This window comes from Bufo gargarizans, chromosome 9 (assembly GCF_014858855.1).
Source record: "Bufo gargarizans isolate SCDJY-AF-19 chromosome 9, ASM1485885v1, whole genome shotgun sequence".
NCBI classification, from domain to species: Eukaryota; Metazoa; Chordata; class Amphibia; order Anura; family Bufonidae; genus Bufo; species Bufo gargarizans.
Window position 1 is genome coordinate 158,651,609 of NC_058088.1, and position 72,089 is coordinate 158,723,697.

Sequence of the window (72,089 nt, forward strand, 5' to 3'; positions counted from 1 at the left end):
ACAGGTCATTTTCCTTTGTTTCTGTTCCATTATAGTTGTCAATATAAATTTAATACAAGTTGTTACTAATGCCGTATTATGCTAATTCGCTTTAGTTCCATGGTGATTTTGATATTATGGAAAAATCCCAAACCGTCAACTGACCAAAAAGAAATCCCTTTAGGGGTCCCAACCCAATATATGTAAAAATTAAAACTACATCTTTATTTTGTCATCCTTAAAACCTTATAAATGTGAAAAAAGGAAAATAATGTGTAAGGCTACTTTCACACAAGCGGCAGGACGGATCCGACAGGCTGTTCACCCTGTCAGATCCGTCCTGCCGCTATTTCGCCGTGCCGCCGGACTGACGCTCCGTCCCCATTGACTATAATGGTGATGGGGACGGAGCTCCGGTGCAGCACGGCAGTGCACGGCGAGAGGCCGCTGGACTAAAAGTACTACATGTCTGGACTAAAAGTACTACATGTTTAGTCCGGCGGCCTCTCACCGCGCACTGCCGTGCTGCGTCGGAGCTCCACCCTGTCCCCATTATAGTCAATGGGGACGGAGCAGCAGTCCGGCGGCACGGCAAATTATCGGCAGGACAGATCCGACAAGGTGAGCAGCCTGTCGGATCCGTCCTGCCGCTAGTGTGAAAGTACCCTTAAAAAAACTATCAGAGGACAGTGGAACAGGGTCACCAAGGGGGATTGTTAATAACTGGAGGGAGGGAGATATTTGTGCATGAACTTTCCTTTTTGTTTTTAAATAAACACAGTTTTTATTTAGTTTGTGTGGGCTTGTTATTATGAGTATTTATTCACTGTCACACCCCTTAGAGTCTATTTACACTATATAGTGCTTTCTTTATACACTCTCTGCTACTACTCAGCAGATGTTATATTGGGTGGGGGTGCAAATACACCAGTTGTATTTGGTCTGAGAAGTGTACGACCAATGTTATTCTATAACCATGATAATTCTATTGTCAGTGCTGCTCAGATAGACCACATTATCTGACAGTCTGTTATCATGCACCTTCATTATTCTTGTAAGCTGCATTCTCTTGTCAGTTGCCTTGCATACTATAAACGCACACTGCTGAATACATATTCACACTCAGTCCTATACATTGTGGCTACCAGATCAGGCACAACGATACAGAGTATCTTCTATACACACACAATTGTGTGGGAATTGTGTGTGTGTATAGAAGATATTCTGTACCAATGTTCTCCTGAAGCGAGGTCTAGACCTGTGTACAGGGTTGAAAACCAGTGGACTGCCAAGATAATGCCCTTAGGAGTAGCCCAAAGTCAAAATTGCTGGTTCCACTCCCACACCAGCTGTTACATGTTCTAGGAGACAAACTAAAAGCTATTTTGCAATACTATAAGAATCCTCCAGGTGTGTCATAGGGTCACAATGCACCCCCTGGGCTGCCAAGCCTAGTAGTTTCAAAAGGGGTTGGTCAGCACATCCCATCCAAATGCGCAGGTGCACGCTGCTATGACTGGAAACATAAAACAACACAACATATAATGCAACAGCTCTCTGCGAACCAAATAAAGTGCAAAAAAATATTTCTATTATTATAATTTTGTACAAAATGTACACTGCTCAAAAAAATAAAGGGAACACAAAAATAACACATCCTAGATCTGAATTAATTAAATATTCTTCTGAAATACTTTGTTCTTTACATAGTTGAATGTGCTGACAACAAAATTGCACAAAAATAAAAAAATGGAAATTAAATTTTTCAACCCATGGAGTCTGGATTTGGAGTCACATTCAAAATTAAAGTGGAAAAACACACTACAGGCTGATCCAACTTTGATGTAATGTCCTTAAAACAAGTCAAAATGAGGCTCAGTAGTGTGTGTGGCCTCCACGTGCCTGTATGACCTCCCTACAATGCCTGTGCATGCTCCTGATGAGTAGTGTTGAGCGCGAATATTCGAAAAGCGAATTTTTTTCGCGAATATCGCAACTTCGCGATTTCGCGAATATTTCGAATATAGTGCTATATATTCGTAAAAACGAATATTCGTTTTTTTTTTCCACAAAATTACAGTACACATATAATTGATTGTTTCCCAAAGGTCCAAAAGCTCAGATCTTACTCACATTGCCTAGAAAGTGATTGAGGCGCGAATCTTCGTAAGGCGATTTTATTAGCGCAAATGCGAATATCAGCACTTGTCCCAGAACAGAGGCAAAGGGCTTTGCATTCATACATTAGTGAATTGAGTTGCGAATCTTCGTAAGGCGATTTTATTAGCGCACATGCGAATATCTACACTTGTCCCCAGAACAGAGGCAAAGGCCTGTGCATGTGCATTGATATAGTATAGCACCATATTCGCGAATACTTCGATCTTCGTAAAATTCGATTTACGAATATTCGTATTTTTTTTTATTTTTTTTATACTGTATGAATGCAAAGCCCTTTGCCTCTGTTCTGGGACAAGTGCCGATATTCGCCTGTGCGCTAATAAAATCGCCTTACAAAGATTCGCGCCTCAATCACTTTCTAGGCAATGTGAGTAAGATCTGAGCTTTTGGACTTTTGGGAATCAATCGAGATACAGTGGGGGGTGATGACAGTAGTTGACAGAGTACAGATCAATGTAATCTGTAAGGTGGAAACTAAAATAAAAAATACGAATATTCGTAAATTGAATTTTACGAAGTTCGAAGTATTCGCGAATATGGTGCTATACTATATGAATGCACAGGCCTTTGCCTCTCTGTTCTGGGGACAAGTGTAGATATTCGCCTGTGCGCTAATAAAATCGCCTTACAAAGATTCGCGCCTCAATCACTTTCTAGGCAATGTGAGTAAGATCTGAGCTTTTGGACTTTTGGGAATCAATCGAGAAACAGTGGGGGGTGATGACAGTAGTTGACAGAGTACAAATCAATGTAATCTGTAAGGTGGAAACTAAAATAAAAAATACGAATATTCGTAAATCGAATTTTACGAAGTTCGAAGTATTCGCGAATATGGTGCTATACTATATGAATGCACATGCACAGGCCTTTGCCTCTCTGTTCTGGGGACAAGTGTAGATATTCGCATGTGCGCTAATAAAATCGCCTTATGAAGATTCGCAACTCAATTCAATCACTAATGTATGAATCATACATTAGTGATTGAATTGAGTTGCGAATCTTCGTAAGGCGATTTTATTAGCGCACATGCGAATATCTACACTTGTCCCCAGAACAGAGAGGCAAAGGCCTGTGCATGTATATAGTATAGCACCATATTCGCGAATACTTCGAACTTCGTAAAATTCGATTTACGAATATTCGTATTTTTTATTTTAGTTTCCACCTTACAGATTACATTGATCTGTACTCTGTCAACTACAGTCATCACCTCCCACTGTATCTCGATTGATTCACAAAAGTCCAAAAGCTCAGATCTTACTCACATTGCCTAGAAAGTGATTGAGGCGCGAATCTTTGTAAGGCGATTTTATTAGCGCACAGGCGAATATCAGCACTTGTCCCAGAACAGAGGCAAAGGGCTTTGCATTCTTACATTAGTGATTGAATTGAGTTGCGAATCTTCGTAAGGCGATTTCATTAGCGCACATGCGAATTTTGCATCTCATAATATGTATTATGCGATGCGAAAATTCGAATTATCGCATATGCGAAATAATAACGAATTCGAATATTCGCGAATATTTTACGAATATTCTTTCGAATATTCGCGAAATTTCGCGAATTCGAATATGGGACATGCCGCTCAACACTACTGATGAGGTGGCGGACGGTCTCCTGAGGGATCTCCTCCCAGACCTGGACTAAAGCATCTGCCAACTCCTGGACAGTCTGTGGTGCAACGTGACGTTGGTGGATAGAGCGAGACATGATGTTCCAGATGTGCTCAATTGGATTCAGGAATGGGGAACAGGCAGGCCAGTCCATAGCATCAATGCCTTCGTCTTGCAAGAACTGCTGACACACTCCAGCGACATGAGGTCTAGCATTGTCTTGCATTAGGAGGAACCCAGGGCCAACCGCACCAGCATATGGTCTCACAAGGGGTCTGAGGATCTCATCTCGGTACCTAATGGCAGTCAGGCTACCTCTGGCAAGCACATGGAGGGCTGTGCTGCCCTCCAAAGAAATGCCACCCCACACCATTACTGACCCAATGCCAAACCGGTCTTGCTGGAGGATGTTGCAGGCAGCAGAACGTTCTCCACGGCGTCTCCAGACTCTGTCACGTCTGTCATGTGCTCAGTGTGAACCTGCTTTCATCTGTGAAGAGCACAGGGCGCCAGTGGCAAATTTGCCAATCTTGGTGTTCTCTGGCAAATGCCAAACGTCCTGCACAGTGTTGAGCTGTAAGCAAAACCCCCACCTGTAGACGTCGGGCCCTCATATGACCCTCATGGAGTCTGTTTCTGACCGTTTGAGCAGCCACATGCACATTTGTGGCCTGCTGGAGGTCATTTTGCAGGACTCTGGCAGTGCTCCTCCTGTTCCTCCTTGCACAAAGGTGGAGGTAGCGGTCCTGATGCTGGGTTGTTGCCCTCCTATGGCCTCCTCCACCTCTCCTGATGTACTGGCCTGTCTCCTGGTAGCGCCTCCATGCTCTGGACACTACGCTGACAGACAGCAAACCTTCTTGCCACAGCTCGCATTGTTGTGCCATCCTGGATAAGCTGCACTACCTGAGCCACTTGTGTGGGTTCTAGACTCTGTCTCATGCTACCACTAGAGTGAAAGCACCGCCAGCATTCAAAAGTGACCAAAACATCAGCCAGGAAGCATAGGAACTGAGAAGTGGTCTGTGGTCACCACCTGCAGAACCACTCCTTTATTGGGGGTGTCTTGCTAATTGCCTATAATTTCCACCTGTTGTCTAACCCATTTGCACAACAGCATGTGAAATTGATTGTCACTCAATGTTGCTTCCTAAGTGGACAGTTTGATTTCACAGAAGTGCGATTGACTTGGAGTTACATTGTGTTGTTTAAGTGTTCCCTTTATTTTTTTGAGCAGTGTATTTGCCAAGCATCTCTACTTTATTAGCATAGCATAAGGATTATAATATGTTTTTGTACTTTATTTGGTTCGCAGAGAGCTATTGCATTATATGTTGTGTTGTTTTATGTTTCCAGTCATAGCAGCTTGTACCTGCGCATTTGGATGGGATGTTCTGGCCAACCCCTTTTGTGTTTCCATTGTATTTTGCACTGGAGGTGTGGCTGAGCCTAGTCGGTTGTGCACTCCTGACCAGCCTGTCTGCCTCATGGGCTGATTTTAATTAGCATGAGTATAAAGCTTAGCCTGCTCCTCCCCACTCACTGGAAGCCCCTGACACCAGGAGAGGTATGGAGTGGGTAGTGGACTCAGCATGCATGTTGGTACTTCAATGGATGCCATTTTGGCACCAAATATGATGAAAATGAAAGGGGACCCACCATGCATGTGGAACCTAGACCTCCTGAATTTAATGATTGCTATCATGGCACTTAACAGGTAGAACTTAGTGTTAGTTTCCCGTCTTACAGAGATCGCCTTGACGTGCGGCAGACGGGCTCAAATAATTTTGTACAAAATGTATTTGCCAAGCATCTCTACTTTATTAACATAGCATTAGCATTACAATATGTTTTTGTACTTTATTTGGTTCGCAGAGAGCTGTTGCATTATATATTGTGTTGTTTTAAGCCTAGTAGTCTCTGGCATCTGCTCAGATTTGTCTGTGGCTGATGCTAGCCCTGGATACTAGAAGTGTCGGAGACCGGATTTTCTGATACAAGATGTAGTCCATCAAAACGACTAATGTGATCTCTAGTGAGCAGCCTTCTATTAAATTCAAAAGACTACTGCATTCACTGCCCTATAACATAGGTTAACGTTGGAATGCCTTTTCCACTCAGCTCAAAAGCAATTTTAGCTTACAATATTGTAGTGATTCACCCAAATCGCTTTTTATCAGCTGTAATATTGATGAGGGTCAACACCATCCTAGCACTAAAAAGCTCTCCATGCCTTTTCTTTAAATTAGCACTATAATGCTTTTTTGTATACTCTGCTCCTCTGAATGTCACTGCAATGTCACATTTCTGTGCTATGCTTCGAAAAAGCTAATAACGATTGCTGGAGGGGATGAACTGTGGTGTTATATGGCATAATTGTTTACATTATTAATAGTAAGCTACATTATTCATTAAATGTTGTTATCTTCTATAGTGGTGTTTTTCTTTTTTGACACCTCTCTTCAAGAAAATGGAGCCTTTGACCTATCATGTTATAGTGCATTAAATAGAGTCAGGCTGGGCTCACATCTTCATTCATACAGTCCTGATCTAAAGTTTAAGACCACTTGAAAAATGGCAAAAAATCATATTTAGCATGGCTGGATCTTAACAAGGTTGCAAGTAGAGCTTCAACATGCAACAAGAATACATGGGAGTGAGACAAAACATTTTTTAAGCATTCAATTTAATGAAAACAAGGAATAAACTGAAACAGACTGTTTTTCAGCTGATCAAAAGTTTAGGACCACACCTCCAAAAAAAACCTAAACCCCCCCAAAACAGAAATCCAACTTCCAAACATGAACTCAGTAATGATTAGCTCCGCCGTTATTGTTTATCACTTCAAAAATTCATTTCGGCATGCTTGCTGCAAGCATTTCCATTAGGTGAGTGGGAACATTTCTCTAAGTGGTGAAGACAGCCGCACGAAGGCCATCTACTGTCTGGAACTGTTGTCCATTTTTGTAAACTTCCCTTGCCATACATTCCCAAAGGTTTTCAAATGGATTTAGATCAGAGAAACACGCAGGATGGGCCAAAAGAGTAATGTTATTCTCCTGGAAGAAGTCCCTTGTCCTTTGGGCATTGTGTACTGTAGAGTTGTCCTGTTAAAAAACCCAGTCGTTACCACACAGACGAGGGCCCTCAGTCATGAAGAATGCTCTCTGCAACATCTTGACATAGCCAGCGTCCGTTTGGACGCCCCTGCACTTCCTGAAGCTCCATTGTTCCACTGAAGAAAAAAGCACCCCAGACCATTATGGCACCCCCTCCACTGTGGCGCGTAGAAAACATCTCAGGTGGGATCTGCTTGTCATGCCAGTAACGTTGGAAACCATAAGGACCATCGAGGTAAAAAAAATTCTCATCAGAGAATAAAACTTTCTTCCACCTTTGAATGTTCCATGTTTGGTGCTCTCTTGCAAAGTCCAAACGAGCAGTTTTGTGGCGTTCAAGGAGACGAGGTCTTTGAAGACTTTTTTGTTTTTGAAGCCCTTCAGTCTCAGATGCCGTCTGATCAGGCATGGGATCCAGCCGGTTCTCTCCGGTTCTGCCGAACCGTTTGTTAAAATTACAGGCGGTTCGCAGGACCGGTGAGAAGCAGGGATCCCGACCCGGTCCTGCAGCTGCGCCTGCACCCCTGTATTTTTCAGCCTGCGGCTGTTACTTACAGTCAGTCAGCGTGAGCGTGGCTGTGTGTGTGTCAGCCAGTCTTCCACAGTGCTGCCGCCCTCCCCCCGCCCCCAGCCTCGCAGTCATGGCAACAAAGGGGAGTGTCTTGAGAGTGAGCAGCGCCGCGAAGCTGCCAGCCCAGAACAGAGAAGGAGAGAGGAGTGCTCTCACTGTCTGCAGAGTGCCCTAGTTGCTGACAGTCCACAGTACACCCCACACACAGCCATGAAAGATTGAAGAGCCGGCCCCTAGCCTAACAGAAAGGAGTCTGGACAGGTCAGGACTCAGGACAGCCTGGTTGGTTGAGTGTGATTTGTGTGACACTGACAAGTTGGCATTAAGGAGGGGACCACCGACCAGGGGCTGAAATTGAAATGTGACAACATAACAAAAATGGAGGGGGCCATGAATCTGTGGGGAGAAGCTATATGAGAAGTTTGAGAACATGGAGGGAGCCATGAATCTGTGGGGAGAAGCTATGTGAGAATATGGAGGGGGCCATGTGGGGAGAAGCAATGTGAGAACATGGAGGGGGCCATGAATCTGTGGGGAGAAGCAATGTGAGAACATGGAGGGGGCCATGTGGGGAGAAGCAATGTGAGAACATGGAGGGGGCCATGTGGGGAGAAGCAATGTGAGAACATGGAGGGGGCCATGTGGGGAGAAGCAATGTGAGAACATGGAGGGGCCATGAATCTGTGGGGAGAAGCAATGTGAGAACATGGAGGGGCCATGAATCTGTGGGGAGAAGCAATGTGAGAACATGGAGGGGGCCATGAATCTGTGGGGAGAAGCAATGTGAGAACATGGAGGGGGCCATGTGGGGAGAAACAATGTGAGAACATGGAGGGGGCCATGTGGGGAGAAGCAATGTGAGAACATGGAGGGGGCCATGTGGGGAGAAGCAATGTGAGAACATGGAGGGGGCCATGTGGGGAGAAGCAATGTGAGAACATGGAGGGGGCCATGTGGGGAGAAACAATGTGAGAACATGGAGGGGGCCATGTGGGGAGAAACAATGTGAGAACATGGAGGGGGCCATGTGGGGGGAACTTAGCAATGTGAGAACATGGAGGGGTCCATGAATCTGTGGGGAGAAGCAATGTGAGAACATGGAGGGGCCATGAATCTGTGGGGAGAAGCAATGTGAGAACATGGAGGGGGCCATGAATCTGTGGGGAGAAGCAATGTGAAAACCATGGAGGGGGCCATGTGGGGAGAAACAATGTGAGAACATGGAGGGGGCCATGTGGGGAGAAACAATGTGAGAACATGGAGGGGGCCATGTGGGGAGAAGCAATGTGAGAACATGGAGGGGTCCATGAATCTGTGGGGAGAAGCAATGTGAGAACATGGAGGGGCCATGAATCTGTGGGGAGAAGCAATGTGAGAACATGGAGGGGGCCATGTGGGGAGAAGCAATGTGAGAACATGGAGGGGGCCATGTGGGGAGAAACAATGTGAGAACATGGAGGGGCCATGAATCTGTGGGGAGAAGCAATGTGAGAATATGGAGGGGGCCATGTGGGGAGAAACAATGTGAGAACATGGAGGGGGCCATGTGGGGAGAAACAATGTGAGAACATGGAGGGGGCCATGTGGGGAGAAGCAATGTGAGAACATGGAGGGGTCCATGAATCTGTGGGGAGAAGCAATGTGAGAACATGGAGGGGGCCATGTGGGGAGAAGCAATGTGAAAACATGGAGGGGGCCATGTGGGGAGAAGCAATGTGAGAACATGGAGGGGGCCATGTGGGGAGAAACAATGTGAGAACATGGAGGGGGCCATGTGGGGAGAAACAATGTGAGAACATGGAGGGGGCCATGTGGGGAGAAACAATGTGAGAACATGGAGGGGGCCATGTGGGGAGAAGCAATGTGAGAACATGGAGGGGGCCATGTGGGGAGAAGCAATGTGAGAACATGGAGGGGGCCATGTGGGGAGAAGCAATGTGAGAACATGGAGGGGCCATGAATCTGTGGGGAGAAGCAATGTGAGAACATGGAGGGGGCCATGAATCTGTGGGGAGAAGCAATGTGAGAACACAGAGGGGCCATCTGGGGAGAAACAATGTGAGAACATGGAGGGGCCATGTGGGGAGAAATGTGACATTGAGGGGTGATGGCTGACATGGGGGTCTAATCTGAGGTCTGATTAACAATAGGGGTCTGATTGCTGGTCTGACCTGAGGTGTAATGGAAAAAATGTATTTCTAATTGTTCTCCTCTAAAACCTAGGTGTGTCTTATAAGGCGGAATATAGGTTCCTCAAGCCAGCGATTGTTTGAGGCAGAGAGAAGATAGGAGGACCACACAGAGGAGAAGCCAACTGCTGCTGACGGGACCAGGGCCAGGTGAGCGGTGCGGGAGTGTGTGTTTTGGTTGGGGTGCGCCAAAATGTAGCTTCGCTTTAGTTTGCAAAGCCAACCTGCAGTGTGCTGTCTTCTGCCTCCCCGGTGCTGGCCATTTTCACTCAGCGAGTGAGCACACAGTTCAGTGAGGAGGAGATTCACTTGTCACTGAATGACCTCCCATTCTTTATCAATTTTATCCTTCCCTTAATAGACTGTGCACATGGCTGAAATTATTATTTTTTTCTTTTTTTTATATAGGCACATTACAGGCATTTGCTCTTCTGCATTCTTTGAAACCTATGAAGGATCTAACTACCACTGAGCAATATAGTCCATTTTCCAACGTCATTCGTCATCAACTCCAACCTGAACAGTTCTAAGGACTCTGACCTAATTATCGAAAGCAGTACATGAGGTGAGTTTTAATTTGGACTCTTTTAGGCCAGCATTAATAATTTTTGTTGTTTTTCTCAGTTACAGATGCTGAACCGTGAATTAATGTCAGTGCCAGAAGCTATCTTACATTTAGAACTGGCACTGGATGCATTGAAGTTATGTATAGGCCAGAACCTTTTCATAACTTCGGCGGATCCACCGCCAGCTTAGGGGTTTATTAACACCGGCATCTAAAATGCCAGTGTTAAAAATTGTGTGTCAGAGCTTTTGTACCACTACCTATTGCATAGTCTTAGTCACACAGTCAGCGTTTGTTCATTGATTTTAATCAGTGATTTTCAGCCAAAACCTGGTTAAGGTTTCCACTGTTTTCCACTGCAGAAACAGTTTGACATTGAATTGAATGGAGAGATTCTCACACAGGAAATCAGCAACAAAATCTGCACCATACTTTACACTCCAAAAATCCAACTTTGTAAAAACATGTACCTGTGGGTTTTCTGGTGGAATTTTCAACTATATTTAAAGTCACCTAAGGATTGGCTCAGCCTCAGCTGCATCTCTCAGAGACGTGTGGTTCCTGACACAGACTGAGTGCATGATGGTTTCTATAACATCAGGAGTCTAATTTACTGTGCTCATCACTAGATCCAAAATCAGATATGACATGGCTGTATCCCAAATCATAAATCACTATGATGCAGTCAGCTTTGGTCAGGGGAACCACATAAGTGGCTGACACATGGGGCTGTGTTTCTCTGTTGTGAGAATCAGCCTTTAGTGGTTCAGTTCTACCTTCTCCTGGGTGTAGTCCCCCGGTCAGTAGTGGGGGACCCCGGTCAAGAATCACATAGCAAAAATCCAGCAGTTTAATGACTCTGTGTCATTTGTGTGTGTGATTCTCCTTGACTACGGTGGACTACACTCAGTAATTAAAAGGTTTGTCTGTAACTAATTAAAATTGTCTGTTCAGTTGGGGAAGGCTTTAATAGCAACTAATCATTGGCTTCTTCAAAGGGGTCTTGCAAATTATTTTTCTTACACCAAACTGACATTAGTAAATTACCTTATTTTATATATATATAATTTTTTTTTTTTATTTGCAGTTCTGCACTACAGACTGTTACTGCAGAGAAGGACCTACAGCTATAGATGTCACCCTAGGTCATAATTCAAGCTTGCTTAGCTTTCCTATAGGTGTGTATTTCTTGCTACTCCCTCCAACTTACAATCTATTCTTTGTTTATGGTGTGTTTAATAATGTCTACCTCTGTATTCCAGGAGACATCACCATCTGTATCACTTCATTAATATTGTGTGAAATTGGACCTTATTTCTGAATTAACATCTGATTGTAGCTGTCAAGAGTGATATGACTGGTTGTGTTCAGCATTACAGATTTTTCAGGTTCATTCTTCTATTTTAATTTATATTCATTTGTATTAAGAAAGCTATAAATCAGTTTTTAATACTTTTTTTATATCACCACAGGGTCATCGAATGTATACCAAGACCTACATGGCAACATTCAGCATATGTCATTCAAGTTCCAGGATTTGGGCTACTTAAGATTACCATTTGGTGAGTTTTATTCAGTCTATGTAATTTCCTGATTCTGACAGCTAGGTTCAGAAACAGGCTACTTTACCACTGTCTGGCCCTATCAATCAAAGCATTGAGGGAGGGGCTGGTCACAGAAAGAAGTTGAGCTTGGGTGCCACAAAAGCAATGGTGACACCCTCATTGCACCAAAGGCCTAATCTTCTGTATTTAAAAAAAAAAATTCTCATAATTTGGAAAGGGAGTCGTAGATCAACAAAAGAGAAAGTGTTTTAATCAGGTGAACAACAACTATGTGTCTATGACAACAGTAGGATAGGAAAGTTGCTGTAAGAGATTTGGCCAAGCATTAACCAAAAAGTATTTACTTTACAAGCAGTGGAAAAATAATCACGTTCTACTAGGGTATTCGAGCGTTATTTTAGGTTTACTTTAACTGTATTTTTGGTACATATATATCTTTACAGCTACTACTATGTATTGGAAGAAGCTTACACAGTGCCAGCACACACTGAAGACACCTCAAGGTTTGATCAAACCTTTTATTATCTGAAGAATATAAACAAAATGAAGAGACAAGCTACACTGTTTAGTTTTTTCGATTCATCCAGAAAGAAAAAAACAATACAGTCTCAGGAATTGGACTTGTGTGTAAATGACATTAATAATAATGTTGTAGCTAACACTGAGAAGGATGCTGTTCTTAATGAAAATACTATATATGAAATTGACCATGAAGTTCCAATGGAACTGGTTGATAGGCATGATATTGAAAGTGTTGTTGGCAATGATGATGGTACAGTTTCAGATGTGTTAACAGTTGAAGAGGCATGTACAAGCACTATATCATGTTGGTCCAAAAAACAATTTGAATATTTTAGCAAGTTGTTTCCATGGATCCAGGTTAAAAATGGAAAATTAGGTTGCAATGTGTGTAGTAAGGTCAGAGGGTCTTTGGGAATAGAAAAAGCTAAGGCATGCCATGTTTCAGAGGAGTGGAGTAACTTTTTAGTAAAACCAAGTGGCACCCTCAAATTGATTCAGCAGGCCTCTGTTCGCAAAAAAATTAGAGAGCACAGTGTTTCTAAATCTCACAATAAAGCAGAGACACTTCAGAATACCGCCAAAATTGGCATATTAACAACAGCAATGGACAGGCTCAATGAGAAAGCTATAGCTGCGACAATTCATATTTTTAATATAGTATACAGTTTAGCTTTAAATAATAAGCCTATGGCTGACATAGAAGGAGAAGTTCAATTGCAGAAAATTAATGGTGTGGATGTTGGAGTAGGCCTTCACTCAAGGAAAACTGCCATTACGATAATTCAACATATATCCTCACAAATAAGGAAGGCTTTATTTTCTAAAATTGCCAGTTGTAAGAGCAAATTATGTGTCATAATTGATGAATCCTCAACTGTGGCACAGAAAAGTGTTTTAGTCATCTATATTCGTTGTGAGCTTTCAACACATCAGGATCCTGTCAATGTATTTGTGGATCTTAAAGAGCTTGACTCAACCACTGCTGAGGTGATAACTGAAACACTTTTCAACTGCTTAAGTGAAAATGGATTTGATAAAGATTATTTACAAGATAATCTGATAGGATTTTGCTCAGATGGTGCTAGTGCAATGCTAGGTAGCAAGTCTGGGGTTGCATCTAGAATTGTAAGAGAATTTCCAAACATAGTCATATGGCACTGTTTGAGCCACAGGGTTCAACTTGCTCTTGATGATGCAATTAATTCTGTATCCCAAGTTAATCACTTTAAAATGTTCCTAGAAAAAATATATAGCATATATCATGTATCTAACAAACATCAGTTAGAGCTTCATAACATAGCAGCAGATCTAGAGTTGGAGATAGTAAAGATTGGTAGAATCCTAGGTCCTCGGTGGGTGGCTTGTAGTGCTCGTGCTGCCAAGGCAGTATGGAGAGCGTATCCAGCTCTGTATAAGCACTTTTCGAATTATAAGAATTTCTTGGGAATGAAGAAAAAAATGGAAAACTTGTGTTTCCTAAAAGATCTCGCTTTAATGATCGAAATTCTTGAGGAGCTCTCCCTTTTATCCCTTGCTTTACAAGACCGGGATGTTTCTCTTGTCAAAGCAGACAGACTTCTTTGTCGGTGTATTAGGGCCCTTAAAAACCTAAAAGAAAATCCAGGGAAGCATGAAGTTCAGATTGATACAATGATTAGAACAGAGCCATTTAAAGATATTCCTTTCCAAGTGAGTGCTAAAAACACTGGTCTTCCAAGAGCACAGTTAATTCAGAGCGTAATAGACAATATGAAAAGTAGGTTGTTTTCCACTGCAAATACAAGACAAATGGACAGTGGTACAGTTGTCCAAAACGCAAGCCGCTACAAAAAGTTATTGTCCTTGTTCTCTTTACTTGAACCCAATTCTTGGCCATCTGACCTCACACTATCTCCGTGGCCAGAAGGGGAATGTCAATTAAGACAGTTAAATGAACTGATAAAATGTAACATTCCAGTTAATGATTTCCGGGATTACATAGACAACAGATATTTTTCAGATTGCAGCCTGCCACCCTCTATTCAACAAGCCAAGAAAATTATTCGGGTCATAGCTGTCAGTAGCGCTGAAGCTGAAAGAGGATTTAGTATCATGAATAACATTGCCACACATGAAAGAAGCAGACTTACAGTTTCTAATATATCACATCTTATGACAATCAAAATTCTTGGCAAACCAATATCAAGCTGGGGTCCGGAAATATATGTTAAGTCTTGGTTACGGAGAAACCACCACACTGCCACAGACCTCAGAGTTAAAAAAAAGGCAGCCAAACAATACGATGAAAATTCCACAGCTATTTGGTCTTTGTTTTAATGGGATAGCAATGGAGTTTATTTGTGACACTAAAACAAGCACACCGTAGCTGCAGGAGTGACGTCACGAGCCGGCTCCAGAACGCGCGCACGCGATCCCTTACCACTAGCAGTGCAGCGCTACCGGCCAGGGCGCTAGCAGCATAAAATAAGTTTCTCCCACAGCATAGCCGCTAGTCAGCTGCAGCAAAAATCTAACCCTGAGGTGTGCTTTGATCGGGCACACAGCGTAAAATCAGGTAATACAGCTGTATAGACCAGATCTAAGCATTTGTACAGTCTTTATCTGCAGTGGTGGTTTGTTTTCCTTGTTTTTGGTACTGGTGGTTACCACGTGTGCAAATTCTGGAGTTTATTTGTGGCTTGGGCATTTCCTCATTGCCTGCTGATATAATCTCTGTAGAAAGTGGCAGGTAATAGTTCTGAAAGATCTCAGTTCTTCTCCCTTTCATTATATGCTAACACCTGACAACTTGTGTTTATGGATCACTATATTCAGCTTACCTTATGCTTGTTCATCCTTATATATGTAATCAGCGGTAGTTATCCTTCATAGGCACTTATCCTACCACACCACATTCATGTACCCAGCTTGGCCCTTGGGCAGTTCATTTCATGTATTCAGCTCAATTTTTGGGTGTGTGATTTAACCGTTCAGTTTCTTTTTACATGTATGTATTCAGCTTGGCCCTTGGGCATTTAACCTTATGTACTCAGCTTGACTTCTGGATATGTAATGTAATGTATTTTCATACATATATTTGTATCCCACCAGGGTGGTGCTTTTTCTTTCTCTGTCCACCTTGTCTCTTTAACAATGTTGATATTTAGTACCATTTTTAACATCGAATGTGCTCCAGTTATTTTATAGTTTTTTTTTGCTGTGTTTAGGGAGCATACACTCTAATTAATCTTCTTTGAGTAGTCCTGTAAGCCCGGCCACAACTATTTATGTTGCGCCATGACTAATGGCAGTTTAGGCATGTGGGTTTATTTTGCATTGGTTTTCTCTGCATTAATGACTGGGAGTAGCAGAGCTGAGACCTGGTTGTAGCTTGGCCAGTCCTCAGTTCTTCTCCCTTTCATTACATGCTGACACCTGACAACCTGTGCAGCACTGGAGAGTCCAGTAGATCTAGCTGGTGAAGTGTACTGCATGGCATGTCTGGTGCCACCAGGTAATGTCTGGGAGTAGCAGAGCTGAGACCTGGTTGTAGCTTGGCCAGTCCTCAGTTCTTCTCCCTTTCATTACATGCTGACACCTGACAACCTGTGCAGCACTGGAGAGTCCAGTAGATCTAGCTGGTGAAGTGTACTGCATGGCATGTCTGGTGCCACCAGGTAATGACTGGGAGTAGCAGAGCTGAGACCTGGTTGTAGCTTGGCCAGTCCTCAGTTCTTCTCCCTTTCATTACATGCTGACACCTGACAACCTGTGCAGCACTGGAGAGTCCAGTAGATCTAGCTGGTGAAGTGTACTGCATGGCATGTCTGGTGCCACCAGGTAATGTCTGGGAGTAGCAGAGCTGAGACCTGGTTGTAGCTTGGCCAGTCCTCAGTTCTTCTCCCTTTCATTACATGCTGACACCTGACAACCTGTGCAGCACTGGAGAGTCCAGTAGATCTAGCTGGTGAAGTGTACTGCATGGCATGTCTGGTGCCACCAGGTAATGACTGGGAGCAGCAGAGCTGAGACCTGGTTGTAGCTTGGCCAGTCCTCAGTTCTTCTCCCTTTCAATGGATGCTGACAGATTTTCTGTATGTAATTTTACTGTTGTTTCCAAACCATTATCTTTAACTTTCTTTTGATGATACATCATCAGCCAGCTTTAGTTTTTGATGGAATTCTGTCAATGTGTTCACTAGATATCACATACTTGAAATGGCACATAATGTTTGTGTTGTACCTTACCGTTTGCTGATGAATATTAAAATATAAGATTATAAACTGGTATGTGGATATTTTTTTACCTTGAAAATGAGTTGCATTTGTATTGTTTTTACACTAATTTCATAAATTCTATCGAACAAGAATCCGACATGGGATTCAGCCAGTTCCCTCAGGTGCTCCAGATTCGGTTGTTAAAATTACAGCGGCAGCAGGAGATGAGCGCTTCAATTCCAGAGTTTAGCTCCTAAGGCTTTTTAAACGTTGAGTGGTATGTGTGTAGTGTATATATAGTGTATTTGTGTGTAGTGTATATATGGTGTATGTAAATATGTCGTGACTGTGTTGCATATATATGGTGTATGTAAATATGTGTCGTGACTCGTGACGCGCTGCGTATCCACCGCTGAGTAGGGAACCTGTTGTTAAAAATTTGAATCCCACCCCTGCATCAACGCCAATGAAAGATAAACCTCTAACAAAATTATCCTCTAACATCCTAGATCCAAATCTCACCGGTTATACCTCCGATTTTGAGGACAATGAACAGCTATGCACTATTCTTGAAGAATTGTCACCTATAATGAGTCCAGAGGTGGTTGAGGAACATAGAGTGTCAGAAATAGTGGAAGAAAATGTTGAGCCATCAGCTACTACTATTGAGGACCCAGAGGATGAAACTTTCCACCCATCAGAATCAGAGACTGAGTTAGACGAAAGTTTTGTGGCTCATAGTGATGAGGATATGGCTGTTAAAGAAGAATTTGAAGATCTGGAACATGACTGTATTAGCCATGTGAAGGAGCTTAAATATCTAGTTTTTGATTGTTCTTTACGTCTTCTATTATCACTAGTACCATGTCAATCCAGATCAAAGTGTAAAGGCAAGCTAACATCATTTAAAAAACAAAAAATTGGAAGCATGATCAGTGTAACTGTCAAATGTTCGAATGGTCATGTTTTAAATACCGTATATGGAAAAGCCAAACCAAACATGGACGTAAGCCAATCGAAAATGTTCTTTTACCTGCAGCAGTGGTTCCAGCTTCCACAAAATAAAAAATTTCCTAAACATCTTAAAAATGCAGTTTATCAGTAAGTCCAATCACTATGACAATCAAAAACTGTTTATTTTTCCTGCAATTGATTTACAGTGGAAGAAAGAACAACAGCAAGTATTATCCGAAATAAAAGAATACTCTGTTTGGCTTGCAGGGGATGGACAATCGGATAGTCCGGGAATTTCTGCTAAGTATTGCATATATACATTGATGGATTATGCAACGGGTAAAATTGTAAGCTTCACAGTGGAACAGGTAGCACCACCACTTACATCTGTTAGTCTTGAAAAAGTCGGATTAAAGCATAATGTCGATTTCCTTTTACAGCAGGGTATCGACATCCATTTAATTGTCACAGACCGGCATATGTCCGTGCGTAAGGTGATACATGAAAATTATTCTCATATAAACCATCAATTTGATGTGTGGCATATGGCAAAATCAGTTGGAAATAAAGTGCTTAGCGCCTCCAAGACCAGAAGTAGCACATTGGGTGCAAGCGGTGAAGAACCATATTTGGTGGTCAGCTAAGACTTGTGGGGAGGATGGTGCACAGCTTGGGATGAGATGGAACTCTTTATTGCATCATGTGACAAATGTACAAGAGTGGACAGAACCTAAGGAATTTCCATATTGTCTTCACGATCCCCTAACGGAAGAACTTATTTCTACTACCAAATGGCTGCTGGACTAAAATTACTACATGCAGTACTTTAAGTCCGGCGGCCTCTCAATAGGGATAGAGCGGCAGTTCGGGGGCACGCATGAACTAGCGGCAGGGCTGAACCAGACAGGCTGTTCAACCACCAGAACAGCCTGCTGGATCATGTGAAAGTACCCTAAAAGAGTGGAAAGAAGAGATTAGCAATTTTAATAAAATGTACAAAAAACCACAAAGGAGTTTTAAATAACACACTATCTGTAACGATAACCAAAACTTTTGTTTTTTAACCCAAAAATAAATAACACAATAAAAAAAAACATTTAAAAATTATAATTATGAGCGTGGTGACCTCTGTTTTCTGAAAACCACAGAAATCCTGTGTAATTTCCATGCGGGTCTGGATATTTTTTGCGAATAAGATTAACAGCACAAGATGGCACATCTAACTTCATGATAGTCATAAATTTGAGTCAATATATTTCACCTTTTATTTATGAACAAATCCCAAATTTACCCAAAATTTTGAAAAATGCACAATTTTCAAAATTTACATTTCTCTGCTTCTAAAACAGAAAGTCATACCTAATAAAATATTTATTACTTAACATTTCCCATATGTCTACTTTATGTTGGCATCATTTTGGAAATGTCATTTTATTTTTTTAGGACGTTAGAAGGCTTAGAAGTTTAGAAGCAATTCTTAAAATTAAGAAAATTTCCAAAACCCACTTTTTAAGGACCAGTTCAGGTCTAAAGTCACTTTGTGGGGCTTACAAAGTGGAAACCCCCCATAAATTACCCCATTGTAGAAACTACACCCCTCAAGTTACTCAAACTGATTTTACAAACTTTGTTAACTCTTTAGGTGTTCCACAAGAATTAAAGGAAAATGGAGATGAAATTTCAAAATTTCACTTTTTTGGGCAGCTTTTCCATTTTATTACATTTTTTCTTTAACACATTGAGGGTTAACAGCCAAACATAATATTTATTACCCTGATTCTGCAGTTTACAGAAACACCCCACATGTGGTCATAAACTGATGTAAGGGCGCACGGCAGGGCGCAGAAGGAAAGGAACGCTGCATGGTTTTTGGAAGGCAGATTTTGCTGGACTGGTTTTAGATGCCATGTCCCATTTGAACCCCCCCTGATGCACCCATACAGTAGAAACTCTCAAAAAGTGACCGTATTTTGGAAACTAGGGGATAAGGTGCCAGTTTTATTGGTACTATTTTGGGGTACATATGATTTTTAATTGCTCTATATTAAGTTTTTTGTGAGGCAAGGTAACTGAAAATTTTTTGGCACAGTTTTGGCACAGTTTTATTTTTACAAGATTCATCTGATAGGGTAGATCATGTGCTATTTTTATAAAGCAGGTTGTTACGGATGCATCAATATCAAATATGTCTACTTTCTTTGTTTGTTTGTTTCAGTTTTACATAATAAAGTATTTTTGAAAAATAAATTATGTTTTTGTGTGTCCATTTTCTTAACGCCATATGTTTTTAATTTTTCTGCCGATCGTCTTGTGCAGGGGCTCGTTTTATTGCAAAAAGAGTTGAGTTTTTTTGTACCATTTTTGGGTACATAAGATTTTTTGATCATTCATTACTACACTTTATGGGGCAAGGTGACCCAAAAAAGTTTTGGAACATTTTTTTATTTTATATTTTACAGCATTTATCTGAGTGGTTAGGTCATGTGACAGTTTTATAGAGCAGATCGTTGAAATAAAAAAAATTATGTTTTAGTGTCTCAATGTTCTAAGAACTATATTTTTTTTTATTTTTTGAGCGATTTTCTAATATGGGGTCTCATTTTTTGCGGGATGAGGTGACGGTTTTATTGGTACCATTTTGTTGGATATACACCTTTTTGATTGCTTGGTGTTGCACTTTTTGTGATGTAAGGTGACAAAAATGGCTTTTTTTACACAGTCTTTATTTTATTGTTTTTATGGTGTTTATCGGCTGGGGTCTATCATGTATATATTTATAAAGATGGTCGTTACGGACGCGGTGATACCTAATATGTGTAGTTTTTTTTTTCATTTTTTATAGGAAAAGGCAATTTATTTTTTTAATTTGACATTTTTATTTATTTTTACTTTTTTCTTGAAGATCCAGCGGGGCTGATGGCTGTACTATACTTTGCAATGCTCTTGCATCAGATGCCCTGTAGGTGGGAACACTGGACGCTTTTGCAAAGCGTCCGGTTGCCAATATTACCAATCTTCTACTGTGTACCAAAGTTACATAAAGATTAAACTCAACTACCAGGAAGACCTATAACATCAGGAATCGACTCAGTCACAGTAAATTTATCCAAATATATAGATCAACTGCTTCAACCAGTGGTCAAAACTACCCCATCATATATCAAAGACACCACAGATATAATTTCAACAATAGAAAAACTAATAGTACAAGAAAATTGGATGATAGGAACAGCAGATGTCAATTTACTCTACACGATCATAGACCACAAACAGGGGATAGATGCGGTTCGTAAACAATTAAATATAAATTGTACTCTCCACAGGGATCAGATATCTTTCCTAGTGGAAGGTATAGAACATATACTTACACATAATTACTTTATGTATGAAACTGAGTATTATCTGCAGAAAAGAGGAACTGCCATGGGTACCATGTTCGCCCCGAGTTATGCAAATTTATTTATGGCTCAATGGGAGGAAGATGTCATCACCCCTAGACTCAGTGAGGACCTTGTACTCTGGCGTCGATTCATAGACGACATATTGTTTACATGGCGAAATACAGAGGAAGAACTAAACACATTCCTGCAGGAAATTAACAACAAGGACAAAAATCAGAAATTTACAACAAAAATTTGTAAAACACAAGTAGAATTTCTGAATTTGGTAATAAAGATAGAATATAATAAAATGATATGCCAGACTTTCAAAAATCAGTTATGAAAAATAGCTTTATTTTATTCTCGAGCTGCCATCTACCTAGGGGGCTGGTGAATGTTCCAACCAGCCAATTTAGAAGAGTAAAGAGGAATTGTACAGAAAATACTCAGTTTGAAATAGAGGTGAATAGCCTTACACAACAGTTTATGGAAAAAGAGTACCCAAAAGAAAAAGTAGAAGCATCATTGAATAAAGTAAGGTGTATGGATAGGATGAGTTTCTTTGAAGAGAAGAAGACAAAACCCGAACAGACACAGGAGGACATAAGATTGATACTACCATATCATACTATATACAAAAAAGTAGAACGCATAATTAAAAAAAACATTGGTATAACCTTTTAGAGGACAAACTAATCGGACCAATGTTGAAAAAGGACCGCCAAATTATATACATAGGGCAGCGAATTTGGGTATCAAAGTGGCCTCTACAGTCATGGAAAGGAATCATAGAAAGAAGGGCACTTGGTTATCTTTGAAAGGCTTTTACCGTTGTGGTAGATGTGGTAACTGCCAAGTTACAAATTTCCCCCAAAAAACGGAAGTAAGATCCACACAAAATTCATATTGTCACCAAATTAAGGAACATCTATCATGCTCTACGTCAAGTGTTATAATTTTGCTTCAATGTAGCTGTAAAAAACAATATGTAGGAAGGATCAAGTGCACTTTGAAAAAAAAACGCATAGCCGAACATATAGCAAACATTAAGAAAGGGCATGAAATGCATAGTGTCAAAACATTTCAAAGAGGTACATAATGACCCCAGTCAATTGTATTTTACAGCACTGGAAAGAGTAACAAAACAGTGGAGAGGGGGTAATCATATATCTAGGATGTCTAGGGCAGAAACCAAGAAAATATATGAATTTGGAACTCTTGTCCCGGCGGGATTAAATGCTGAAATGGAGTTATTTGGATTTTTTTGACAGAATAGACGTCTGATGGTGATAGGAAACCGACGTTCATAAAAAGAGACGTTGGTTCCCCTCCCCATCAGACCTCCATCCACCACTCAATCAACACAATATGTTTATGAAATTTTATGAAAACTTATGAATAAGGAAGATTGCACAGAATATAGGGAAAACATTGATACACATAAGTGAAAAGGAAGGATATATGCATTTCAAGGACTGGTAGATTTTAACCGTACAAAAAACGCACATAAAACGCACCAATAACACATGTGCGTTTTTTGACTAACTGTGATATATAAATGTTATAACATCAATGGATAGTCATTAACACTCCATTTTGGGAATAGAGTGTATTTAGGTATAAACACTTTATATGCATCCTAGGATTTTAGGTGCCATGTTGCATTTAAAAAAAATCCTGAGGTCCCCAGAAATGAAAAACCCCAAGTGACCCTATTTTGTAAAGAGCATCCCCATACCAACATACATTCAAAGTGGTGGTAGGGGTACTTTTCAGCAAACAGGTGTCTCAAAGAAGGCAGAAACACTTGTTAAAGGATTTCAAAGCACACATTTCTGAAAATGACAAATTACTAGCAGACCCCAATTTTTCCCTTTCACAAGGGGTTAAAGGAGAAAATGCACCCCAGTATCTGTTCCCCATTTTATCACCATTCAGGAAACACCCCATATGTGCTTGTAGACTGCTGTATGGGCGCACAGCAGGCAAACAGCAAAATATGGATTATGCTGAGAGACATGAATTAGCAAAAATGGAGTTTAGATGCCATGGCGCATAAAAAAAAATCCTGAGTTACCCAGAAATTAAAGACCCCTAGAAGTGACGCCATTTTGGAAAGAGCACCCCAGTATGAACATTTTAAGTGGTGGAAAGGGTACTTTTCAGCAAACATGTTTCTTATAGTAGGCAGAAACACTTGTTAAAGGATTTTAAAGCACACATTTGTGAAAATGAAAAATTACTACCTGACCCCAATATTTCACTGTCACAAGGGGTTAAAGTAAAAATTGCACCCCAGTATATGTTCCCCATTTTCTCCCCAGTCAGGAAACACAACATATGTGCTTGTAGCCTGCTGTATGGGCGCACAGCAGGGCTCTAGAGGCAAAGTGTCAAATATGTTTTTTGTAGGCTTGAATAAACAGACATGGATATTAAGTGCCATGTTGCATTTTAGAAATTCCTGAGGTTGCCAGAAATTAAAAACCCCAAGAAGTGACGCCATTTTGAAACGACCACCCCCGTACGAACATTTTAAGTGGTAGAAAGGGTACTTTTCAGCAAACAGGTGTCGCACAGAAAGCAGAAACCCTTGCTAAAGGATTTCAAAGCACACATTTCTGAAAATGAAAAATTACTAGCATATCCCAATTTTCTCTTTTTTTTACAAGGGGTTAAAGGAGAAAATGCACCCCAGTATATGTTCCCCATTTTCTCCCCATTTAGGAAACACCCCATATGTGCTTGTACCCTGCTGCATGGGCACACATCAGGCAAACAGCTATATATGGATTTTGTTCACAGGCCTGAAATGTCAGACATGGATTTTAGGTGCTATGTCGTATTAAAAAAATTCCTGAGGTCCACAGAAATTAAAAACCCCAATAAGTGACCCAATATTGGAAAGAGTACCCCCGTTCGAACATTTTAAGTGGTGGAAAGGGTACTTTTCAGCAAACAGGTGTCTCACAGAAGGCAGAAACAATTGTTCAAGGATTTCAAAGCACACATTTCTGCTAGTAATTAAAGGAGAAAATGCCCCCTCATTATGTGTTCCCCATTTTCTCCCCATTCAGGAAACACCCCATATGTGCTTGTAACCTGCTGTATCAGGGCAAAGCACACAAACAGCTAAGTGTGAATTTGGCTGGCATGGATCTTAGGTGCCATGTCGCCGATAAGAAATTCCTGAGATCCACAAAAATTTTAAACCCAATGAAGTGACCCCATTTTGGAAAGAGCACCCCTGTACAAACATTTTAAGTGGTAGAAAGGGTACTTTTCAGCAAATAGGTGTCACACAGAAAGCAGAAACACTTGCTACAGGATTTCAAAGCACACATTTCTGAAAATTAAAAATTACTAGCAGACCCCAATTTTTCACTTTCACAAGGGGTTATAGGAGAAAATGCACCTCAGTACCCAGATAGCAAGTACCGTAATTTTCGCCCTATAAGACGCACCGGCCCATAAGACGCACCTAGGTTTTTAAGGAGGAAAAAATAAAATAAAAAAATTTGAACCAAAAGGTGTGCCTAATGGTGTTATGTGGGATCTGGGGATGGCACTGTTATGGGGGGGGTCGGTGGATGGCATGGTTATGGGGATGTCATGGAACCATGAACCAGACGTACAACAAGAGATAAGTGGAAAATAAGAAGGTTTTATTGAAGAGCAAGCCGTAGCAAAGTCCGAACGGATGGCTAAACCGAAGCAGGGTCTTGCGGAGACAGAGGTCAGGAACCAGAAGGGTAGTCAGACGAAGCCAGGAACAGGAACCAACGGGGTAGTCAGACGAAGCCGGAATCAGGAACCAACGGGGTAGTCAGACGAAGCCGGAATCAGGAACCAACGGGGTAGTCAGACGAGGCCAGGATCAGGAACCAGAAGCAGCAGCAGTCTTGGAAGCATGTGAACACAGGAGGACCAAGCAAGGAACTGAAGCCACAGACCTCCTATACATATGAGCTAGGCATCCAGCTCCTCCCAGTGGGAAGGAGGAGCCGCAGGGTGGGAGGCTACAAGAAAACCCAGAAACCAAGATGGCCGCCAGCACATGTCAAACGAAGGGAACAGCAAGGAGGTAAGACCATGACAGTACCTCCCCCTCAAGGGCCCCTCCTCCGCGGAGTAAGGAACGGTTTCTGAGGGAAGCGTGCGTGGAAGGCTCGGAGCAAGACAGGAGCATGGACATCTGCGGAGGGAACCCAGGAACGCTCCTCTGGACCATAACCACGCCAATGGACCAAAAACTGCACCCGGCCGCGGACCAGGCGTGAGTCCAGGATATTGCTCACCTCATACTCCTCACGATTGCCCACTTGGACCGGACGAGGCCGAGGAATCGAGGAAGTGAAACGATTACACACCAGTGGCTTCAACAGGGAGACATGAAACACGTTGGAGATCCGCATGCCAGGAGGAAGCGCAAGGGCATAGGCTACCGGGTTTACCCTGCGAAGCACTCGGAAGGGACCAACAAAGCGAGGCGCCAGCTTGGGAGTGGGCACTCGAAGGTTGAGGTTGCGGGTGGACAACCATACGCGGTCTCCGACCTGGTAGGAAGGAGCGGGCGCTCGTCTGCGATCAGCCTGGAGTTTCTGGCGCTGCGCAGAGACCTCAAGGGACCTCTGGATCTGTACCCAAGAAGCACGTAGGACGGAAAGGTGATCCTCCACAGCCGGAATATCCTGGGGAGAGAATACCTCCGGTAACACGGCAGGTTGGAACCCATAATTGGCCATGAAGGGAGACGTCCCAGAGGAAGAGTTCACCGCCGTGTTCCTGGCAAACTCAGCCCAAGGCAGGAGGTCAACCCAATTGTCTTGGTGATCGGAGACATAGCAACGAAGGAATTGCTCCAAGGCCTGATTGGATCGTTCTGCGGCCCCATTGGACTGAGGGTGGTAGGCCGAGGAGAAAGAGAGATGAATCCCCAACTGGGAGCAAAAGGCGCGCCAGAACCTGGACACAAACTGACTCCCCCGATCCGACACAATCTCCTTGGGCAAACCGTGCAACCGGAAGACCTCCCTGGCAAAAATCGAGGCCAACTCTTGTGCAGAGGGTAACTTCTTGAGAGGAACACAGTGGCACATTTTGGAAAACCGATCCACAATCATGAGAATGACCGTATGGCCTCGGGATGCAGGGAGGTCCACAATGAAATCCATCCCCAGGTGTGACCATGGACGCTCCCCGGTGGCTATGGGTTGCAAAAGGCCCAACGGAAGGTGCCGAGGGGACTTACTCTGGGCACAAACGGAGCATGCCGCTACATATGCGGCGATGTCGGAACGTAGAGAAGGCCACCAGAACAGACGTGAAACCGCCCAGGACAGCTGATTCTTTCCAGGGTGCCCCGCGGCCTTGGAGTTATGGTAGGTTCGCAACAACCGAGTGCGCAACTCCTCAGGCACAAAACATCTGCCGTTGGGTCTCCCAGAGGGAGCACCAGATTGAGCCGCCAAAATCTGCTCACCCAGAGGAGAAGTCAGGCTGGTGCGAATAGCGGCCAGGATCTGATTCGGGGGTATGACCGTAGTCGGAATCGACTCCTCCCCGGACAGCTCGGAGTACTGCCGTGATAAGGCATCCGCTCTGATGTTCTTGGAGCCGGGTAGGTAGGAGACCACGTAATTAAAACGTGACAAGAACAGAGCCCATCTGGCCTGACGTGGTGTCAATCTCTTGGCCTCAGAGAGGTAGGTCAGATTCTTGTGGTCCGTCAGGATGAGAACCGGAACCACCGAGCCCTCGAGCAAGTGCCTCCATTCTTTAAGGGCCTGCACGATGGCCAATAACTCCCTGTCACCAATCTGATAGTTGCACTCCGCGGAAGACAGTTTCCGGGAGTAAAACCCACAAGGAAGCAGAGGACCCTCTGGTGTTCTACGCTGAGACAGGAGGGCGCCTACTCCCGTCTCAGACGCGTCCACCTCGAGGACAAAAGGCAACCCAGGGTTGGGATGCGACAGAATCGGAGCCGACACAAAGGCGGACTTTAGAGCCTCAAAAGCTCGGATGGCCTCGAGCGGCCAGACCTGAGGATTACTGCCCTTCCTGGTCAGATCCGTGAGAGGCTTGGCTAGCATGGAAAAGTCCCTGATGAACTTCCGATAATAATTGGCGAAGCCCAAAAAGCGCTGCAGGGCACGAAGCCCACTGGGCTGGGGCCACTGTAAGACAGCCAAAACCTTCTCAGGATCCATGGAGAACCCCTCAGCGGAAATGATGTAACCTAAGAAGGTTACCTGGGATCGGTGAAATTCGCATTTCTCAAGCTTACCGAACAGCTTGTTCTCTCGTAAGCGTTGCAACACTCGTCTGACATCCAGAATGTGGGCCTCCATGGATGCAGAATATACCAAGATGTCATCCAAATAGACCACCACACACTGCTGCAACAGGTCACGGAAAACATCGTTGATGAATTCCTGGAAGACTGCGGGCGCATTGCACAACCCAAAGGGCATAACCAAGGATTCATAATGACCGGTCCTGGTGTTAAACGCGGTCTTCCACTCATCGCCCGCCTTGATCCTTACCAGGTTATATGCCGCCCTCAGGTCGAGTTTGGTAAAGACCGTGGCCCCTTTGAGGCGATCGAACAGCTCGGAAATCAAGGGTATCGGGTAAGCGTTCTTGATCGTGATGCGATTGAGACCCCTGTAATCGATGCAAGGCCTCAACTCGCCGCCCTTCTTTTTCACAAAGAAAAATCCAGCCCCTGCCGGGGACGAGGATTTGCGAATGTGTCCGCGTGAAAGCGCCTCCCTCACGTACTCCTCCATGGCCTCATTCTCCGCTACCGACAGTGGATAGACTTTGCCACGAGGAGGAACGGCACCGGATTGTAACTCTATGGCACAATCGTATGGGCGGTGCGGAGGTAGGGCAACCGCGCGCACCTTATCGAATACATCCCGGTACTCTTCGTATTCAGGAGGCAACAGAGAGTCCGAGGAAGTACACAGCAACTTGACAGGCCCATGGATGCAACTAGCCCCACACTGCGGTGACCACGAGAGGATCTCGACCGATCTCCAATCGAAAGTCGGATTATGCTTCTGGAGCCAGGGGTACCCCAAGACCACCGAGTAGTGTGGAGACGAAATAACCTGGAGACAGACCGACTCTCTGTGAACGGCACCAATGGCCATCCCCACTGGAAGGGTCTCATGAGTCACGTGTGGCGGCAGAAGGGGTCTGCCGTCTATCGCCTCAAGAGCCAGTGGGGAACCTCGAGGCTGCAGAGGAATGGAATTGGCGGCAACGAACACTCTATCAATGAACAAACCACCAGCACCAGAGTCCACCAACGCCTGGGTCGTCACCGAGCCCCCGACCCAGGAGAGGACAACCGTGATCAGTGGTTTGTCAACACGGGAAACCGGGGACGAGGAGACTCCACCCAAGATCTGCCCCCGACAGGACCTCAGGTGCGAGCGTTCTCCCGGACGGTTCGGACATGCCAACCGAAAATGCCCACCGAGACCACAGTACATGCATCGGCCCTCGCGTCTCCGGAGTACCCTCTCCCCCTCCGACAGGCGAGCAAACCCCCGCTGCATGGGTTCACCCCCAGACAAGTCATCCCCAGGAGGCGTGGGAGGAGAGGGAGGCACGGGTGGGACAGCAAACGTAGGCGCCAATCTGTTAGGAGACCTCCGCAGGCTCTCCTTAAAGGAAGGTCTCTCCCTGAGTCTGGTGTCAATCAAAATCAGGAAAGAAATAAGAGACTCGAGCTCCACTGGTAGGTCCTTAGCTGCAACCTCATCCTTCAAGACATCCGAGAGACCATGAGAGAAAGCAGCGACCAGAGCCTCATTATTCCAGCCCACCTCTGCTGCCAGGGTACGAAACTCAATGGCGTATTCAGCTACGGATCGTGAACCCTGTCTGATGGACATAAGGAGCTTCGCAGCAGAGGCAGCACGAGCCGGCACATCGAATACCTTTCGAAGAGAAGCAACAAAACCGGAAAACTCGGCAACCACCGGATTGTTGTTCTCCCATAAAGGGCTGGCCCAGGCCAAGGCCTTGTCCGAGAGCAGCGAGATCAAGAAGCCCACCCTTGATCTCTCAGTAGGAAAGGCATGTGGCAGCAACTCGAAGTAAATGCCCACCTGGTTAAGGAAACCTCGGCACTGAGTTGGCTCTCCCCCAAAGCGCTGTGGAAGGGGGGCAGAACCGGTCATACCCTGAAACACCACAGGCGCAGCAACAGGTGTCAGGGTAGACTCTGGCGCAACAACCGGAGCGGCAGTAGGAGCGGGCCCAGGAGCGACAACCGACCCATCGGCAACGGAAGCTAAATGAGCCGTGCGTTCAAGCAGGGTTTGCAACGCCACAGCGAACCGACCCAACAGGTGATCCTGCTGATCAAGTCTGGCAACCAGCGTAGGTAGCGAGGGTGGCCCTGTACCGTCAGAATTCATGGCTTGGTCCTAATGTCATGGAACCATGAACCAGACGTACAACAAGAGATAAGTGGAAAATAAGAAGGTTTTATTGAAGAGCAAGCCGTAGCAAAGTCCGAACGGATGGCTAAACCGAAGCAGGGTCTTGCGGAGACAGAGGTCAGGAACCAGAAGGGTAGTCAGACGAAGCCAGGAACAGGAACCAACGGGGTAGTCAGACGAAGCCGGAATCAGGAACCAACGGGGTAGTCAGACGAAGCCGGAATCAGGAACCAACGGGGTAGTCAGACGAGGCCAGGATCAGGAACCAGAAGCAGCAGCAGTCTTGGAAGCATGTGAACACAGGAGGACCAAGCAAGGAACTGAAGCCACAGACCTCCTATATATATGAGCTAGGCATCCAGCTCCTCCCAGTGGGAAGGAGGAGCCGCAGGGTGGGAGGCTACAAGAAAACCCAGAAACCAAGATGGCCGCCAGCACATGTCAAACGAAGGGAACAGCAAGGAGGTAAGACCATGACAGGGGATCTGTGGATGGTACTGTTATAGGGGTCTGTGGATGGCACTGTTATGGGGGGTCCGTGGATGGCACTGTTATGGGGGGTCCGTGGATGGCACGGTTATGGGGATCTGTGGATGGCACGGTTATGGGGATCTGTGGATGGCACGGTTATGGGGATCTGTGGATGGCACGGTTATGGGGATCTGTGGATGGCACGGTTATGGGGATCTGTGGATGGCACGGTTATGGGGATCTGTGAATGACACATAAATAGCATTTTACAGTGTCCACAGACCCCCATAACAGTGCCATCCATAGAATGACCCCCAATAGGGATGAGGGGCCGGCATCCAGCTCTGTAATTACAGCGGGCCCGGTACAGTCACTGTATTGTGCTACACCGGGCCCGCTCACTGTAGGAATCCTAACTGCAGGCAATGCTAACAGTCTTTTATCCAGCCTGTACTTACGATACTAACTTTCCGGCAGGCAGCGGGCAGGAGGCTGAACTGGTGGGCGGGCGCTTACAATGTAACTCACTATGTCACGCGCCGGCTCTCCCTTCTTCATTCATAAAGTGGGCGGAGCCGGCGCGTGACATAGTGAGTTACGTTGTAAGCGCCCGCCCACCAGTTCAGCCTCCTGCCCGCTGCCTGCCGGAAAGTTAGTATCGTAAGTACAGGCTGGATAAAAGACTGTTAGCATTGCCTGCAGTTAGGATTCCTACAGTGAGCGGGCCCGGTGTAGCACAATACAGTGACTGCACCGGGCCCGCTGTAGTTACAGAGCTGGATGCCGGCCCCTCCTCCCTCATCCATGCCCACTAATACACCCGCCACCGCGCTGCGCAGCATGCGGTCGGCGGTATACAAAGTCAAGTATTCGCCACATAAGACGCACTGCCTTTCCCCCCACAATTTTGGGGGGGAAAAAGTGCGTCTTATAGGGCGAAAAATACGGTAATTGTGCTGCAATATTGAAAATGACTTGCTAAGCTTCACGAGTATGTTTCAAACTTGCAGCAAGTTCTCATTAAGTTATGTGTGCAATAGTGGGGTCACTGTGGCTGAATTTTCTTTTTATTGCTCTGCTGTGTGTAAGATTTTTCTTTCATTGATCTTGGCAGCCATTTTACAATAACTTGGCAGTGGTGAGTGGAAACCATGAGGTCTAATACAGAGTTCAGGGAGGTAGAAATCATGGAGTGACTAAGCATGATATCTCATTGGTGTACTACAATTTTAAATATGTTAATTTTCCTCATTTATAGGCTGAGATTTTGCTTAACAGGGGATTGAAGGGACATGCTTCCATCTGAGAAAACTGTCCTATTCTAGAAATTAATGAGCTGTTAAGCAGTTATCTTACCTCCCTAAAATAAATACATTCATAAAATGTTTGTTTTAAAACTTTCACTTAGTTTAAAAATAATCGGCTAACTAATCGATTATGCAATGTACTGTATACAAAAAGATCCATGCATTGTGCTGTACATGAATATCCATGCATTATGTATATAGAAATCCTTGCATTGTATATAGAGAAAAATATGCATTGTGCTGTATATGCAAATCCATGCAATGTACTGTATACAAAGTTCCATACATTGTACTGTATTAGAGAGCCATGCGCACTGCACTGTATATAGAGAGAAATGAATTGTTCTGTAGAAATCATTGCATTGTTTATAGAGAGCCATGCATTGTGCTGTATGTAGAGAGCCATCCATTGTGCTGTATACAGAGAGAGCCATGCATTGTGCTGTATGTAGAGAGCCATCCATTGTGCTGTATACAGAGAGAGCCATGCATTGTGCTGTATGTAGAGAGCCATGCATTGTTCTGTATACAGAGAGAGCCATGCATTGTGCTGTATGTAGAGAGCCATGCATTGTGCTGTATACAGAGAGAGCCATGCATTGTGCTGTATGTAGAGACAGCCATACATTGTGCTGTATGTAGAGAGCCATCCATTGTGCTGTATACAGAGAGAGCCATGCATTGTGCTGTATGTAGAGACAGCCATACATTGTGCTGTATACAGAGAGAGCCATGCATTGTGCTGTATACAGAGAGAGCCATGAATTGTGCTGTATACAGAGAGAGCCATGCATTGTGCTGTATACAGAGAGAGCCATGAATTGTGCTGTATACAGAGAGAGCCATGCATTGTGCTGTATGTAGAGAGCCATCCATTGTGCTGTATACAGAGAGAGCCATGCATTGTGCTGTATGTAGAGACAGCCATACATTGTGCTGTATACAGAGAGAGCCATGCATTGTGCTGTATACAGAGAGAGCCATGAATTGTGCTGTATACAGAGAGAGCCATGCATTGTGCTGTATACAGAGAGAGACATGAATTGTGCTGTATACAGAGAGAGCCATGCATTGTGCTGTATACAGAGAGTCATGCATTGTGCTGTATAGAGAGCCATGCATTGTACCGTATACAGAGAGCCATGCATTGTGCCATATACAGAGAGCCATGCATTGTGCAGTATACAGAGAGCCATGCATTGTGCTGTATACAGAGAGAGTCATGCATTGTGGTGTATACAGAGAGCCATGCATTAAGCTGTATACAGAGAGAGCCATGCATTGTGCTGTATACAGAGAGAGCCATGCATTGTGCTGTATACAGAGAGAGCCATGCATTGTGCTGTATACAGAGAGAGCCATGCATTGTGCTGTATACAGAGAGCCATGCATTGTGCTGTATACAGAGAGGGCCATGCATTGTGCTGTATACAGAGAGAGCCATGCATTGTGCTGTGTAGCGAGCGCCATGCATTGTGCTGTGTAGAGAGCCATGCATTGTGCCGTATACAGAGAGAGCCATGCATTGTGCTGTATACAGAGAGAGCCATCCATTGTGCTGTATACAGAGAGAGCCATCCATTGTGCTGTATACAGAGAGAGCCATGCATTGTGCTGTATACAGAGAGAGCCATGCATTGTGCTGTATACAGAGAGCCATGCATTGTGCTGTATACAGAGAGAGCCATGCATTGTGCTGTATACAGAGAGAGCCATGCATTGTGCTGTATACAGAGATCCATGCATTGTGCTGTGTAGAGAGCCAAGCATTGTGCTGTATACAGAGAGAGCCATGCATTGTGCTGTATACAGAGATCCATGCATTGTGCTGTATACAGAGAGAGCCATACATTGTGCTGTATACAGAGAGCCATGCATTGTGCTGTATGTAGAGAGCCATGCATTGTGCCGTATACAGAGAGAGCCATGCATTGTGCCGTATACAGAGAGAGCCATGCATTCTGCCGTATACAGAGAGAGCCATGCATTGCGCTGTATACAGAGAGCCATACATTGTGCTGTATACATAGAGAGCCATGCATTGTGCTGTATACATAGAGACTCATGCATTGTGATGTATACAGAGAGAGCCATGCATTGTGCTGTATACAGAGAGAGCCATGCATTGTGCCGTATACAGAGAGATCTATGCATTGTGCTGTATACAGAGAGACATGCATTGTGCTGTATACAGAGAGATCTATGCATTGTGCTGTATGTAGAGAGAGAGCCATGCATTGTGCTGTATACAGAGAGCCATGCATTGTGCTGCATAAAGAGAGAGCCATGCATTGTGCTGTATACAGAGAGAGCCATGCATTGTGCTGTATACAGAGAGAGCCATGCATTGTGCTGTATACAGAGAGCCATGCATTGTGCTGTATACAGAGAGAGCCATACATTGTGCTGTATACAGAGAGAGCCATGCATTGTGCTGTATACAGAGAGTCATGCATTGTGCTGTATACAGAGAGCCATGCATTGTGCTGTATACAGAGAGAGCCATGCATTGTGCTGTATACAGAGAGAGCCATGCATTGTGCTGTATACAGAGAGAGACATGCATTGTGCTGTATACAGAGAGCCATGCATTGTGCTGTATACAGAGAGCCATGCATTGTGCTGTATACAGAGAGCCATGCATTGTGCTGTATACAGAGAGAGCCATACATTGTGCTGTATACAGAGAGTCATGCATTGTGCTGTATACAGAGAGCCATGCATTGTGCTGTATACAGAGAGCCATGCATTGTGCTGTATACAGAGAGAGCCATGCATTGTGCTGTATACAGAGAGCCATGCATTGTGCTGTATACAGAGAGAGCCATACATTGTGCTGTATACAGAGAGAGCCATGCATTGTGCTGTATACAGAGAGTCATGCATTGTGCTGTATACAGAGAGAGCCATGCATTGTGCTGTATACAGAGAGAGCCATGCATTGTGCTGTATACAGAGAGAGACATGCATTGTGCTGTATACAGAGAGAGCCATGCATTGTGCTGTATACAGAGAGAGACATGCATTGTGCTGTATACAGAGAGAGCCATGCATTGTGCTGTATACAGAGAGCCATGCATTGTGCTGTATACAGAGAGCCATGCATTGTGCTGTATACAGAGAGAGCCATGCATTGTGCTGTATACAGAGAGAGCCATGCATTGTGCTGTATACAGAGAGAGCCATACATTGTGCTGTATACAGAGAGCCATGCATTGTACTGTATACAGAGAGCCATGCATTGTGCTGTATACAGAGAGCCGTGCATTGTGCTGTATACAGAGAGAGCCATGCATTGTGCTGTATACAGAGAGAGCCATGCATTGTGCTGTATGTAGAGAGAGCCATGCATTGTACTGTATACAGAGAGAGCTATGCATTGTGCTGTATGTAGAGAGAGCCATGCATTGTACTGTATACAGAGAGAGCCATGCATTGTGCTGTATGTAGAGAGAGCCATGCATTGTGCTGTATGTAGAGAGAGCCATGCGTTGTGCTGTATACAGAGAGAGCCATGAATTGTGCTGTATACAGAGAGAGCCATGAATTATACTATATAAAGATTCATAGTTTGTACTATATATGTAGTACTCGATCGAGACACATTGCTGGTTGAGAAAGATAGGAGCACTAAACAATCCCGTTTTGCCTTTGCATTTAAATATAGTCCCGCTGCTGATATTATCAAGCGGGTAATAAATGAAAATTGGGATCTGCTTAAGGGGGACCCTGCCTTGAAGAACCTCACCAGCCAGCGGCCATTGGTTACGTTTAGAAAGTGTCCAACCCTTAAAGACAAATTGGTCAGCAGTGTGTTGTACAAACCGACGGCTGAGACATGGCTTACAAGTAGAAAATTAAGAGGAAACTATAGGTGCAGGCACTGCTCCTTTTGCGCATTGAATGTGTGTAGCAAATGGCTACAAATAGGAGGAGTCAAACACGTAGTTAGGGATTTCATGACTTGTCGGACACCCTATGTTGTGTATGTCATTTTTTGTCTGTGTAAGAGGTTTTATATTGGTAAAACAATACGCCCACTTTTTGAGAGAATACGGGAACATGTCAATTCCATTCAATCGGGCAAGGGATGCCCCCGCTTGATTGAACATATTAGAGCCGCGCATGGTGGCCATCCGCGTTGCCTTTACTTTGCAGGAGTGGAACAGGTTTGACCCATCCCTAGGGGAGGGGATCGACACCGGCTGCTCCTGCAGAACGAGGCAAGGTGGATCATACGCACCGGAGCCACCGGGGTTGAACGATAGGAATGACATGTCCGTGTTCCTCTAAGGCGTGAATTATGATTACAACAAAGAGATGAAACTTGTTTGTGTCGAGTTCTGTTATGGTGAGATAGTGGACTCTTTGTGAGGAAGATCTCTTCCTGGATAGTTATCCCCATTTGTGGCTTATATCTGGTATGAAGTAGCCAGTAGAGATTACGAATTAGTATCATTACCGCATAATTAACTGCATGGTATGAACATGTCAGTATTATCATTATTGCACAAATAATCATATGGTACGAATATGTATGTAAAATCTTTTTCATGTATGTGATTTTAACGGCACTAATTTATGTGCTCAGCTGTTACTCATGTTTTTATGAAGCGCAAGTTTGCGCGATGACGTTTGAGCGGCCAGAAGAAGCTCGACATTGCGCGCGAAACGGCCGTAGCCGCCGATCATCTGTAATCAGCTGTCCGCCCGTTCACAAGTATCCTGTAAGAGGAAGAATAAAGATTAAAACTGTTTCCACTTCGGTGAGTTCCGCAAGATACTTTGTTTCTTCTCTTCATATTGCACTGTATATGTAGAGCCATTGTTACAGATCCAAGCATTGTACTATATATACAAATCTATACACTACTGTATATACAGATCCAGTGTACTGTATAGGGAGATCTATACATTGCACTGTATATAGAGAGATCTATACATTGTACTGTATATAGAGAGATCTATACATTGCACTGTATATAGAGAGATCTATACATTGCACTGTATATAGAGAGATCTATACATTGTACTGTATATAGAGAGATCTATACATTGTACTGTATATAGAGAGATCTCTACATTGTACTGTATATAGAGAGATCTATACATTGTACTGTATATAGAGAGATCTATACATTGCACTGTATATAGAGAGATCTCTACATTGTACTGTATATAGAGAGATCTCTACATTGTACTGTATATAGAGAGATCTCTACATTGTACTGTATATAGAGAGATCTTTTTCATGGGAACAAGGAAAAGGTGGATGCTTTTGTCACCATCCATGCCAGGCTTACGTACCTCACACCACAGAGGTCTCAGGTTACATGATACCTTCCTGGTTTCGGCATGCCTTATATCCCTGACAGTAAAAGGAAAGATAAACAGAAGGTTCCCCCAGTACTGGTTCCCCCATTGTGCTGTATTGGAGTTGGTCTATAAATTGTTAGATTTGACTCCTGCATTGAGTGTAATGTCTACAATGTCCCTCCTTCTACATACTGCTGATTTCCTTTTTGTAGCTTTATTCCTGGGGCCATGTTCACACCAAGCGCGTTCCAGGAGCAAAGCAGTTACAGACCGGATCAAAACTGCGTCCGATGTAGTCCAATGGTATTTTGGGCTCTAGTTCACACCGCAGTGTTCAGTTCCAGAGCATGTAAAAAAAACTGCAGCAAGAACTATTTTACCTGCTCTGGCACGTGAACGCATGCAAAGCCCATTTTAAACAAAAACATATATATTTATTTTAAGCAAAAAAGGGCCAGGAAAGCTTAAAAAACGTGGCATAACCTACAGCACTGTATGTGCAGAAACTCATGCAGATCTGGTTGCATTTGGTGGGAACAAGGCCTTACTGGTTATTCTCTTCAATCTCTGTATTTATGCATGCTGCCCTGTTATATAGAAACACTGTGATTTCCATCATACGAGCCCTATGCATTTGTGTATGTCATGTGTCATCTGTAGATTAGTGACCGTGTCACTCACCCGCACTCTTGCCATTCTCTCTCATTCCTATAGCCGGTCCTTGTCCTAGCTATGTCCTGGGTGCAGGGTGAAGATGGGTCGAGGTGACCTGGGCGCAGCCAAGGACCACTAGGAAGGGTCGCTGGCAGGGCAAAGAGCAGGGGGAGAACTCAGGTATGTAACCCCTCAACTGGGGCATGATAACAAGACTGGGCAACCCAATGCTTCTGGCCGGCAACAAGCTGCCATCTTTCAGCATGGCTGTAGCTGAGAATGCGGCCATTGTTTCCAGTGAAGGAGAGCAGCTTGGTAAGTGGGGAACAATGCAGCGCCCGCTAAGGTGACAGTCTAGCCTGCATGTGTGGAATCCAGGGACTAGGCTGCCTGGTGCCCTAGCATGTAGGGCGTGTGGCGTAGGGGACCTACAGTATGTGCAGGCACCAGGGTCCAGGATGGTGGTGAGTTGGCAGGCTTTATCCCCACACACAGGTGATGTGGTCCTAGGTGGCTGCGTGCGGGGAGCCAAGAGTATTATCACATACTCTTCATTTGATCTTAAAAAATTGTCTTTTAAAGAAATATGCTTTTTTTTTTTTTTACAATGTTTTACCTTGACTATGGGCCGAACCTATACAAAAAAAATGCTTTAAATTAAATCCTAAGCCAAAACTAACATTTTTCTTGAAGTAGAATACTGAGGTACATACAATGTGTACTGCATAATTTCTATACTGAAAAAAACACAGTTTAGTGGTCAAGACATGGTCAGATGGAGAGTGCTCATCAATTACATGAGGCATTTGGAGTTGGCCTTGGTAACTTATTACGGATTTCTTTCTTTTTAGCTCTAGCAAAAAGAGGATAGAAAATGGGCAGCTGTCCTGCAGTGGATGTCGGACATATCTGGGAGACTTGAAAAAATAGAGGAAAGAGTGGAAGCCATAGCACAAAGAAATATACCTATAGCAGAAGCTAACGACACATCCATTTGTGATCTTCTGCCCCTAAAGTCTGTAGAAGAGTTTGAAAAAATGGATGATGCATTGAAAACAAGCAAATCTGAAAAGAAAACTGTTAAGCTCTGGAATTCATTATTTTTTTTTATTAATTCAAGCTAAAGTTGGATTTAATCTGCATCCTATGCAGGGGCGTAACTAGAAATCACAGAGCCCCATACCAAAGTTTTGTATACCCCCCCCCCCCTTTCCCCCCAAAAAAGTTATGCTATTGAATCAAGGGATCGCATACACAAAGTCTCTTACGTTCTGGGTTGGGAGGGGGCATGGCAGTGTCATTCATGTCAATGGAACTGCAGACACAGACCCCGCTTGTAAACAATATTTTGTGATTGCACCACACATGAACTCAGCGCAATATATCACCATGCGTTCTAGTGCAGCTGATGACGTGAATGGCACTGCCAGGCCCCCTCCTACCCCAGAACGCAAGGAGACTTTGTGTATGCAATCCCTTGCATTCTGAGCAAGGCTGTAAATCAGAGTCAGAAGAGCCACATTGTAAATAAAATAAAATTAGAGCAATGTATATCAAGGTATAAAAGGGTATTAGGGCTTATTTACACCAATTACAGTGCATTCCGGGCTGAAACGCACACTAAACTCCCCCCTGCATTCTGGGGGCTGGAGGGGGCATGGTGTTGCATTAAAGACAGCGGCAGCAAAATCACGCCCCTCTTCCGCGGTGTGATCGCCCGCACCAGAACGTGTGGCAAAACAATGCCTGCGCTACAGTCCGGTGTGATGACAAAAAACTGCTGAATGCACTATTTTTTGGTGATCGCACTGAACCGGAACAGAGGCATTGTTTTCCCACGTGTTCCAGTGCGGGCGACCACACTGTGGGCAGTAGGCATGACTGCAGTGCATTAAGTTCAATTCATCACCGCGATCTCTCCCACCCCAGATCGCAGAGGGGAGTTTAGTGTGCGATACAGTGCGTTCCAGCAGCAAACACACTGTAATTGGTGTGAGCAAGCCCTTAGGGACAGAGAGCAGGGACAATACTGCTGTACAACGACAGGCACAGCACAGCAATGCATAACCCCGGCAGCATGTAGCATAGAAGACTTTCCAGGTGTCTGTTGGCTAGGAAAGCCAGTACCATACAGCAACAGGGCCAGCACAATGCTTCAACTTCAAGCCCAATTAATTTACAAGCCCCAGTGACATTAACTTCAAGCCACCAGCTGACTGCAGATGTCTCCCTACCTCTGTCCCCTCCTTGATCTCCTCTGTGTCCACGTCAACAGCCACGCCACGTTCTTACCTCTAAACCACGCCCACTCTTCCTGCTAACCAATACCGAGAAGGCAGCAGGAGTCTGACCCCACACATTTGGCTGTCTCCGCCTACAATGTCCAGGGCTGCGGAGACTGATCTATATGCTTCGTCAGCCTGTCCGCTCCAGTAGTTTCCTGCGATAAAAGTATGAACACATTGCCCTTAGGAGAAGTTCACATCAGAGAAGGATGCACATCCTTAAGAGAAGGATCTTCCTCACAGATCAGACGCCCACAGATCAGACGATCCCGTTGGCGGGATCCAGATGTGGGCCCGCTACATTGATGATATTTTCATCGTGTGGCAGGGCTTACAGGCTGGATTCCGCCGGCTGGTGGATTCTTTGAACAATAACGATCTAAACATTAAATTGATATACAGGATTGAAAGATCTAGCCTGGACTTCCTCAACGTCAAAATTCTCATTGATGATGATGGACATATCTGTACTGACCTCTTCAGGAAAGAGACATCTACCAATGCATTATTACATGCCAGATCCTGTCACCCTCGCAACTTGATCCACAGTATACCATATGGACAATTCTTACGACTTAGACGTATATGCTCTACAGAAGAGAAATTTGAAAAACAAGCTTATGATCTCTCCAAGAGATTCCACAAAAGGGGTTATTCAGAAAAATGTACTACACAAGGCTACAAAAGAGCGAGCAATATTAAACATGACCATCTACAAGCTCGTCGAAGACAAACAGACGACGATTCTATGAAGGTACGATTCATATCTACCTATAATCCCCAAAGAAGAAAAATGAAATCTGCTTTGGCAAAATACTGGGAGGTGTTACATCTTGATCCAATCTCAGAGAAAGCCCTCCCCGCGACCCCTGCAATCACATACAGGAGATCAAAAAATCTAAAAGATATCCTGGTAAAAAGTCATCATCAAGGTGAGCGGCCTTCGGAACTTTTTGGATCTAAGGGCCCTAAATGGGGGTATTCTAATGTGGAAAATGTGTGGCCTGTACAAATGTAGACAGAGCCGTTCATTTCTCAAATCCGGCTAAATCAGATAGGTTATAAAGATTACCCACAACATTACATGTGTGACACCGGGAGTAATTTACCTGGCATCTTGTCCCTTATGTTGGGATGACAACGAGGGAATTGAGGAGACATGTTCGTGAGCATGTTCTGGGGATTGAGGGAGCGAGGGAAGAAAATGACATAACTAAATTAAGATATAACAGAAAAAGGGGGGGGAGAAGCTTAAAGTACCAAACTAATGATTAGAAAAATACAAAATGTTTTTATTATGAAATACATGATAAAAAAGTACACATGTACCTACCCCCTGACGAAGGCACGCCGAAACGCGCGTTGGGGTAACGCCACCCTGGTTCTCATTCACATCTGGTCCTTCTTAGGTGAGTGTTAGATCGCAGCTCTCCCGTCATGACTTCATGCTGCCGTTGTTGAGATTTCTCACTCGGCTTTTCATCATCTGTGCAATTGATATATTTGCATTTATCTGGTTTTTTGTACTCTGTGCATTACTGCCATGCCGGTTGAGACTCTGTGATCTTCACCCACCCTCCATTTATCCATTTACCCACTTTTCCTTTATACTGTGTGTTCATGAGGTGGTCATTGTACCACACACTGTTGTATGTTCCTCATGCTCACAACATTATAATTTTTTCCTACTATATGCCTTATATATTCCATTGTGACCAGTGTGTCTTTCCAGGGTGGCGTTCTTCTTTTTTCTTCCCTGTTCCCTTACCCTGTCTGTGGCATGTATTACATGTGTACTTTTTTATCATGTATTTCATAATAAAAACATTTTGTATTTTTCTAATCATTAGTTTGGTACTTTAAGCTTCTCCCCCCCCTTTTTCTGTTATTACGCTCGGAGCTTGTACCGAGTCACCCTTTGTCGGGTACCCCCCAGCATCTGTATGGTACACACATAGGCACTGTCCCTGTATTTTCATCGGGGGTTACCTGGGGTCATTTTCTTCTTTCTTTTTTCTAAATTAAGATATATCCCCAGACATTTCAAAGAAGTCCATGACTGTGACAATTCCACATTTCGAGTCAGGGGTATAGACTGCGTCTACATATCCTTAACCTGTTACGGACAGAGGGCGTACAGGTACGCCCTGATGTCCTGGTACTTAAGAACACCTGAAATTCCGACGGCGGGCGGTGATCGGAACAAGGTGCCTGCTCAAATCATTGAGCAGGCACCTTGGTATAATGCCCAGGGGGGTCCTGTGACCCCCCGCCCCCTGTCAATTCAGACCTGCGGTTTGCTGCGTTTCCAGGTTATTCGGGTCTTTGGTGACACGATAAACCAGAATAGGACGGTGATTGGTGGTGTGATAATCAATCACTGTCCTGCGATCCTGAGAGGAGGCGGTCACGCCACCTCTCAGGATCACTTCTGATTGGTCGGCTGGGCAGGTGGACGGGCGAAGTGGCAGTTTTGAATTGCCGGAGCTCTTCTCCCCGTTCATACAGGTCAGTGGAGCGGGAGAGAGAGGAGCCTCCGACTGTTGTGTGACTTTTTTTGTGCCATCAGTGTTTTGGGGAGAGGTAGATTAGGCAAGGATAGTGAGGGAGAGTTAGGTGGGGGATTTTTATTTTATTTTTTATAGCAGTTTAGCACCCAGATCGGGTGTCTGGGGTCCACAGCACTCAGCTGCATGACCCTAGACCCACCAGAGGTGCTACAGCTTGGGGGGCGCAAGTGTTTTTTTTTTTCATGCGCTGACTGGGCAGGCATTTATGCCCCCTTCTCCCACATTTGGTGAACTCCTTCTGAACTTCTACCCTCCAGCGGCACAGCGCCTGATGAAGGCTGTATTATCGGCCGAAAACGTTTGCACAAGGAAAGACGCATTTTCACGTTTTTCGGAATAAAAAATACAATCAACTTACACAAATTCTCTTGCTGTGATTTGTATTACATAAAGCGTCCTGCCAGTTAGCGCATCGCCCACCCCATCTCTGATCAATTTTGTACCGCTGATCAGCGCGTTTTGTTTTACACTTTTGGTGATTTTCAAATTTTTGGGGTAATTAATTATTTTTTTTCTTGTTAGGTGTAAGGCAAAGTCCGTGAACACCCGTCAACCACACACGCACAATGAATAAAGTTTCCCACGCACGCACACACACACACTCCCCTATGGCCCGCCGGACGTTCTCGGCTGAGGAGGCATACGCCCTGCTTGCCCCTGACTCAGAGAGCCCCAGTAAGGACGAGGATGACCCCACTTTCCTTTTGTCATTCGCGTCCTTCTCATCATCTAGCGATGATGATGAGCCCCCAAGGCGGCAGAGACCCCGCCAGACGGAGCAAGGGTACCGCCATGCTAGGGACCCTGTGGCCCACACTAGTACGAGCAGCTCTGGGGCTCGTATTAGTTTTCCGGCCCACCAGATAAGTCCACCTGAGCCCCCTACCGGCGAACTAGTCTGGTGTACCCCAGAGCATTTTGAGCCTGTGATTCCTGATTTTGTTGGCCAAGCAGGAATCTAGATTCCCACAGTGGGCTTCACTGAATATGACTTTTTTAAGTCTTTTTTTCAATGACCACGTGAATCTGATGGTGCAGCAAACGAACCTGTACGCCCAACAGTTCATTGCTCAACACCTAGGCTCCTTTTTGGCTAGGGCCGGTGGCTGGACTCCGGTCAGTGCAGTCGAGATGAGGATGTTTTGGGGCCTCGTGCTGCACATGGGCCTAGTCAAAAAGCCCAGTGTCAGGCATTTCTGGAGTCGGGACGTCCTCTACCATACCCCACTTTACAGTACGGCCATGACACGTACCCGGTTTGAGGCCATCCGGAAATGCCTGCATTATGCAGATAATGCAGCATGTCCCCCCCCCAAGGTGATCCTGCCTATGACCGCCTGTACAAAATCAGGCCGGTCATCGATCACTTTGGGGCCAAATTAATGGAGGCCTATGTACCTGGAAGGGAGGTCGCTGTTGATGAGTCTCTCATTGCTTTCAAGGGGAGACTCCTTTTCCGCCAGTATGTTCCCTCTAAGCAGGCGAGGTATGGCGTGAAGCTGTACAAACTTTATAAGAGTACCTCAGGGTACACTTACATGTTTCGTGTGTACGAGGGGTGAGATTCCTGTATTTAACCCCCAGAATGTCCCCCCACTCTGGGTGTTAGCGGGAAACTTGTGTGGGACCTTATGCACCCACTGCTAGATAAAGGTTAACACCTGTACATGGAAAACTTCTATACTAGTATCCTCTTGTTCCAGTCCCCCGCCGCCAGATCCACGTCCGCTTCTGGGACCGTGCGGAAAAATCAACGCGGTACCTATCCCCAGGGGTGAGACCCGTGCCCTTACCAGTGGAAACGTGTTGCTGGTCAGATATAAGGACAAGAGGGATGTCCTTGTACTGTCCACAATTCACGGTAACGGCATCGTCCCTGTGCGAGGTACCGCGGCAACGGTCCTCAAGCCAGATTGTATCGTCGACTACAATCGGTATATGGGAGGAGTTGATCTACCTGATCAAGTCCTCAAGCCATATAAGGCCATGCGCAAAACCTGGGCATGGTACAAAAAAGTGCCAATAAAACCTAAAACCGTCCTCTCATCCCGCAAAAAATTAGCCCCTACCTAAGATAATCGGCTAAAAAAAAAATGACTCTTAGACTATGGAAATACTAAAATGTTTTTTTTTGTTTATAAAAGGATAATATAGAGTAAAACCTAAATAAATAAATAAATAAATAAATAAATAAAAAGTTGACATATTAGGTATCGCCGCGTCCATAAGAATCTGCTCTATAAAAATTCCCCATGACCTAACCCCTCAGATGAACATGAACATGGTCAAAAAAATAAAATAAAAACGGTGCAAAAAAAGGTATTTGTTTGTCACCTTACATCACAAAAAGTGTAATAGCAAGCGATCAAAAAGTCATGTGCCCCCCCAAAATAGTGCCAATAAAACCGTCCTCTCGTCCCGCAAATAATGAGCCCCTACCTAAGATAATCGGCAAAAAAAATAAAAAATAACTCTAGACTATAGAGATACAAAATGTTAGATTTTTTTTGTTTATAAAAGGATACTATAGTGGAAAACCAAATAAATAAATAAAAAAGTAGACATATTAGGTATTACCGCATCCGTAAGAATCTGCTCTATAAAAATACCCCATGACCTAACCCCTCATTTGAACACGGTCAAAAAAATAAAATAAAAACAGTGCCAAAACAGCTATTTTTTGGCAAGTTTTCCATTTTAAACCATTTTTTCCAGTAACAAAGCAAGGGTTAACAGCTAAACAAAACTTAATATTTTGTACCCTGAGTCTGCAGTTTACAGAAACACCCCACATGTGGTCGTAAACTGCTGTATGACCAAACGACAAGGCGCAGAAGGAAAAGAACGCTGTATGGTTTCTGGAAGGCAGATTTTGATGGCCTTTATTTGGCACCATGTCCCATTTGAAGAACCCCTGATGCACCCCTAAAGTAGAAACTCCATAAAAGTGACACCATCTAAGAAACTACAACCCTCAAGGTATTTAAAACGGATTTTAAAAACTTTATTAACCCTTTAGCTTTCCTCAACAGTTTATGGCAAATGGAGATGAAATTTCAAAATTTAAATTTTTGGGTAACCTTGCCTCACAAAAATGTAATATAGAGCAACCAAAAATCATATGTATCCTAAAAATAGTCCCAACAAAACTGCCACATTATCCCGCAGTTTCCAAAATGGGGTCATTTTATGGAGTTTCTACTCTAGGGGTGCATCGGAGGGGCTTCAAATGGGACATGGTGTAAATAAACCAGTCCAGCAAAATCTGCCTTCCAAAAACCACAAAACCACACGGCGCACCTTTCCCTCTACGCCCTACCGTGTGCCCGTACAGTAGTATACGGCCACATATGGGGTGTTTCTGCAAACTACAGAATCCGGGCAATAAATATTAAAATGGAAAATTTCCCAAAAAATTTAAATTCTGAAATGTCTTATTTGTCAATAACTCTTGTGGAACACCTAAAGGGTTAATGATGTTTGTAAAATCTGTTTTGAATACCTTGAGGGGTGTAGTTTCTTAGATGAGGTCACTTTTATAGAGTTTCTACTCTAGGGGTGCATCAGGGGGCTTTAAATGGGACATGGTGTAAATAAACCAATCCAGCAAAATCTGCCTTCCAAAAACCACAACATTTGTAAAATCAGTTTTGAATACCGTGAGGGGTGTAGTTTCTAGAATGGGGTCATTTTTGGGTGGTTTCTATTATGTAAGCCTCACAAAGTGACTTCAGACCCGAACTGGTCCTTAAAAAGTGTGGTTTTTTTGCTTCTAAACTTCTAAGCCTTGTAACGTCCCCCAAAAATAAAATGTCATTCCCAAAATGATCCAAACATGAAGTAGACATATGGGGAATGTAAAGTAATTATTTTTGTAGGTATTACTATGTATTATAGAAGTAGAGAAATAGAAACTTGGAAATGTGCAAATTTTTCAAAATTTGGGGTAAATTTGGTATTTTTTTATAAATAAAAATTATTTTTTTACTTCATTTTACCATTGTCATGAAATACAATATGTGACGAAAAAACTATCTCAGAATGGACTTGATAAGTCAAAGCGTTTTAAAGTTATCACCACAAAAAGTGACACTGGTCAGATTTGCAAAAAATGGCCTAGTCCTTAATGTGAAAATGAGCCCGGTCCTTAAGGAGTTAAGGGGAGGCAATTGGACAAAACAACTGGCCCAAAAAGAGGTAAGGTGGATCTATGAACTCGATTGTGTGGCACCAAGCGGGCTTAATGAAGACATGTCGTTTTCACCGTTCCTATAATAACTCCTATACTGTATGTCTCCTTTGTTTCTGGGGGCATTTCCCTCGTCTGCTGTCGGTCCATATGTTTATTCATTTTAACAGTTTTTACTCCTGTATTTTTGTTGCAACTTTACTTTATGTTATTATTATTATTCTATCTAGGCTGTTGTGATATCTATTAACCTGTGGATGTAACGACACTGTATAATAATTTCCGGATGAGGCCCTTACCAACTATATGGAGTTGCATTGGATGACATTGAGGTTGGGGGATTCTGGAGGATGTGTGTGCATCGGGACAATAGACTTTATCTGTTCTTTTTTTTTTTCTTTTCTTGCCATTCTTCTCTCCTGTAAGGTTCCCAACATATGCATGAAGATTATTATGGTTGTATATCAAAAGCTGTATATACATATTTTTTTATCATATATATAATACCGTCTGTATCAATTGATATGTTTTATATTTTATATGTTTATTATATTGAAATGTTTTCTTTATTCTCCTTGTATTATGTACCATTTACCTTCATTCACTTTTTCGTACAATGTTTAGTGGTATCATGCACAATTATGTATCTTGTATTGTAATATTGTTTTTGTTCACTGTTTTATTATCCCGGTATTCACTGCATGTTGTCCCATCACACTCACTTTCCTCACATCACATTGCGCACTGTGCCCTTTTCCTTGTTCATAATATGTAAATTTTTAACAATATATTTATTGCCAATATTTGATGATTAATTATCTATATTTTGAATATGAATATTTTATTTCTATTTTATTTCATCCAACCTCATATCTTGTACTGTTTGTTTGTAATTTTGATAGCTATAATTATTACTTTTGATTTATGCAATGAAGATTTTTTGATACAGAAGTTCGGAGTCTTTTTGTTACATATCTATTTATGATGTTATATTTATCTGACTACGTAGGATTTGATGCTGTTCACTGACTTGTTCTGTGGATGGCTGGCTTGTTTCCCGCTGATGCATGTTTTAATTTGTCTATGTTCGGCCGATGCTTTCCAGCTTGGAACGCACTGTCATTTTCTTTCCTTTTAATGCAAGTCTGGCGATGTGTACGCCCCTGGTCATGTGAGGCCAGTTTGGATCATGTGACCTTATTTGACCATATGACGGTGTTCTGCCAGATCTCTATAGATTGCCGAAAGTCTATAGCGGAAGTCACGTGGTGCGCTGCGCAAGTCCCCTTCCATGAATCATCCCTGCAGCCTTCATTGAAGTACTGTGCGCACACATAAGGGTTTAGAGACGTCTCAAAGTGACAGTCATCTCTAGTGAAATACAGCCGCGCCACCCCCAGCGCTCATTTACTACTGTGGCCATTCGTCTCTAGTGAAATACAGCTGCGCCCCCCCCCCCACCCCCCCTATTTACTACTGTGGCTATTCACACAGCTCCAGTAAAGGGGCTGTAGGGTATTTAAATTTTAGACCACACCCACATGAAAACCGCCCCCTTTTCCTGGAATGTCACCGCCCACCGCCTCCTCTGATTGGTCCTCACTTTGGAATTTCTTAAAATAATGCGTCGCTATAGCAGTTGTTCAATGCAGCATTTTCATTGGAAGGCAAGAGCCAATAGGAATGGAGAGCAGGCGGAGTCCATGAGATTCCAATGTGTGTGTTGGTCAGCTAGCACCCGAGCTGGTAGGGAGAGAGCAATCTGTTTGGACAAGGTGGTCAGTGTTCAGCAAGTAGGAGAAGATCTGAGCCCCGGTCCGCGTGTCTCTTTCACGGAGGATTCCAGGAATCTTTTGTGCACGTTTTATTCTCGGCAGAAGAGAAGGTATGACCAGTGACTGGAGTGAGTGCATGTGCGTCTCTTACATGGGGCTGCTGATCACTAGCGCACTGGGGCTTCTCCTATGTGTGTAGGAGGGTGAGCAGCATGCAGGACCTGATGTGTGGTGAGGAGTCACTAAGGGAAATGGTTATTAAAGGGCTAGTAAGCGTTTATCATGTAGAGGAAGTTATCACCTCCCTGGCATCTGTGCTGGTGCAGATGCCAGCCGTTTAACCCCTTCCATACAGCGGTCCTTACGGACCGCTGTATGGAAGGGGTTAACAGGGAGAGAGGATGGGATTGCAGAGGGAGGGGGCCCCCCTCTCTCCCCATCACCCGCTGCTCTGTTCTGTCAGCGGGTGATGGTTGCCAGGGGAGCAAGACGCTTTCAGAAGCGTCCTGCTCTCTCCATGGTGCTGAAAGTCTGAATAGACCTGCTAAAGGTCTATTCAGACTTTGTAAAGTAAAAAATACAGCACAGTGCACTGTACTATATTATATAGACACCAGATCCACTGGATCTCCAAGAACCAAGTGGGTCTGGGTCCCAAAAAAATTTAGAAAAGTGAAAAACAAAACATAAAAAAAATTAAAAATACACTACACATATTAGGTATCGCCGCAACCGTAAAAAAACAGCTCTATAAAAATATCACATGACCGAACCCCACAAGCGCACTTCCACTGTCTTCTAAAGAATCATTCCTGCGCCTCTACAGAAGTACTTTGCACACCGCGCGTGCGCACTTAGGGGTATAGAGATTTTGAAAGTGTTGCATCAGATCCTACTCTTGAGTGCACAGGTGCCCACAAATCATCAGTTACACTTCACCCTGTCGGCAGAGCTGTTGCAGTTCATCCTTACGACAGAGTTGAGTGCTGGATATTTTGGGGTCACCACATAGCGGTGGTGAGTGTGGGATATAGCGGAGTGCGGGGTCACCACATAGCAGAGCAGAGTGCGTGGTCAATACATAGCGGCGCAGAGTGCAGGGTCACCACATAGCAGAGCGAAGTTCGGGATATAGCTGAGTGCGGGGTCATCACATAGCAGAGTGAATTTCATGATATAGCTGAGTGCGGGGTCATCACATAGCAGAGTGGAGTGCAGTATATTTTGGGGAAACGACATAGCAGAGCTGAGTGTGGGATATTGTGGGGATACCACATAGCACAGCTGTGTGCGGTATATTTTGGGGTCACCACATAGCGGAGCTATTAAGTACTTGGAATGGAGTAGACTTTGCATTATATTGGATGGCTTTGCAGCACTGGGGAGTATTGCATCAGTGTTTTGGTGGTCTGTGCAGTATTTTGGGCATAGACTTTGCATTATATTGGTGGGCACAGATTAATAAACTATTACTAATATTGTATTAATCTGAGCAGATGGCTAATGAAGGCTGTGAAACATTGTAATAGTTTATGTAAAAATTGTATTCTATATTTATAGGTATTGAGAAGAAGAAGTATGACGAAATTTTCCAATTCATCTCAGCAGGAGATTACCCATCTGGGTATAATAACTCGCAGAAACAATGGTTTAGAAAGTCCACTGCCAAATATACAATAAACGGTGAGTATCATCAATATAAGCAATGTTAGTTGATTTAGAAGAATGTTGCTCCTGAATACAGTTAAGTGGACACCTGGATGTTGGGGTTCGGCCAAACTTCACAAAAATTTAGAGTTTGGGACCTGATTTTGAATAACATGAACCCCATTAAAGTCTAGTGGGAACTGGAAGTTTTGTTCACTAAAATTGTTCTAAAAATGTCATGGATAGGGCTAGAGGGCTGGGTGGATGAGGAGGCCGAGACCAGAGGAAGAGAAATCAGGAGGAGCCAGAGACCTTTATTTGTTTTTGAGGTGTCTCCTCCACTGCAGGTCGTGCATTGCACTGAGATGCCTGAAAAAGCAGGTTATGCCCAGGTTGAGAACGTTTATGCATCGCTTCAGGCTCTGATGGCACAGCACGCAAACCACTCGTGTCTTGTCGTCAGCACATTGTGTGAAGAACTGCCACGCCAGGGAACTCCTTTCAGCAGGCTTTGGTGTGCTCGGTCCCTGGGTGCGGTGGGCAGTAGCAGGCCTACTGTCTAGAGGACTGCCGCTCGGCTTTTGCACCCTGCTCCCTCTTCTGCTGTGCTGGTAGCTCTGTGCGACCACCGCCTCTTTCTCCCAACTACACAGGTCACTTGCATGACCTTGATTCCATGTGGGGTTGAGGACCTCATCATTCGCCATATCATCTTCCACCCACTCTTCACCCCTGCCCTCCATGTCGTTCTGATCACTGCAGCTGAAGCAGTTGGCACCTGTGTTTCATCATCACCAGAGAGGTGCTGCCATGGTCCTCCCATGTCCTCATTCTGAAACTTAAGAGGTTGGGCATCAGTGCATCTCTTCTACTTCTTAGGCAGGGCTAGGGGGATGGGCCTGGGAAACCCTGCCAGCAGAGTAATGAAAAAGCAGAAGAGACTGCTGCATGATTCGGGGCTTAGACTGCTTGGCTGATTTGAAAGGGGGTGCAGGTGCCAACTCTGCCTTTTCCTTTACAGTTCGGGTTAGCTCTATCTACCCTAATCTTGAATTATTCCTTTTATTACAGAAGGAAAGCTGTTTGTCGGAAGTAAAATGGTTGTAAAATGCAAAGAAGAGGCAAGAATAATATATGATGAATTGCATTCTACACCGATGGGAGGACATTCAGGGATTAAAAAGACAAAGAGGGCAATATCCTCCCGATTTACTTGGCCTGGAATGACCAAAGATATTGAGAACTGGGTACACAGTAATTTTTTTTATGTGTTTTCAATTTATATGAATACAGTACATTGGTTAACAACTGATTTCTTACAGATCATGGAATGCGCACAGTGTCAGACGGTTGGAAAGCCTCTATTAGCTCCCCAGCCATTAAAGTGCATTAAGGTACATTTCTAATATATAATTACATATGCTAAATTATTACATTGGTTTATTGCAAATAAATATATATTTTTATTTTCCTCCCATTAGGTGTCTGCTGTCTGGGAGCTGGTGGGAATTGACCTAACAGGCCCTATGCCAAAGACAGAAGATGGCTTCCAATATATTTTAACGGCCACAGATTACCTCTACTCCAAATGGGTAGAGGCTTTTCTTCTGAAGACCAAAACTGCTGCAGAGGTTGGACGTAATCTTTGTTCATCAATATACCGACATGGTTGCCCAAAAAGAATACTTTCTGATCAGGGTTGAGAATTCGTAAATCAAGTATGTTTACTTTCCATTTACCATACATGTACAACTGATGTAATAACCTTATTTTTAATTTATATGCTTCACAGGTTTGACTTGAACTAATTTTTTCTTACATTCCACTTTTTTCTATTAGTGGTTAGAGTTGTAAATTTAACATTACGTTGTACATTACTGAAAAGGTGTTTGTTTCTTTCTTTATTCTAGAGCCCTATCTAAATTAACGATAAACAGAATAACTGGGACATATACTTGGAAGCCACATTATTTTCGCTCCGTTCAAAGGTCCACACAACAACAAAATATTCTCCATTTGTTCTAATGTATGGGAGGGAGGCAGTTTTCCCTGTAGTAGTCCCTGTGGATCTGCCAGTGAGTATCTGTTTTTTACTTATTTCTGTCTGTCTGACATGGCCACACAGAAATATTTGCCTGTGTTACATGGCCTAATTGTTTTGTATACACGGATTTCACCTGATAAAGACTACTTGATTGATACTTAGGTTGCAAATTCAATTTGAATATTATTTGTTGTTGCTTAGAGCATATGCAAATAAACATGTACTTTTTGTTTCTGTAAGCATTTTCATCTTCATAGCCCTCCGTTCCATTTTTCACCTAAAACTTTACTAAGAATGTTTTGTTTTTTTGTTTTTTCATTCTTTATACTGTACTGTCTAGCCATTTATTTAAAAAAATATATAATAATTCCCAGCTGTCAAATATCATTCTCCCAGAGGAGAATAATTACCCACGTTACATGGAGGAGAGGAAATCATCCAGGGACTCATTAAAAGAAAAAACACTGGAGAACATATCCAAGTCTCAGGAAAGGCAGAAGATTGCATATGGCAAGAGAGTACTCCGGATATTCAGGGATTTGAAGTATACTGTGGGCGATGAGGTTCTCCTGTATAACATGAGGAAGCGTGGGAGAAAAGGAGGACAGATTGAGGCGGACTTCCTAGGCCCTTACACAATCAAAGACCTGTGTGGCAGTTCGGTTAAATTAGCTAATTCTGACGGAGTTACCCTTAAGCAGAAAATACATATTAATCACATTAAGCCATATAGAAGGAGAAAATAAGTCAAATCCCCCAAGCAGCAAAGTTGTGGAAAATCACTGAACTTGCCGGATGAATTCCACACTGCCATATGCAATGTTCAAGAAAGGACCTGTGACACTCAATTTGCCTTGAAGAAAAAGGAGAGCAATATGGAGGTACAATTGAACTCCCTAGTTGAATAGCTTACATACACATATATCGCATCTAATGTGCTTCTTCTGTATCCTCTGCATATTCTTTCTTTTTGTAGTATATTACAAAATGTAGTTTTTCAACATTAATACTGTTTTTTTTTTTAAGCCTTCTGCATCTTTGAATTTGCAGCAGAGCAAAGATCTACATTTCCTAGTTTGACCCTGTTAATCATCTAATTGGCCGTGCCCTGTTGGTCTGCCCCTTTTATTCTGTTGGCCATTGTGGCCGTTGTTCTAAGTTGCCAATGTTTGGCATTATGTTCTGATTTTATTAGCCTTACAAGTTAATATTATACCAAAGAACCTTACAAGTTAATATTATACCAAAGAACCTATACAGGTTGAGTTATCACCTTATCACAAATTCCTTTCAACATAGGTGATTTTTATTTCGGAATATTTACATTTATAAGGAGAGCTCATGCCAATTGGATGCTGTATTTTGAACCAATTCATTTGATTAATTTGGAATTAGAATATAAGGCATACTCGACCTGTATTAGCTTTGGTTCCCAATAGGACAATAACCTAACTAAAGTTAGATTTTCTTTCTTTTATTTTTTATTTTTTCCGTCCAGTTAAAAGGCTGTGGAGTGATGCAGATAATGGCTCGCTGCAAGCCGTTATCGGACCCTACCGACTGTATATGGCGTCCTTTAAAACACTGCATGGGACAGAGTGGCTGGTTGCCAGTCTGCACTTTAGAAAATGTTTAAAAAGTCAAAATAAATAAATAATTTATTTCTTCGTTCTATATAATGCAGGTGATTGATGCATACTTGTATCACTTGATTAAAAAGCATCAGGCAAGTGTGAATTGGTGAATGTTTGTGTTGTATTTTTGTGTTGTTGTTCTACATAATAACTGTAAATCTTTTTTAACAGGAACCAATTCACCAGTTGGATGTAGTGATTTCATTGGCATTATTTTCGGGGACATTAGATAGACTTGGAAAGGTTAGTTCTTTGTCACAATAACAACAAAAAGTAAATTGATTTTCTTACCCCTCCTGGGAAGTATGTTTATTCCTCATTCTCAGGTCCTCTACCAGAGGCCTGGGACAATGAGGGTTTTGCACAGTATATTAGCTGTTCCTAGAGGAGGACTCTTATGGGCAGCAATCTCAAATGTCCCACCACCTGGTATCTGTTGAAGCCACTCTCCCAACTTATGAGTCACAGCCTTGAGTGCTCTTATCACAACTGGGACTACTACTGCCTTCTACTACTACTGTTGGTGTGTATAAGGGCGGTTTCAAACGAAAGTGTGTCGCCCTTTTGCCGTGGGGCGCTAATTATGGGCCACAAGGCACGGGCACATACCGTTTGGAAGCCGCAAGGGGATTGCCGCCCATTCACTTTTATCGGTCCTTGATCTGTCCGTACCGCAAAAAGATAGAGCATGCTCTATCTTTTTGTGGTGCGGAAGGACAGAAGCGAACACCGGAAAGCACTACGTAGTGCTTCTATAGTGTTTCCTTCTGTCTTTACGTTCCGCATCTCCGGATTTTATAACAAGACACAGAGGCTCCTATTGCTTTGACTTTCTTTACTGAATCTACCATAGCAGCAAAGATAAAACATAACATTGTGGAAACCATGGTAACAACTCCTCCCCTTATCCCAGTATATCAGTCCTCATCTGCCTGGGATCCTCCTCTTTCTTTGCTGCTACCAAGTACACCTCCAGCCCTGTAGCTCTGCTCAAGTGCTGGAATACCTGTCATTTGTCAAGATTGTTTTATCCTAGTACTTGCCTTTGTGATTGCTGTAGTATATATCTGTATATTGTATGCTCTATTGCCAAGTTTTTCCTTGGGACTTTTCTTTCAGGCCCCTTCATTAATTAGCGATGTTTTGCCCCCTTTTACAGTTCCTCTGTCCCCCTCCAGGCGTCTTCTTGCGCCCCCCTTTTGGGTTTACTGTCCCAGCTTTCCACCTCTAATTACCTCTGGTCGCGACCGCCATTTTACCGCTTTCCCGCGCTCCCTGGCCCTTCTTCTCGTTCGCCCGAAGTCTCGCGATTTCCGAGACTTCGGGCGCCATTTCCTGCGCTTCGTCCCGGCCAGCGAAGTCTCGCGAGACGGGACTTCGGCCGGTTCCTCTGTATTCATAGGGCTGGACTCTGCTCTAAAGGCAGTCCAGGATAAATTACTAGACATCACAGGGCCCCTAGCCAAGATATTTGACATGGCTGAGTCCGCTAAGGCGGCAGGTAGCCAAGTGGACCCGGAGGAGCTTAGGGGTTGGGCCCAAAGGGCCATTTGTATGGCTGGAAACGTAAATGCCTCGCTCGCCATAGAATGGCGCAAAGCGATTTTAATGAAAATCAAACCATAGTTATCAAACTTGGCTTTGACCGAAGCCGGCAAGGATGCCCAAGAATTACTCTTTGGCGAATCTTTTATCAAAGAGTTGAGCAAATATGTGGGAGCCTTTACTGCACTCGATAAAGCACAGACATCAATGCGGAAAGTCTTCCCGGGTCGTATCTCCAGCAGGGCCGGCAGTTTTAGGGACCGACTGTCCGGCAGTTCCAACGTTCATGCCCGGGGCACCGGCAGAGGCTCCTTTGCTTATAGAGCATTCCTCCAGGATCAGAGGCACCAACCTTCCTTCTTCCCGTCACGGGGCGCCCCAAGCCGATCACGTGGTTTCAGAGGAAATCCGAATTCTAGACGCCCATTCGGTAAGTCCTGTTCTTCCTCCTTTACCTTTTTTGGACCAATGTGTCGGAGGCAGACTCCGGTTCTTTTCTCATGTTTGGTCAGACATAACCTACGACCCGTGGGTTCTGTCTACTGTCCAGGGTTTCACGATAGACCTGATTGCTGACCCAAGTTCTATCCCAACTCCCCCTCCAATACAGCTGTCCAGTTCGGCACGCTCCCTCTTTCAGAAGGAGCTGTCGGATCTTCTACAAAAAGGCGCAATAGAACGCGCACCCAAGTATCAGGGGGGAGTTGTCAGCAGCATGTTTCTATTGGAAAAAAAAGGGGGTCAGATGCGCCCCGTCATCAATCTGAAAGCTTTAAACGCTTTCGTGCAGTATCGACATTTCAAGATGGAGGGGATCCATCTCTTGAGAGATCTCCTCCTTCCAGGCCATTGGATGGCCAAGATAGATCTCAAGGACGCCTACCTCACGGTTCCAGTAACACCCTCTTCAAGAGACCTGCTTCGTTTCCTATGGAATGGACAAACTTGGCGCTTCACATGCCTGCCGTTTGGTCTCTCCTCCGCCCCTTGGTGCTTCACCAAGATCATGCATCCCGTGGTGGCGTGGCTCCGCAGCAGAGGAGTCCGCCTGATTATCTAATTGGACGATATCCTAATCATAGCCCAATCTCATTCCCTCCTTTTGAAACATCTACACATGTCAGTGTCGCTCATTTCCAACTTGGGGTTCATCGTCAACCAAGAGAAATCTTGTCTGACCCCCTTCCAAGTCGATGGAATTCCTGGGGTTCCAGATAGATTCGGTGGAGTTATCCCTCAGTCTCCCTCTCACAAAAGTCAAGGCCATTCGCAAAGAGCTGCAGCATGCCCTGCTAATGCCCCAAATGTCGCTGCGACATTTGGCGAGGTTAATTGGACTTCTGGCCTCATTAATCCAAGCCATCTTCCCAGCCCACCTCCGTTATCGGACGTTGCAACGCCTCAAAATCGCTCATCTTCGGACGGGGGCTTCCTACGCCGATGTCATCACATTGGATGCAGAAACGAAAGACGAGTTGAGGTGGTGGATCCACAACCTGTCAGTCTGGAACGGCAGGGCAATCTTAGGCCCCCAACCAGATCTGATCATCGAATCCGATGCGAGCCTGCACTGGTGGGGAGCACATTGCAACGGGGTATCCACGGGTGGTCCGTGGTCACAAGAAGAATCCCGTCTCCATATCAACACCCTGGAACTTCTAGCAGGGTCGTTTGCTATTCGCAGTTTTGCCAATGGTGTTGTCAGTACGGCCATCAGACTCCGCATGGACAACATATCGGCTGTCCGATATGTCAACTGCATGGGGGGAACACGTTCCGTTGTTCTGACCCATCTAGCGAAAGATTTTTGGGAATTCTGTCTCGACAGGAACATCTCAGTGGTGGCAGAGTATCTTCGAGGCCTCCACAATACGCTGGCGGACTGGAACTCGCGCTACATTTCGGACTCCAGCGATTGGAGGTTAGACGAGACGTTTTTTTCTGCCATCTCATCTCTTTGGGGTCCTTTTTACATCGATCTATTCGCTACCCGGTTGAATACCCAGCTACCCAGATTCTTCAGCTGGAGACCAGATCCACTAGCGGAAGCTGTAGACGCTCTACTCCAACACTGGGGAGGCGCGCTGATGTACGCTTTCCCTCCATTCGCGCTCATCCTGAGGGTGCTTCTACAAGTCCGTCAGCAGTCGGCGGACCTGGTTCTGGTTGTGCCTTTTTGGAGGACACAATCGTGGTTCCCTCAGATCCTGGAACTTTTAGTGGATTTTCTGTTTCTCCTTCCCGATCAGTTGTCACTGCTTAAAGGCCCCTCAGGAGAGTTTCATCCGCTCCTACAGAACGGATCGTTACGGCTCCTTGCCTGCAAGATCTCGGGAGTCCCGGAGGAGGCGCTAGCTTTTCAGAAATGACTAGATTCTTACTGGACAGCGCTTGGGCACCCGGAACAAGGCAAGCTTATAGAGCCGCCTGGGACTTTTGGTCTCGCTGGTGCGTCGAGCGGACTCTGGATCCCGTTGAAGCACCTCTGAATTCCATTTTGACCTTTTTGTCCTCTCTTTATGAAGCCGGAAAAGCTTACCATACTATCAATGTCTTTAGGTCAGCGATTTCCTCCAGACATAGAGGCTTCGAGGGTCGTCCAGCGGGACAACATCCTCCTCGGCCTCGTTTTTCGTCAACATAGGATGTTTCTTGTGTCTTGGCTTTCCTGAACGGCTGGCCCTCTAATGCCCAATTATCATTGCGTCAATTGTCAGCGAAATTGGTCACTGTATTCTGCTTGATCTCTTGTAAGAGAGTATCAGATGTGCGCGCATTGGATTTTAATGCTCGATCCTTCACCCCGGAAGGGGTTCAATTCAATATTTCCAGATGCACGAAGACCAATATCCATTTGGTCTCTTACCCCTGTTTTCCATCTTCACCACAACTATGTCCAGTGACTTGTTTGCGGGAATACGAAGAACGGACCGTTCTCTACGGTCTCCTTCTTCACCCCACTTATTCATATCATTCCGCAGCTCTTTTGCTCCGGTCACCAGCGTTACCCTATCTCGCTGGGTTAAATGGATTCTCTCCCTTTCGGGAATTGATACGACCGTTTTCACTGCACACTCGGTTCGCAGTGCGGCGGCTACCTCGATGACGACATCGGGAGCACGCTTAGAAGACGTGATGAGATTGGCGGATTGGTCCAGGGTGTCCACTTTCCGCGAGTTTTACTTTAGACCTGCGCCGCACGTGTTTGCTTCTATAGTAGCTCAGCTTTAAACGAGCAATAGAAGCCTCCGTGTCTTGTTATAAAATTGCATGATTTTCCTAAAATATGACGTAAAGTCATGATTTTATTAAAGACACAGAGGCGAGTATTGCCCTCCCCGGACCCACCCTTAGGGTTAAGGCCTTGGTGAGTATCTAATGTCTGGTTTACATTATAGACGATGTAGTTGAGATTGTTAGTCGTCTTCTACAGGTGAACCCTATGATGTATGGTACTTATTACAGAATGTCTTTGTTATAGAATGTTTTCTTTTTCTCCTTCTTCCTAGGTTGAGAGGCTGACGCTTCAATCACTTACTTTCGACAGTTCATGAATGATCGGTTATCCGGTTGTTGCATCTCGGTCCAAGCCGACAGGTTCAAGACGTGTTTTCGTTACCTTGTTCCCTTCTGAGGATGTTCGACGTCAGAAGTTCCGGTTTGATCAGCGCTGGTTGAGGCGCAAAGAAAGAGGAAGATCCCAGGCAGATGAGGACTGATATACTGGGATAATGGGAGGAGCTGTTACCATGGTTTCCACATTGTTATGTTTTTTCTTTGCTGCTATGGTAGATTCAGTAAAGAAAGTCAAAACGATACTCGCCTCAGTGTCTTTAATAAAATCATGACTTTACGTCATATTTTAGGAAAATCATGCAATTTGCGTACCCATTGAAATGAATGGTTCAGCATCCGTGATGTGGAATGGCTACGGACCCGTGCCCATATATATCGGTTCCGCAAATGCAGTCCGCAATACGGACCGCCCTAATACACATATATTATACATACATGCTTGACAAAGGTCTAATTCTGTGGACCGAAACGTTGCCTGGGGAATAAAGAGGGTCACCTATATTGTTACTAAACCGGGAGTGCTGTCTCGTCTTCGGATAATACATACCTGGAATAACTGCCTAAATTCCCAAGAGGATTTTGCACCTTGTTCACATTCATCACCTGTGCTGCTGCTTTTTTCTGGTTATTAATAAAAAATATATATATATATATACAGTACAGATCAGAAGTTTGGACACACCTTCTCATTCAAAGAGTTTTCTTTATTTTCATGACTGAAAATTGTAGATTCACACTGAAGGCATCAAAACTATGAATTATATACATAACAAAAAAGTGTGAAACAACTGAAAATATGTCATATTCTAGGTTCTTCAAAGTAGCAACCTTTTGCTTTGATTACTGCTTTGCACACTCTTGGCATTCTCTTGATGAGCTTCAAGAGGTAGTCACTTCACAGGTGTGCCCTGTCAGGTTTAAGAAGAGGGATTTCTTGCCTTATAAATTGGGTTGGGGCCATCAGTTGCGTTGTGGAGAAGTCAGGTGGATACACAGCTGATAGTCCTACTGAATAGACTGTTAGAACTTGTATTATGGCAAGAAAAAAGCAGCTAAGTAAAGAAAAACTAGTGGCCATCCTTACTTTAAGAAATAAAGGTCAGTCAATACGAAAAATTGGGAAAACTTTGAAAGTGTCCCCAAGTGCAGTCACAAAAACCATCAAGCACTACAAAGAAACTGGCTCACATGCGGACCGCCCCAAGAAAGGAAGACCAGGAGTCATCTCTGCTGCGGAGAATAAGTTCATCCGAGTCACCAGCCTTAGAAATCGCAGGCTAACAGCAGCTCAGATTAGAGACCAGGTCAATGCCACACAGAGTTCTAGCAGCAGACACATCTCTAGAACAACTGTTAAGAGAAGACTGTGTGAATCAGGCCTTCATGGTAGAATATCTGCTAGGACACTGCTAAGGACAGGCAACAAGCAGAAGAGACTTGTTTGGGCTAAAGAACACAAGGAATGGACATTAGACCAGTGGAAATCTGTGCTTTGGTCTGATGAGTCCAAATTTGAGATCTTTGGTTCCAACCACCGTGTCTTTGCGCGACGCAGAAAAGGTGAACGGATAGACTCTACATGCCTGGTTCCCACCGTGTAGCATGGAGGAGGAGGTGTGATGGTGTGGGGGTGCTTTGCTGGTGACACTGTTGAGGATTTATTCAAAATTGAAGGCATACTGAACCAGCATGGCTACCACAGCATCTTGCAGCAGCATGCTATTCCATCCGGTTTGCGTTTAGTTGGACCATCATTTATTTTTCAACAGGACAATGACCCCAAACACACCTCCAGGCTGTGTAAGAGCTATTTGACCATGAAGGAGAGTGATGGGGCACTGCGCCAGATGACCTGGCCTCCACAGTGACCGGACCTGAACCCAATCGAGATGGTTTGGGGTGAGCTGGACTGCAGAGTGAAGGCAAAAGGGCCAACAAGAGCTAAGCATCTCTGGGAATTACATTTTTAACCTATTTTTTTTGTCCCACTTTGGGACTTCAACTTTTGGGGGTGTGATTCCCTTTACAATGCATTCCAATACTTCTGTATTGAAATGCATTGGCTGTATGAGTAATACAGTGTGTAATACTCATACAGCTTCCTGCCTGTGAGATCCAGGGGGCTGGATCTCACAGGCAGTTCCCTAGAAGGCAGCCCCGATGCTTACCCTGGGTTCACACCTGAGCGTTTTACAGCGCGTTCAAACGCGCTGTAAAACGCTTAACACATGAAAACCAATGCTTCCCTATGGGAAGGGTTCACACCTGGGCGTTTTACAGCGCGTACGAACGCGCTGTAAAACGCCCGACGCTCAAACAAGTACTTGAGCTTCTTTGGGGCGTTTTGACGCGCGTTTGTGGCCATAGGACACTGCAGTCAATGACACAAACGCGCGTCAAACGCGCGTTTACTATTACAAAAAACGCGCATAAAAACGCGCGACAAAAACGCGCGTAAAACGCGCGTTTGAGGAACGCTTAGGTGTGAACCCAGGGTTAAGGAAGGCATTGTGCTGCCTTCCCTGGTATCGGGTCCCCAAACCAGAGGTCTGAATTGATCTGCGGTTTGCGGCAATCACCAATATGGGGGGTCACAGTCCCCCCCACCCCCGTATTGTCCCAGGGTGCCTGATGATTGATTTCAGCAGGCTCCCAGTTCCAATCACCACCCGCCGATCAGAACTACACATGACGTACCGGTATGTCATCTGTCCCCAAGAAGTTTAGTCCGAAAATGTGAAAAGTGAAAATACGCATTCCATGGCATTTTAAAATTATATACCATTATGTAAATCTAAATGTGGTGTTTACATTTTTTTTTAAGGGTGCAATGTAAGATACCCTGAGGTGAAGACAGGGGTGTACCAGACAGCCAAGACAAGAGCTTCAGAGTTCAACTACAGACTGGACAACTTCAAACTTTGCATGAGGACAACCTGCATCTTTAAAAACCCTATAGAAAAGACCTGATGTTGACAGCGCCTGTCATAAAAAATACATTTACATTATTTCATCTAAGTTAATATGCAGTTTACACTGCATAGAAACTGGCCAAGAAAAGGCAGAGTGTGGTATCCAGCATGGAGAAAGTTCACCTGTGAAGAAAGGCTGTATGTGGTGTCCCCCAATATCCTGCACTCAGCTCTGCTATGTGGTGTCCCCCAATATCCTGCACTCAGCTCTGCTATGTGGTGTCCCCCAATATCCCGCACTCAACTCTGCTATGTGGTGTCCCCGAAATATCCTGCACTGAGGTCTGCTATGTGGTGTCCCCCAATATCCCGCACTCAGCACTGCTATGTGGTGTCCCCGAAATATCCCGCACTGAGGTCTGCTATGTGGTTTTCCCTGAATTATCCCGCACTCAGCTCAGCTATGTGGTGTCCCCCAATATCCTGCACTCAGCTCTGCTATGTGGTGTCCCCCAATATCCCGCATTCAGCTCTGCTATGGGGTGTTCCCGAAACATCCCGCACTCCGCTATATGTGGTGTCCCTGAAACATCCCGCACTGAGGTCTGCTATGTGGTGTCCCCCAATATCCCGCACTCAGCTCTACTATGTGGTGTCCCCCAATATCCCGCACTCAGCTCTGCTATGTGGTGTCCCCCAATATCCTGCACTCAGCTCTGCTATGTGGTGTTCCCGAAACATCCCGCACTCAGCTATATGTGGTGTCCCTGAAACATCCCGCACTGAGGTCTGCTATGTGGTTTCCCCCAATATCCCGCACTCGGCTCTGCTATGTGGTGTCCCCCAATATCCCGCACTGAGGTCTGCTATGTGGTTTTCCCTGAAATATCCCGCACTCAGCTCTATGTGGTGTCCCCGAAATATCCCGCACTGAGGTCTGCTATGTGGTTTTCCCTGAAATATCCCGCACTCAGCTATGCTATGTGGTGTCTCCCAATATCCCGCACTCAGCTCTGCTATGTGCTGTCCCCTAATATCCCGCACTCAGCTCTGCTATGTGCTGTCCCCCAATATCCCACACTGAGGTCTGCTATGCGGTGTACCCTAATATCCCGCACTCAGCTCTGCTATGTGGTGTCCCCGAAATATCCCGCACTGAGGTCTGCTATGTGGTTTTCCCTGAAATATCCCGCACTCAGCTCTGCTATGTGGTGTCCCCCAATATCCCGCACTCAGCTCTGCTATGTGGTGTCCCCGAAACATCCTGCGCTCGGCTCTGCTATGTGGTGTTCCCCGATATCCCGCACTCAGCTCTGCTATGTGGTTTTCCCTGAAATATCCCGCACTCAGCTCTATGTGGTGTCCCCGAAATATCCCGCACTGAGGTCTGCTATGTGGTTTTCCCTGAAATATCCCGCACTCAGCTACGCTATGTGGTGTCCCCCAATATCCCGCACTCAGCTCTGCTATGTGGTGTCCCCCAATATCCCACACTGAGGTCTGCTATGCGGTGTACCCCAATATCCCGCACTCAGCCCTGCTATGTGGTGTCCCCGAAATATCCGGCACTGAGGTCTGCTATGTGGTTTTCCTTGAAATATCCTGCACTCAGCTCTGCTATGTGGTGTCCCCCAATATCCCGCACTCAGCCTGCTATGTAGTGTCCCCAAAACATCCCGCACTCAGCTCTGCTATGTGGTGTCCCCCAATGTCCCGCACTGAGGTCTGCTATGTGGTGTCCCCGAAACATCACGCACTGAGGTCTGCTATGTGGTGTCCCCCAATATCCCGCACTGAGGTCTGTAATGTGGTGTCCCCAAACTATCCTATAGCGACGCATTATTTTAATAAATTCCAAAGTGAGGACCAATCAGAGGAGGCGGTGGGCGGTGACATTCCAGGAACAGGGGGAGGTTTTCATGTGGGCGTGGTCTAAAGTTTAAATACTCTACGGCCCCTTTACTGGAGCTGTGTGAATAGCCACAATAGTAAATGGGGGCTGGGGGGGCGCAGCTGTATTTCACTAGAGACGAATGGCCACAGTAGTAAATGAGCGCTGGGGGTGGCGCGGCTGTATTTCACTAGAGATGACCGTCACTTTAAGACGTCTCTAAACCCTTACGTGTGCGCACGCGCGGTGCGCGAAGTACTTCAATGGAGGCTGCAGGGATGATTCATGGAAGTGCGCTTGTGCACTTGCGCAGCGCACCACGTGACTTCTGCTATAGACTTTCGGCAATCTATAGAGATCTAGAAGAACAACGGCGCTTACCCATGTGATGCGTGCGTCATCAGTCATGTGACCCTGACACAGGTCCTGTGCCAGGTCCCTCAACAAACTATAGGACGACCTGCTATCTATATTATTGTTCCTACTTAGTCCACCTTACCCATGTAATGCGCGCATCATCAGTCATGTGATCCTGACACAAGTCCTGTGTCAGGTCCTTCAACAAACTATAGGACGACTTAATATCTATATTATGTCCTAACCAGTGGCACAGATGGGGTATTCCGCCCCAGTAGACTGGTAGGACAGGTGGAAATTTTATTGCCACGTAAAATAATTGACTAGACCCTCCCACCTCCAATAAAGAGGGGGGTCACCCCCAGTCCCCTTGTGTTTTTTTCTGTCCTCCGGACAGGTTTGGCCTGGTGAAGAGAGGGGGGGATCCCTGTTCTAATGAACTCCTAACTTACCCTTTCGGGTTAATATTGCCATCTCTGGTGGCTGTTTCTCTTTCCTGCGGTTGGTCGCAGGGTAATCTGTTCCGCTCCCGTGCTGCGACTTGGGGGCGGAGAGGATGCTTGTGATCGGTCCCGCTTGTAGCACGCCGCTGCATCCCTCTATCTAGATGCTCCTAGGGAGCGCTGGGAGCTAGGAATCGGCGGCCCCACATGTTTCCTGTGGGCGCCGCCATTTTGGTAATGACGTCACTTCCTGTTTTCTTAGAAGGAAGTGTTTCCCTCCTTTATAATGTTTTTTTTCCCCGCTATTTGTGGCGAATTTAGCTACTATAGGCTCCCCCCTTGTTTGTTACCTCTTTTTTCTATCTTCTGATTTAAATCCTGCACCAGTGGTCATTCGGCCTCCTGGAGTGCAGGTGTAAGGTTTTCTTTACTCTGCTTATCTTGGATATTGGCTGAAGCGAATTTTCCCTTCTTCCAAGCGGTTGCTTTTATCAGCTAGTGCTGTCCTCTGCTAATTACCCTTGTGGTTTTGCTTGAAGCAGTTTCTTGTTTTTTCTGGGTAAAAGCCTATTTGCTTGGATTTCCTTTCCTCCTTCCAGACTTTTTCTTGCAGCCATGTCGTCTACAGGGGACGGTGATCGGGACACTGGAAAGGAAGAATACTGGCAAAAGAAGCCATCTTCAATGCCATGACTGTCAAATTGTCCTGGAGGACAATTATTTATTTTCTCGATGTCCGCCCTGTAGAGCTAAGCTTCTTCCCCAGCAAGAACCTACGGTCCATGATGTAGTTGACTGGGTGAAGAACTACATGGAGTCCAACATGAATCAGGTGAACTCCTCTATAGAGGAGCTGAAGCAGGCTCTTATATCTAAGCGCCAAAGACCTTCCTCTCCTCATCGGACCATGGAGGTATCAGGGGCTCAGGATGCTAGAGAGGGATATATCTCCTCTTCTTCCAAAGATGAGGATGGGTTTTCCTACTTCTTCCCTCCCGAGAAAGCCCAGTGGCTGCTGAGATCCATCCGGTCGGGGGAGCAGGATGTTGATCAGGGTGAAGCCTCAACATCGGCTTCTAAGGGGCCAAGGGCCTTTAAAGTGGACAATTCCCTCCTGTCATTAATGAAGACGGAGTGGAAGAAACCAGAAAAAGGTCCCATGCTGACCAAAAGATTAAAGTCTGTCTTCCCGTTGAGAGAAGATCAATTGTCCTCTTGGGGGCCAGTACCAAAGGTGGATATGGCCATTTCCAAACTTTCCAAGAGGACCATAGTACCATCGGACGACAGATCAAGTCTCCAGGACCCGATGGACCGCAAGGCTGATTGCGGCTTTAGGCGTATTTATTCCTCTGCATCAGCAATAGCGTGGCGAACTTAATCAAGACATGGTTCGCCCAAGTTCAGTCTGACCTGAACCAGGGGTTCTCTAGGGGTGACATCTTGGCCTCTTGTAAGACGGCCGGTCTGGCCATGGATTTTTTGTGTGACACTGCTCCACAACAACTAAAATTGGCTTCCAAGACCATGGCGCTCTTAGCCACAGGCAGGCGTCCGCTCTGTCTAAAACCCTGGAAGGCTGATACACCTTCCAAGCATAATCTCTACGCCATGGCATATGAACCAGGCAAACTTTTTGGGACAGAGCTTAACCATATAATGGAGGGACTGTCGGATAAGAAGGGCAAGTCCCTTCCCAAACAGTCCTTTCATGGTCGGGGCAAAAGGTATGGGTCCAGGTCTAGATATCAGCCCAAAGCCCAGAGAGATTAGAGCTCCCGTAGAAGGGAGAAATCTTCCAGGGTCTCTAAGCCCCCTAAGAAATCCTTGGCGCTCTGATTGCGGGCCTCCTCGAGGCTCTTGGTACCTTGCCTGTCTGACTAGATTCTCAGAACTCCCTGCTCCCTATATTCCCGTAGGCGGTCACCAACAACACTGTCTAGAATCTTGGCAGATCCACATCCAAGATCCTTGGGTGCTTTATATTATAGCTCATAGATACCTGCTAGACTTGGACAGTCCCCCATCGGACAAATTTGTTCTAACAAGACTGCTTCTATCCAGCAAACAGAAGATTCTAGAAGACTATATCCTGGAGTATCTTCGGAAAGGGGACTTAGCCAGTTTTCCTGGTACCCAAGGTGACCGGAGACTGGAGGATGAAATATATCTGAGATATTTCAATCAGTCCATCATGCGCAAGCATTTCCGGATGAAAACTAGCCAGTCAGTGACCAATCTTCTATTGCCAGGAGATTTCCTGGCAACCTTGGATCTCAAGGATGCTTACCTCCATATTCCCATCCATCCTAGGTCCAGAAGATTCTTAAGGATTGCGGTGCAAGTCAGGGAAGTATTAAAGCACTTTCAGTTTGTGGCCCTCCCGTTTGGAATTTCTTCGGCCCCACACACATTTACCAAAGTGGTAGTTTCCGTGGTGGCAGCTCTAAGACTTCAAGGTCTAAACATCATTCCATCATTCTGTTTAAGAGACAGCCCGCTCTCTCTTAGTACCTCAGAAAGTAACCATTCATACTTTGATGAGAATGTTGGGAATAATGTCATCAGCCGCAGAGGCGGTTCCTTGGGCATTATGGCATCTACGTCCGCTACAATCGGAGGTATTATCCAAGGGGAATCACAGTCCGGTGAGACTAAATTCCGTGCACTCCCTGTCTTACCGTGTCCGGTCCTCCCTAAGATGGTGGACCCATCTAGAGGACGGCAAGTCCAACCCTCTTGGATCATACTTACCACAGATGCATCCCTAGTAGGCTGGAGAGCACATCTTCTGGACAAGACAGTTCAGGGAACCTGGACATCTCAGGAGAAGTTATTGTCATCGAATCTCCTAGAAATCAGGGCGATCAAACTAGCCCTTCTTCATTTCGCTCCCTGCATTCATGGCAAAGTGGTGAAAGTACAGTCAGACATCATACCCGCTGTAATGTACATCTACAAGCAGGGAGGCACAAAGTCACAAGGTCTCCTGAGAGAGATAGGTGTGATATTGGATTGGGAAGAATTAAACCTCACCCATTTATTAGCCGTCCACATTCGTGGAGTCCACAATATGATTGCAGATTGCCTGAGCAGAGGTCTTCCAACCGGAGAATGGTCTCTCCATCCAGACATCTTCAAGGAGATAGCACTCAGGTGGGGCATGCCAGAGATCGATCTCATGGCAACGAGGTTCAACACCAAGGTGGAGAGGTACTGCTCCCTTTACAGGTAAGACAACCCGGTGGCAATAGATGCACTGTCAATCCCATCAAGGTTCAGGCTGGCCTATATCTTCCCTCCAATTTCCTTGATTCCGGGGGTATTGAGGAAAATCAGACAGGACCAAGCATCAGTCATCGCCATCATTCCATACTGGCCGAAAAGAGCTGGGTTTACCCAACTCACTCAAATGAGTCGGGGTCAATTTTGGAGGCTTTCCCCAGAGGGAGTACTGGTGTCGGGGGACACTCAGATCTCCTCAAATCTTCAAATGTTCAGCCTGACAGCCTGGAGGTTTTTCAGTCCCTTCCAAGAATAGAAGGGCTATCAGGGTCTGTCTTGAGAACCCTACAGCACTCCAGAGCTGAGGCTACTAACAGATCTTATTCAAGAATTTTGAAGATTTTTTCAAATTGGTGTTCCAGTCGTCAACTGTCATCCACAGACGCTTCCATGCTCACCATCCTACAGTTTCTGCAGGACGGTCTGGGCAAGGGGTTGTCACCGTCTACCCTCAGAGTGAAAACTTCTGCTATCTCAGCCTGTCTCAACTGGTCCATTTCTCAAGAACCCCTTATCAAGAGGTACCTGAAGGGAGCTTCAAGGTTAAAGCCTACAGTAATCGGACCTATTCCGGTATGGGATTTAACGTTCAATAAATTTGAACTCCATCTCCTTTAAAGGTGGAGTTCAAATTTATTGCCTGGAAAATTTTATTTTTTTATTGGGTATCACTTCTGCAAAGCGATTTGGGGAACTTTCTGCTTTTGAGCCGTACACCAAGTTCCTGCAAGACCGGGTGCTGCTCAAGTTCTTCACATAAACCAAGAAGAAAGTGGGTTACCTTTAAAACATAACTTTTAATAATACATAAAACGCCCATAAGTGAATAAGTGCAAATGAAATTTAAATGAGCAGGGTATAACTTACCCCAATTTTGGTGGGTTTGTTATAATCTAAGGAGGGGATAGGATAGGGGGAAAGGGGCTGCTGGGTCTCTGCCCCTACTATGCACCCTAAATATAGAATCCCTATCCTAGCCACAGCACAACTCCTATGCCGTCCCTATATGCTTCCCTGAACAGTGTAGTGACTACCCAGATTCGTCCTCAAGGGGAAGGGAAGAAGGGGGTAGGATACCCTAAGTCACAAACCCACCTGTGCCAGGTGTTGTGTACCCAGGTCCCTGGGACACAACCACTCTAGCACAACACTTGAAATAGAAAAAACTGTGCGTCCCGCATGTCCGAGAACTCAGACGTCAGAGACCATGTGAACACCCATATTCAGTTGTGTGAATAAATGCTGGAGTCTACACCTCAAATACACCATAAAACGACCTAACACGTTTCTCTGGTCTTGCCAGTTCATCAGGGGCCTTGACACATTGATGTTAACAGCAAAAGGAGACCATCCCTCCAGAGGAGGAGGTCAACACAAGCGTAGCAAAAAAGCACACAGAAACCAGTGACGATAACTGTCTTGGTATTAATATCAGTTCACAACCACCCAGTATATTGGCGATTTCAAGCAAAGAGAATACTTATCTTAGGAGAGGCAGTCAGTGGACATGTTCCCAAGATTGCAGGCCTGGCGATATGTTTCCCGCTGACCCGGCAGGTGGACACCGCTTATGGCAGCACCGCTCCAACAGCCGGCACGGCCACACTATTTAAAGCCGCCCGCGCTGTTCAGAGACCACACATATTTCCGATCACATGACCCATCGCGTGACCACAAAACGTCGTGGTCACGTGGGGTGTCATGTGATCGCAGGTCCTGCGACCACACTGTGTCGGAACAAGGTCTGTGGGGAGGCTGTCAAGTGAGGGGCGGGCAAGAGATATTCGACCCCCGCCCACCTCTCCCGCATACAAAAGGAGCCCAACAGAGGTATTAGATATTAACCACCGTAGAGATAGAGCGGTAACTTTTGTGCAGGGGTTAACCTAAAGGGCAATGCACCCCTGCACCTTAAATTAGGCTAAGATCTTAAATCCAAGCATGGGGGCAGCTGTTCAACACCTAATAGTGTCAGAATAGTTACCCAGAGTATTTAACGCCAGTGGAGGGTTCAAAGGTGATGAGCTGAAATCGTTCACATCGCCCCCCACCAAAAAACATGGGGACCTTACAGAAGCATTCACTAATCATGAAAATGTTCAAAAATATCTGCAGCAAGGTAGACAGAATAGTCTGAGCCTGCATCAGAGCTGCGGAGGGGGCTTGGGTTTGTTTTAGATGAAACAGACAAATGATAGCTGTTCATTTAGACCTCTCGGTTTGACACTTTTTAATTCAAAAATCCACCAGGTTTCTCTTTGGAGGATTTTTTGGTCCCAATCTCCCCCCCTAGACGGGGGTGGGACTACTTCAATACCTATAAACCGGACCTGTGAATAGTCCCCCCCATAGGCCGAGGTCACATGGCGCGCCAAGGGGGTATCTTTTTCTTGGCGTAGATCCCCCAGGTGTTCCCCTATCCTCCTGCGCAGCTCCTGTCTTGTCTTGCCCACATATTCCAGGCCACAACCACATTGTAGAACCAAACAAAAAAAAAAAGGCCTCACTTATAATACCATAGTTAAGGGCAAACAAGAAAAGCAACTATAAAAACCTAAAGTGTTGTCCAACAATAACAACAAATGGATGCCCAATGTATTAAAAATATATATTTTTTATTTCATAATAATAGACAATCTATGATTCTTGGAATATTAGGGATAACAAAAAAGAGGTTTTAAAGAGTCAGCAGAAAAGAAAACGGATGCCGCAGTCCCCCGGCCTGTGTCTCTGTAACCCACCAAAGATGGAGCACATGTCAGATGTGTATAGAATATGCAATATGGTGATTCACAGAAAAAAGAGGGTTATATCATACACAAACCCCTGAAAAATAATTCGAACTGTGATCATCACCTATGTGCATATCCACAAGATGAGACTCAAGCGCTGGGTCTTAATATACAAATAAGAGCATAGGCAAAATATAATGCCCCTATGGGATACAAGACAAGTAGGTAAATGAAACCCCATACACCAGACCCTCATGAGAGCTGTAAGCAGAAACTGATCCGTGGATATTTTGATGGAAAGTCACAACATACCATGAGACATGATGGAGGGCAGAGACAGCAGACACGAGACAGGCAGGTAATGTAAGTGTGGCCATAGACTCCTATTTATATCCCCCATGTGGCTTCAGGGCATAATATAATTAAATATAACAGCTGGTACTTACTATCGAGCGCTCCTGCTTGATGATGCACACCAAGTCAGCCATGGCGACGCCGCATTCATCAGGAGGAGGGGTGGAACGCAAGCCATGCGTTCCAGCCCGCCTCCCAAGGAAACGTAGCGGCGTCCCCACGTGACCCCGGCACACAATGAATCATAGCACAGCTCTGTATCAGCCAATCAGAGCAGGAGGTCGGAACTGAAACAATATCAGAGCCGCATCCAATATGCTAGACACTGTTATACACATAAAAAAGCCCAGTATGTGAAGTCCGCATAGGGGATATCATAAATAAGGAGCAATGGTAAAAAGCTGAATACATCTGGATACATATATATTTCATTAGCAGGAAGGTTTAGCAGCGAATATGGGGCTTGGACACATTAAGGCACATTCCAAATAAACACCATTTCAAGAGGACATATACATCATCCCCATACATCATATTGTCACATGGTGGGGCACAGAGCATACCGCACATCATACAATAGACCAAAGTCTGCAACATCACCACCACAGCACCATTACACATACTGCAGGTCAATAAGACACAAGTTCATAACACATAAAATATCATACATAGTCATGAAAATATCAATAATATGAAAGTCACATAATGGTGCATGTCACATATGCGTGCACCACCACATGACAACACAATCAGGATACACATCACAGATAGACATCATATATTACAGAAGGGGTACTCTATTATAGCACACCACAACATGGAAATATCTAGCAATAGGATCACCATGCATACAGGATAAATATCAAACATGATCACATAAATTATCCTACATACTTAATATCACATATGCTGAATACACAACATGATTACCAATACATTACAAGAAATCAACAGAGTGCACAGTTTATATTATATAATCCTATAGTCATCATGATCCCTAATAGTGTCCCACAAATATAAATAGACTTAAAGGGGTTGTCCAGGTTCAGAGCTGAACCTGGACATCCCTCCATTTTCACCCCGGCAGCCCCCCTGACATGAGCATCGGAGCAGTTCATGCTCCGATGCTCTCCTTTGCCCTGCGCTAAATTGCACAGGGCAAAGGCATTTTTCTGAGTTCCGGTGACATACCGGGCTCTCTATGGGGCTGACAGGCAGCCCGGTGACGTCACCGGCACTGATGGGCGGGATTTGGCTCTGCCCTAGCCAGTAAAACGGCTAGGGCAGAGCTAAAGCCCGCCCCTCAGAGCCGGTGACGTCACCGAACACACTGCTGGGCGGAAGTTACCGCCCGGCAGTGTGTTATTGAAAACACAAGAGCCTGTGCCCTGCGCGATCTAGCGCAGGGCACGGGAGCGCATCGGAGCATGAGATGCTCCGATGCCAGGTTTAGGAGGGCTGCCGGGGTGAAAATAAGGGTATGTCCGGGTTCAGCTCTGAACCCGGACAACCCCTTTAATAGTACTATCAAAATAACCATAAACCATAGTTAGATGGCAGCACGTATACCCACATTATCAAGAGTGACAATAGCCATAAACCATTATTAATGGCAGTAAGTGTACCTACATTATCAAGGGTGACACAACATATGTTTATGTCCACCCAACATAATCAGGAACACCACCGCTTTTAAAGTGCTCAATAAATACAAAAGAATACAAAAAATTAATTATAATCATTGACAAACTGTGATTAAATATTCAGCTAATATGACCAAGGTACCTGAAACATCCAATTCA

General features: G+C 44.7%; 1 protein-coding gene across 2 annotated transcripts; it reads left to right on the forward strand.

Annotated features, from left to right (window-relative positions):
- The first annotated feature begins 10,203 nt into the window (after positions 1-10,203).
- On the forward strand, positions 10,204-15,610 carry LOC122919424 (E3 SUMO-protein ligase KIAA1586-like). Of its 2 annotated transcripts, XM_044268448.1 has the most exons (6): positions 10,204-10,217; positions 11,305-11,395; positions 11,480-11,605; positions 11,690-11,779; positions 12,226-12,581; positions 12,618-15,610. In XM_044268448.1, exons 3-6 carry the CDS (start codon positions 11,571-11,573, stop codon positions 14,618-14,620), a joined length of 2,484 nt encoding a protein of 827 aa, XP_044124383.1. In that variant the 5' UTR covers positions 10,204-10,217; positions 11,305-11,395; positions 11,480-11,570; the 3' UTR covers positions 14,621-15,610. The 2 variants fall into 2 exon arrangements, with proteins under 2 accessions (XP_044124383.1, XP_044124382.1); XM_044268447.1 differs by having other exon boundaries at positions 12,226-15,610.
- Positions 15,611-72,089: the final 56,479 nt, after the last annotated feature.

What these genes read in the sequence shown, in the direction of transcription:
- LOC122919424 (XM_044268447.1), top strand. Translation starts at nt 11,571, where the DNA reads ATGACTGGTTGTGTTCAGCATTACAGATTTTTCAG. An exon ending in CAGCATTACAGATTTTTCAG is followed by an intron (nt 11,606 to 11,689) that starts GTTCATTCTTCT and finishes ATATCACCACAG; the next exon opens with GGTCATCGAATGTATACCAA. An exon ending in CTACTTAAGATTACCATTTG is followed by an intron (nt 11,780 to 12,225) that starts GTGAGTTTTATT and finishes ATATCTTTACAG; the next exon opens with CTACTACTATGTATTGGAAG.